General features: G+C 51.8%; 5 protein-coding genes across 5 annotated transcripts; all 5 read right to left on the bottom strand.

Annotated features, from left to right (window-relative positions):
• Positions 1-11,519: 11,519 nt before the first annotated feature.
• LOC142793153 (histone H2A-like) lies at positions 11,520-14,479 on the bottom strand. Its single transcript, XM_075885751.1, has one exon. It carries the CDS (start codon positions 11,892-11,894, stop codon positions 11,520-11,522), a length of 375 nt encoding a protein of 124 aa, XP_075741866.1. The 5' UTR covers positions 11,895-14,479.
• Positions 14,480-23,530: 9,051 nt separating this feature from the next.
• LOC142793154 (histone H2A-like) lies at positions 23,531-24,340 on the bottom strand. The gene has a single exon (XM_075885752.1). The coding sequence runs from the start codon at positions 23,903-23,905 to the stop codon at positions 23,531-23,533; it is 375 nt and encodes a 124-aa protein (XP_075741867.1). The 5' UTR covers positions 23,906-24,340.
• Positions 24,341-33,329: 8,989 nt separating this feature from the next.
• Positions 33,330-33,781, bottom strand: LOC142793155 (histone H2A-like). The gene has a single exon (XM_075885753.1). The coding sequence runs from the start codon at positions 33,702-33,704 to the stop codon at positions 33,330-33,332; it is 375 nt and encodes a 124-aa protein (XP_075741868.1). The 5' UTR covers positions 33,705-33,781.
• A 9,015-nt stretch (positions 33,782-42,796) lies between these two features.
• LOC119182245 (histone H2A) lies at positions 42,797-46,310 on the bottom strand. The gene has a single exon (XM_037433312.2). The coding sequence runs from the start codon at positions 43,169-43,171 to the stop codon at positions 42,797-42,799; it is 375 nt and encodes a 124-aa protein (XP_037289209.1). The 5' UTR covers positions 43,172-46,310.
• An 11,868-nt stretch (positions 46,311-58,178) lies between these two features.
• On the bottom strand, positions 58,179-59,002 carry LOC119182244 (histone H2A). The gene has a single exon (XM_075885749.1). It carries the CDS (start codon positions 58,563-58,565, stop codon positions 58,191-58,193), a length of 375 nt encoding a protein of 124 aa, XP_075741864.1. The 5' UTR covers positions 58,566-59,002; the 3' UTR covers positions 58,179-58,190.
• Positions 59,003-69,975: the final 10,973 nt, after the last annotated feature.

Raw genomic sequence — 69,975 nt, 5'->3', positions numbered from 1 at the left:
TGCCACAGGCGGGGTGAAGAAACCTCACCGTTACAGGCCTGGAACCGTGGCCCTGCGTGAAATTCGCCGATACCAGAAGTCGACCGAACTGCTGATCCGCAAGCTTCCCTTTCAGCGCCTGGTGCGGGAAATCGCTCAGGACTTCAAGACGGACCTCCGTTTCCAGAGTTCTGCCGTGATGGCCCTACAGGAAGCTAGCGAGGCCTACCTCGTTGGTCTTTTCGAAGACACCAACCTGTGCGCCATCCACGCTAAGCGCGTCACCATCATGCCAAAGGACATCCAGCTGGCTCGGCGCATTCGCGGTGAGCGCGCCTAAGTTGGGCTGCTCCCTGCGCTTCGGTCGACAGGCAAGCAACAACAAACGGTCCTTCTCAGGACCACCAACGTGTCTGCTTTGGCTACGAGACCACTCCAGGCCACGTACTCCGGCCGCACCCTCTTTTGCTGTCATGTTTTGTACGTACGTGGCTGCCGTTGTCTAGCGCGCGGAAGAACGGAACGTCGGCGCGTCGTTATTACGAAGAAATGGCTCAGCTTTGACAAATTCAAGGTAAAAGTGTGTATCATTATGAGTAGACAGAGAAAAGGTAGGCTAGCTTCAGTCGGTGTGTGTGCAGCAGCCGTGCTGCGACCCTGTGGTGTGTCAATTTCATTTATGTGTTTACCTTTTTGCCCGCCGCTTGTAAGGTGTTTTTGAGGGCTTCTGTTTGCGTAACGCCATGGTGACTTGGGCTGCTGGACCCCGGCGCAACTTTTGGGTGCACTCGTAGGAGGTGATGAAGTTTTACCGAGAGACGAAATAAACAATTGTATCGGGCCAGTTGGTAAGGATCCATCTCGCTAGGAAGCGCAGCCACTATTACACAGACCTCACAACACAAGCGCTTAACTTCAACTGAACTTTCATTGCAAACGTCAGAGTTTATAAAGGGGGTGAACAGAGAAAAAGAATAGTAAAAGGTAGACAACAAAAAGCACACGTGCCAGTCCCGCACATTACTGTCTGTTATTCTCTATCACCCCATCCAAAAAACAGTTCTTTCCGCGTGAGCGCGATAGAGAGTGCACTAACACACTCGAAATCATCGCGTGTCATTTCCTTTCATTTCTTTTGAAGCTGAACAAGTTTTTGTGCCATATTCTGGACAATTTTTTTTTTTTTTTTTTGCAATAAACGTTTAGTTGAAGTTAAGCGCTTGTGTTGTGTGTTCTGTGTAATAGTGGCTGCGCTGCCTAGCAAGATAGACGAAATAAATTGTGTTAGAAGCACCAAATGGAATGCGCTAACGGCGGGTTCTCTCTCTCTCTCTCTCTTTTTTTTTTACCTTACGTTTGTTTTTCTATTCAAAGGTATTAAATTTACTCTGTCCCTGTGCTGACCCGTTCAGGTGTCATCGTAAGGATAGACGGTTACGTGTGGAGCTTTTTTTTTTTTTTTTTTAATGAGAAATGACAACGCTTACATGCTCTTTTCTGTCTTTTTCGGTGCCGAGCTGCGTGATTTGGTTGTCTCTTTGCAGCATTTGGCGTCGCGCACTTGTGGCTAACTGATGTCGCGAGGAAATATATATAAAGTATAGAAAAACAAACACGCTTGAGGGTACGAACAGAGCCATCGTGACTGCGAAGCGAAACACGGCCGCGTCACCTGTTTGGGTGGTCCTTAGAAGGACCGTTTGGGGAATGCGGCGAGCGCGCGGAAGGGGTGCTCGCTTACGCCTTCTTCTCCGTCTTCTTTGGAAGAAGCACGGCTTGAATGTTGGGCAACACACCGCCCTGCGCGATGGTGACGCCGGAAAGCAGTTTGTTCAGCTCCTCGTCGTTGCGGATGGCGAGCTGCAAGTGACGGGGGATGATCCGGGTCTTCTTGTTGTCACGAGCGGCGTTGCCCGCCAGCTCGAGCACCTCGGCGGCCAGGTACTCGAGTACGGCAGCCAGGTAGACCGGAGCGCCAGCTCCGACGCGCTCGGCGTAGTTTCCCTTGCGTAGGAGGCGGTGAATACGGCCCACGGGGAACTGAAGCCCCGCGCGGCAAGAACGGGTCTTGCTCTTGCCTTTCGCCTTGCCGCCCTTGCCACGTCCGGACATGGTGTTGCTTTTCGCTTGGTACGACGCCGGTTGCCGAAAACAAGAAAGCTGCTGCCTTCTGAGATGAGAGCCGTGCTCGAATGGTTTGGTGGTGGTAGTGATTAGAATGAAGAGGAAAAAGGCACCTAATTTCTGTCTGCCTTCAGGCGACACGGCGCAGTGCCTTATAGGGGTGGGGGGAAGGAGGGATAAAAAAGAATAGAAGGAAAGTAGAAGCAGAAGAAGACAGCCAACGAGAGGAAAAAGAAGGAGATAGGAAAGTGGGGATCCGGTCGAAGAAGTCCAAGGGCGGGGTGCCACAATGCGAGAGCTACACGGCGTCAGGAGACCGCGGAGGGCGAACCAGTCGGCGGGAGCTACGCTGAAGTCGGAGATCGCGAGGGCACAACCGTCCAGCTTGAAATCCTGCGAGCGAATCCCTCGAATGGTTTCCGTTGCCACCATCGCGCGCCGCCGCTCGCGGGGAACGGATGAGAGTGTGAGAGAGAGAAGCCGTGCGAACCAATGGGGCGCGCGCGTTGTGCTGATCTCGTCAACACCCCTCGCTCATATTTAAGCGCGGCGAGACGGGGGGGACACGCGCATTCGACTCTGGTCTCGCGTGCGTGTTGTGTGAAATCATGCCTCCCCAACCGTCTGGCAAAGCCGTCAAGAAGGCCGGCAAGGCGCAGAAGAATGTGCGCGCCACGGACAAGAAGAAGAAGAAGCGCCGCAGGAAGGAGAGCTTCTCCATCTACATCTATAAGGTGCTGAAGCAGGTGCACCCCGACACTGGTGTCTCCAGCAAGGCCATGTCCATCATGAACAGCTTCGTGAACGACATCTTCGAGCGTATCGCCGCCGAGTCGTCACGCCTTGCTCACTACAACAAGCGCTCGACCATCACGAGCCGGGAGATCCAGACCGCGGTGCGCCTGCTGCTGCCCGGAGAGCTGGCCAAGCACGCGGTGTCCGAGGGTACAAAAGCCGTCACCAAGTACACCAGCTCCAAGTAGGCGTGCGTCGTGGGCCACAGCGAGCAACGACAAATCAACGGCTCTTCTCAGAGCCACCCAAATTGTCTGCGTCGGCATAGGGGTTGTGCTGAGAGATTCGGCTCCGAATCCATCCTCTTCTCTCTGTTGAACACCGCTAGCAGGAGCGTTGGTGTGCCGCGCTCGACGTGTGTGCTCGGGGAGGTTGAACAGGTAAATTAGAGAAGACCGAGTGCGCGGAGAAAAGTGCCACAAGTACGGTAATGGAGGGAAAACAAAACCAGGAGCGTGGTAATTAAAAAAAAAAAAAAAAAACAGGGGGAAGGTGGCCGCTTCTCTCAAAAAAAGGTAACATGAACTCGAGTGTGTTCAGCTCTTGGGAAATGATAGAATAGGAAACTCGCGTCAGCGCTTGCCCGAGCAACTCCGACATGTCGGGCCAAATATGAAGGGGTATACACGGTATGCAGTGCATGCGGAGAGAAGGAAACTGCCGAACACTTGATAATGCTATGTAAAGGGCTTCACCTTATAGTTTAGAATGATGGCGCAGAGTTTTTCAAAAGCACCGGGGTTTAGAGACGGGGGAGGGCAAAATAGACTTTAGGCGGGTAGAATTAACTAGAAGGTGGTTATCTTATTGGTGGCTAAAGTCAAGGCAAGAGTGAAAACTAAACCATTCACTGCAAAGCACCGCGGTCCTATACTTCACTATTTAAAGAGAGAAAAAAAACAAGATAAATGTAGCTGTTTGTTAGGTCAGCATTATGGCTAGGTGGTGATAGCTGCCGCCCGATGTGAAGGGTACAGCCACATTCATCAGACAGCGCAGAGTTCCTTCTCTGCCACGCCATTCATTTGTTTACGAAATTGGGGCATTTATTTCTTGAGAGCGCAGGGCAGGCCCGTTTCGAGACTGTAGGAGGAGTGAATGTAGCTTAAAGTGCGTGGCGCGGTGAAAAATGTGCGGAAGCATTGATGCAAGAAAAGATAGGGGAGAAATATATAGACGCATGTGACAATAGCTGTAGAAGCAGAAAAGCGTGGCGGCGGACTGCATGCTAATTATTGTCCGAAAGCAAAGTATCGACAGCCCGAGTGAAGGAAAAAACAAAACTGTGCGTACGCATGACAGGGGTACCACGCAGGTGATTTATATAGTGCACAAAGAAGTACGAAATCCAGTAAAGAAAGGCGGTCGACACGAGGTATGGGCATTTCCCGTTTTCGCACCGAGTGCTCCGTTTGCGCGTCGCCGAAAGAAACATAGCCAGGCCGGCCAGCAAACGACACTGCTCGGCTTGACGTTTACATAATCACACGGTGTAGCGGAACACTGTGTTCTCTTCGAAAGAACAAATGCGCCTGTGCTAGGCACAAATGAGTGGTACGTTCCATTCGGAATGTGGTGGGAAACTTACCTTAAATGAATGAGCGGACGCACCGTTTATTTCCGCTTTGTTTTAGATTACTGACTATGTTCGGCGGGTCGACAGTGCATTTGTATGAAGCTTTCAAGCGCGATCATTTTGTAATTTCGCATCGTGCGTCCCTGCCACAAGTTCGGGGAAGGAATACTTTCAATATGGGAACCCTCATGATTGTGAAAGATGAAACTGCGACTACTTAAACACACTTGCACCACAGAAATGGCACGCGCAGTTTGGTATTGGGGCACGTGAGAAGGGAATACAATAGATGGGCATTGGCGCGCATCTTTTTTTCTTATTGATATGATATGTAAGGAGATGTCGGCGCACCATTATGGCGCCGGCTACTCCTTGGCCGTTGAGTTAAACTTGAACACGTATCTTGAAGCAAAACGTACAAAGCAGTGCATGGAAAGTAGAAAACTCGGGCAGAGATATGCAAAGACACACTTACACTTATACGCACATATCAGAACACAATGGTAAGTAAATGTTCGAAAGTCAATGAATGAAGTCTCTGATATAATGTCCCTCGATAATATTCGGTCCACCAGCACAAAACAGTAGAGCACACGTCTGGTCCGTATAAAGATGCATTCGCTCGTGTGTACATAATTGTCGACACGTCATTCATTTCACAACACACACATGATGAGAGTCACGTGATACTGTACATAATAAGTACATTTGTTACAAATGAAAGTTCGTTATTTCTTAATACTTATCAGCAATCCCGCTGTCTTGTAAAGAACGTGTTGATGCTTTTAAAGCGTGCGACTGTAAAACTCGAGTAGGCCACGGACCCAGAAGTTTCTTCATGTTAAACGGTCTGCGGTCTAATGCCAACTGTTCGGACTTAAGACGGCGTCTCGTGATGTGGACAGTCTACGAGAAGGTGACATACGTCTTCATCTATCAATCCGCATTCGCATTCGGGACTTTCAGCTCTGCCGTGTCTGTGCAAAGAAAAAAAAAAAACAAATGTTTTTGTGTATGCCGTGCCTAGCCTCAATCGGTCAATTAGAGTTTCCGATATTCTATCTAATGCCAGCGTAATTTTTAATTCAATAAATGGATCGATGTGGTATAAATCGCACCTCTTTGTACTTTGGTCAAACCAAGCAGTTTTGCTCATTCTGAAAGTTGTATTCTTTATAATACTACGCAATTCACTTTTTTCGAAATATTGGTTGCCACGATGTGTAGACCTACTTTGTGTGCTCTGGACGGCTCTGGAAGGCCAACTGCAAATCTTCTTTGCACAGCTGATGCCGTCCGGATAGTCGTTGATAGATTACTTAACAGGTTGTCAGCCTCCGAAGGTATTATGTAAGCGAAAGTACGCATGCGTAAAACATGCAGCGAACGAACACTCTTCCAACGCTGTAAAGAAGAAAGAATGCATAAAGGGTGGTGCATTTTACGCTCCAATCTCGTCCTATGTAAGGCGCTTTAGAGTTAGGGCTGTTTTGCCTGTAATTGCGTGACCCTTGCAGGGTTCCTCACAGTGCAACCGTGCACTTGAAACGGGCAGGTGTTGAACCACCCCGCAAGGAGATGGGGAAACTTCGCTGCGACCGGACCGCTTGACAGTCCGTGTTTACGGGAGGAGAGGCGCGCCCGAGAGGAGGTGCGCTCTCACTCTCTGCCGTCCCCGTGAATGCTGAAATGAGCGCGGTCGCGTTGCGTGGCTTCGGTGAAACTGCCGTATCGCGATATGTAGTGGAGCTGCCACAGTAAAATTTGAGACACGCGTAGCCAGCCAAAGGTGCTGTTACTTTGCCGAATTTCACGTGCCGGCGTCCACAACAACGCGAGCACGCTTTGTTTAGAAATTTCCGGCCATGAGGCCGTGCCCGGACCGCGTGTGTTAGTCCCTTGGTTTGGCGACAAGGATGGCGTCAAAGTGACGCCGTGAAACGGGTTTCGTGCGTGCAAATGAGGCATTGATGTGATTAGAGAGAAAGCGAGAACATAGAAAAGAAAAAAAAAAAAGAGGGGGGGGGGGCACACGCCGGGGACGAGTAGTCGCAAAGTGTTAAGTGTGCAGTTTATTTACGTGCGGCACACAGGTGAGCTGTTGCAGCTGTGAGTTTTGACAAATATTGCGTGTGTCATGTTCAGTGGACACGATGAAACGTTTTTTAGCGAACGCGTTGTATCCGCTGGGCTTGTACGTACGCGTACATGAATTGTCGCTTACTCGGTTTGATGTCTCCTTGCCGCTGGGGCAGCTGATACGACTGATACGCCATTTTGCAGCAGTGAAGGGTGCGTGAATGAATGGGCAAGAAACTTAGCAACAGTAACGAGAAAAGAATTAAAAACAAACAAACAAACGAAAGCATGTTTGCCGTGTATATTCAATCTTGTAGTGCAGAAAATAGTCAGTGCAGCAACCTGCGCGGCCAACGCGCTCCTCGCGAAGAAAAGAGGGAGAGAGAGACGAGCTGGCCGCCGACCAACCGGCGTGCGCCGTTCGCCTTCCTCCTCAGTCTCGCGGGCCGGCGCCGACACCGCGACTCGATCGTGTCGAGCATTCGCTTTCCGGGCGCGTTTCGAAGCAGAAGCAGAAACTTCGGAAGCCGTCATGTCTGGCCGTGGCAAAGGTGGCAAAGGGCTGGGGAAGGGTGGCGCCAAGCGTCATCGAAAGGTGTTGCGTGACAACATCCAGGGCATAACCAAGCCGGCCATCCGTCGTCTGGCGCGCCGTGGCGGTGTCAAGCGCATCTCTGGCCTCATCTACGAGGAAACTCGCGGCGTTCTCAAGGTGTTCCTCGAGAACGTGATCCGCGATGCCGTCACTTACACCGAGCACGCCAAAAGGAAGACCGTGACAGCCATGGACGTCGTGTACGCCCTCAAGCGTCAGGGCCGCACCCTGTACGGATTCGGAGGCTAAGAAGCCAGCGGCGTCGCCTGCAGCCAGCCAACGAGAACACAACAGCCCTCTTCAGGGCTACCCACTTGATGCTTCGGCAGTGTGATCCCAGCGGTTCGCCATACCCGTCCGTCCCTCTTTGCAATATCATTGCGTCATCGCTCAGGTGAGCAGCACCTCGTGTAGTAGTAGCTTGATCGCGCTGGGTACTTGTCACGTTCACCGCATTTCGTTCGCGTCGTCGTCTTTCTCCTGGGTCTGCATGCACGAATCAATCGCCGCATCTGCGAGTTCTTCCTCTCCTTCCTGCAAGCCAAGCTGCTAAAACGGGCCCGTCAAGCGAACGTCGCCTAGTTACCTTATCGCGCGAAGGAAGAAGCCGAGCGCAGCGTTCTACCCTGGTCACTGCATTCTTGGAGACACGACTATGCTCAGGAAGCACGAACTCGCTTTTTTCTTTGGAATGCCCACTACACGATCGCGTCACGTTGTGTCAAAATAAATAAAAACGCACTATGTTCTACCGTGGGGCACCCAGACGAAGAAGGGATGTGTACTTACAAATGAAAAAATTGATTGTGACAGGTTGGTCGTGTTTACCGCGCCCGCTGTGCACTCAGAAGTGCCCCATTCAATAACACATTGTGTACATTGTCACGCCTAATAATTTTTGTTTGTTTTTTTTTTTCACACCTGGCGCTGCCGAGCTGCAAAATACAAAAAAAAAAGAAAGAAAAGTGGAAGGGGATGTTTAAACAGAATTTCTGCGCAAGTCAGAAGCAAGTACACAATAAGCGCTGCCCATGCAGCGTGCTGAGGGAAGCTGCACTTGATAGAAGTGGCACTCATGTACTGTACTGGTGCTGCGAACACTGCAGTTGTGAAAGCTTTACTTGGACGGACAGCTACGCAACAAGTGTTTCCATTTCGCCGGCAGAGGTGGTCACTCTAGGGAGGCTGGCTTCGCCGCCCACGCGAGAGGGGGGGGGGGGGGGGACTAGCCCATGATGTAAACGCGAGAGGTTCGAGCGCGGGAAATTCGAAAGCAAGGCGCGCTCGCGTGAGCCTGCCGTCAGATGGCGACACCAACCCACGAGCATTGCATTTTCAAGTGCACCCTTGGTTTCCCACCCACCTCCGCACAGGACGAGGCGTGTCGAATGTGTAACCAAGGCGCACGACAGTGGTTCTGCTCAGGCAAGCCTACCTATAACAAAAATTGTTCTCCATGTGTGTACCTTCATTTTCTCGTGAAAATGTGAAAGAGGAGTGAATGGGGCTTTTTGAGGCGCGTGTTGATCTTCGTTTCTATTATGATTATTATTTTTCACCCTTTCATTGAGTCCATTTCCTGCTTTTTGTGCCACATATTTAGCACTTAGAGGTTGGGGGGGGGGGGGGGGGATTGCTGATGTGTAAGATGGAAAAGAAGAGGAAAGTGAGCCCCGAAACTGTCTGCATCAGGATGCGACACCTCAGCGGTAGCTCACAAGGGATGGGGGGTGAGGGGGGATTAAAAGGGTGGGAATAAAAGTGTAGAGAAAGAGACATGAGGGAAGCCAGAGTGAGACGACATATCGAGGGAATAGGAGTAAAAATGAAACAAAACATTCGAACGCAAACACCCCGTACATCCAACCGCCATTGAGCGCACCTAGTAGTTTGGCAAGTATGTATGAGTGATTCTTAAGAGGGAAAGGAAGATAAAATTGAGTCCCGTTACTGTCTGCGATTGAGCAAGTAGGCGCGCTCAGTGGCAGTTGGATGTACGGGGTGTTTGTGTTAGAATGTTTTGTTGCGTTTTACTCCTTGTCGTTGCGCGGACGTGTATGCATATACCAACACTGCCGGTGGTCTCTCGTCGTCTTCGCCCATCTACGTAATGGTCGCAAATAAGCGACAACGCAAGGAGCAAGTTTTTTTGGCGTGGCAGTGCGCATTTGCCCTCGGTGATGCGAGGCGCTCTAGTGCGATGCGCGCTGTTGGCGTGAATGGTGGCGTCTCGCACTCCGTCGCGCCGCTTCGGGAAGCGACGAGCTACAGCGTCGATTGATGTGTTGCCTGGAAGGCGAAAGAAATGCGCAGCAGGCTGTATTGTACAGCGGTAGTGGTTTCGTTTCGGTGTACCTCTTTGCAGCCGCGAACTGCACGGTTGCCCGAAAATGAGCGCCAGCCAGCATCCTGGCGTACGCTTCCGCGCTCGCACGCGGACGGGTTCTCACGCTTCGGCCAATGGGAGGGAGAGAGATGGGTCGTGCGGCGAAGCCGCTTTTGCCGATCTCCGGCAGGAGCGCAGTTTCGCTCCGTCAGTCGAGGTGATCGGACGCACGCAGCATGGCCCGAACTAAACAAACCGCGCGCAAGAGTACTGGAGGCAAGGCTCCGCGTAAGCAGCTTGCTACCAAGGCTGCTCGCAAGAGTGCCCCTGCCACAGGCGGGGTGAAGAAACCTCACCGTTACAGGCCTGGAACCGTGGCCCTGCGTGAAATTCGCCGATACCAGAAGTCGACCGAACTGCTGATCCGCAAGCTTCCCTTTCAGCGCCTGGTGCGGGAAATCGCTCAGGACTTCAAGACGGACCTCCGTTTCCAGAGTTCTGCCGTGATGGCCCTACAGGAAGCTAGCGAGGCCTACCTCGTTGGTCTTTTCGAAGACACCAACCTGTGCGCCATCCACGCTAAGCGCGTCACCATCATGCCAAAGGACATCCAGCTGGCTCGGCGCATTCGCGGTGAGCGCGCCTAAGTTGGGCTGCTCCCTGCGCTTCGGTCGACAGGCAAGCAACAACAAACGGTCCTTCTCAGGACCACCAACGTGTCTGCTTTGGCTACGAGACCACTCCAGGCCACGTACTCCGGCCGCACCCTCTTTTGCTGTCATGTTTTGTACGTACGTGGCTGCCGTTGTCTAGCGCGCGGAAGAACGGAACGTCGGCGCGTCGTTATTACGAAGAAATGGCTCAGCTTTGACAAATTCAAGGTAAAAGTGTGTATCATTATGAGTAGACAGAGAAAAGGTAGGCTAGCTTCAGTCGGTGTGTGTGCAGCAGCCGTGCTGCGACCCTGTGGTGTGTCAATTTCATTTATGTGTTTACCTTTTTGCCCGCCGCTTGTAAGGTGTTTTTGAGGGCTTCTGTTTGCGTAACGCCATGGTGACTTGGGCTGCTGGACCCCGGCGCAACTTTTGGGTGCACTCGTAGGAGGTGATGAAGTTTTACCGAGAGACGAAATAAACAATTGTATCGGGCCAGTTGGTAAGGATCCATCTCGCTAGGAAGCGCAGCCACTATTACACAGACCTCACAACACAAGCGCTTAACTTCAACTGAACTTTCATTGCAAACGTCAGAGTTTATAAAGGGGGTGAACAGAGAAAAAGAATAGTAAAAGGTAGACAACAAAAAGCACACGTGCCAGTCCCGCACATTACTGTCTGTTATTCTCTATCACCCCATCCAAAAAACAGTTCTTTCCGCGTGAGCGCGATAGAGAGTGCACTAACACACTCGAAATCATCGCGTGTCATTTCCTTTCATTTCTTTTGAAGCTGAACAAGTTTTTGTGCCATATTCTGGACAATTTTTTTTTTTTTTTTTGCAATAAACGTTTAGTTGAAGTTAAGCGCTTGTGTTGTGTGTTCTGTGTAATAGTGGCTGCGCTGCCTAGCAAGATAGACGAAATAAATTGTGTTAGAAGCACCAAATGGAATGCGCTAACGGCGGGTTCTCTCTCTCTCTCTCTCTTTTTTTTTTTTACCTTACGTTTGTTTTTCTATTCAAAGGTATTAAATTTACTCTGTCCCTGTGCTGACCCGTTCAGGTGTCATCGTAAGGATAGACGGTTACGTGTGGAGCTTTTTTTTTTTTTTTTTTAATGAGAAATGACAACGCTTACATGCTCTTTTCTGTCTTTTTCGGTGCCGAGCTGCGTGATTTGGTTGTCTCTTTGCAGCATTTGGCGTCGCGCACTTGTGGCTAACTGATGTCGCGAGGAAATATATATAAAGTATAGAAAAACAAACACGCTTGAGGGTACGAACAGAGCCATCGTGACTGCGAAGCGAAACACGGCCGCGTCACCTGTTTGGGTGGTCCTTAGAAGGACCGTTTGGGGAATGCGGCGAGCGCGCGGAAGGGGTGCTCGCTTACGCCTTCTTCTCCGTCTTCTTTGGAAGAAGCACGGCTTGAATGTTGGGCAACACACCGCCCTGCGCGATGGTGACGCCGGAAAGCAGTTTGTTCAGCTCCTCGTCGTTGCGGATGGCGAGCTGCAAGTGACGGGGGATGATCCGGGTCTTCTTGTTGTCACGAGCGGCGTTGCCCGCCAGCTCGAGCACCTCGGCGGCCAGGTACTCGAGTACGGCAGCCAGGTAGACCGGAGCGCCAGCTCCGACGCGCTCGGCGTAGTTTCCCTTGCGTAGGAGGCGGTGAATACGGCCCACGGGGAACTGAAGCCCCGCGCGGCTAGAACGGGTCTTGCTCTTGCCTTTCGCCTTGCCGCCCTTGCCACGTCCGGACATGGTGTTGCTTTTCGCTTGGTACGACGCCGGTTGCCGAAAACAAGAGAGCCGTTGTCAGATAGGAAGGAGACGCGGCGCCGAAACGCTTTGTCCCAGAGTCACACTTAACTCATCAACCCATCATCATCCTACGTCTGTCCCGGCTCTCCCTCCCCCCAGGGCTGTGTGGGGGGAAGATTTGTTTCGGGCAGACGGCCATGCCCTGGCAAGGGGGCCACCGTTCGGCGCCAGGCGCCCAACAGACGCGGCCTGCCTCCCGGCATACAAGCCAGGGAGGCCCGACAAAGGGACTACCCTCCGGCGGAGCAACTTCAGTCGCAACGCGCAAAGTGAACGTACCCTGGCAGGGTGGGCTATCGCGGCGCATGGGGCGCGCTGCGGTCATGGCCCGTCTCCTGACCACTAGGGCCCAGCGAGACTTGACATAGGGGCTACCCTTCGGCACGGTAGCTCTCGCCACCACACGCAAAGCGGACGTACCCAAAAAAGTGGCAGCGGTGCTGCCTTCGGTCGCGGTAACTTCAGTCACCACAACCAAAGTGCCCGTGCCCTCACACTGTCGCGCGGCTGAGACCCTGCGACAACACCCCCACAGTGCGGATGGGCTATCGCTCAGCGCGAGGCGTTTTGCGGTCATGGCCCGTCTCCTCACCACAAGGGCGCAGTGAGACACAATCCGCCCTGTGGGGTCTACGGGACTACTATTTGGTGCAGAGGCCAGTGCTGCTGCACACAAACCAAACGTACCCACGGAAACCGGCACGGCTGAAAGCCGGCTTAGTCCTTCTCGAAGAAGGGAACCACCTTCCGCCTCGACGAGTAAAGTAGCCGAGCCTACAGAAGGGGCCAACACGGACCTTGCGGGTAAAGCCCGACAAGGTGACAGGATCACCTTAGCACATGCAAAACTCGGGTGAGAGACCATACAGACCAAACTCGGGGGCGACTGGCTCACTAGGCCTAGTCGTGGAGCCTTAGAGAAAGCCATCATTAAAAGTTGATGGTTATCTGCCCTCCTGCCTCACTGAAAATCACTGCCGGACGGTGCCACGTCTCGTAGAACTTCTTTGCACCAAGGCGCTGCCACTCTCGGTGGAGAACGAACCAGACCTCCTTCCGTACTTTTGCAAGCACTTCGAGAAGCCCGGGTCGCTTGCCATCAAAGACGGCACAGCACCGTGCAACCCACACTTGGTACGAGCACTCAACAAGCAGAAGCACGTATTGCTTAGCCGCTTGTCGCGACAGGGGTTGAAGAAAACGAACGGTGTTGAAAGGAACACCTGGGTGGCCAAACAAGCTAGCTATCCTTCGATGGAGGGCAGCTGGTAGTGCGCACTGAGAGAACACGTGAACCAGGTCCTCCTTAGTGCCACAAAAAGGGCACACTCCTCGTTGAGCAATTCTTGTGAAAGGCCTGAAGCTTAGAGGCAGGCGATCTCTGGCCAGGCGATACATGAATGTAGCGCGCTTGGCGTCCAGGAAACTGGCAGTAATTAACCGCCAGTTAGGACTGTATTCGGACAGGTCGTGTTCTCTGTAGCATTCGGGTAACTCCGGAGCGAGTCTATCGACTAACTCGCGGAGTTCGATTGAATCTAAATCTATCTCGGGGTCGACCTCTTGGAGACGGGCCAAAGTAGAAGCGGCCCCTGCATAGAAGGCAGAAGGCGTTCCCGCCCGAGGCACGGAATTCGAAAATGCCCCAGGCGAGAACAACCTCAGCCTGGTACTCAGGAAATAAGACGCAAAGCTTCTAGTAAGGAGCATATCTGACTCAAGAGCTACCCGTGTCCATTTAACATGTAATGCCGTGGTCACAACGCTAAGGTCGGGAATACCTAATCCTCCTTCGTCCCTGCGCAACTTCAACACGGGGCGCGCCACAAAAGGAGCGGCACGACCCCAAAAGAATTTGAAAACTTTCTTTTCCAAGATAACTTTGGTGTGGGGTTTAACTGGCATAACCGAACCTATGTACGTGAGGAAACTGAACAACAGTGATTGAATTATCGTGGCCCTGGCTGTAAGCGGACAAGACAAGGCACCGAGTTCCTCAATCCTATCAGTAAGCTTTTGCCTTGCTAACCGCCAGTTTTCGGTAGTCAGGCCATCTGGCTCGAAATGGAAACCTAATATACGTAGGCGTTTCTTTATGGGGAGTCCATGTACAGGACGTGGACTGGAGGGAGCACAGTTCAGATACATGACTGCGCTCTTTGACTTATTTATTCTGGCACCGCTCGCCGAGCAGTACCCCTCCATAACGTCCAAGACGGTGCAAACAGTTGCCTCGTCCGGGACGACGATAGAGAGGTCATCTGCATAGGCAAACATTGCCACCGGGGGGGAACCTGGCGGAAGGGGAAATCTACCTATGCTGGTGTCTTTAGAAAGCCTCTGCAAGAGCGGCTCGAATGCGAGCACGTAGAGAGCGGGCGACAGTGGGTCACCCTGTCGGACTCCACGGCACACACCGAACGACTCCGAGACGCGATCTTGTATGACAACAGCAGAACTAGGACGAAAGTAGAGAGCCCTGACCATGCTGATGAACTTTGAACTGAAGCCCGCCTGCTTTAAAACTTTGAGAAAGCTGCTGCCTTCTGAGATGAGAGCCGTGCTCGAATGGTTTCCGTTGCCACCATCGCGCGCCGCCGCTCGCGGGGAACGGATGAGAGTGTGAGAGAGAGAAGCCGTGCGAACCAATGGGGCGCGCGCGTTGTGCTGATCTCGTCAACACCCCTCGCTCATATTTAAGCGCGGCGAGACGGGGGGACACGCGCATTCGACTCTGGTCTCGCGTGCGTGTTGTGTGAAATCATGCCTCCCCAACCGTCTGGCAAAGCCGTCAAGAAGGCCGGCAAGGCGCAGAAGAATGTGCGCGCCACGGACAAGAAGAAGAAGAAGCGCCGCAGGAAGGAGAGCTTCTCCATCTACATCTATAAGGTGCTGAAGCAGGTGCACCCCGACACTGGTGTCTCCAGCAAGGCCATGTCCATCATGAACAGCTTCGTGAACGACATCTTCGAGCGTATCGCCGCCGAGTCGTCACGCCTTGCTCACTACAACAAGCGCTCGACCATCACGAGCCGGGAGATCCAGACCGCGGTGCGCCTGCTGCTGCCCGGAGAGCTGGCCAAGCACGCGGTGTCCGAGGGTACAAAAGCCGTCACCAAGTACACCAGCTCCAAGTAGGCGTGCGTCGTGGGCCACAGCGAGCAACGACAAATCAACGGCTCTTCTCAGAGCCACCCAAATTGTCTGCGTCGGCATAGGGGTTGTGCTGAGAGATTCGGCTCCGAATCCATCCTCTTCTCTCTGTTGAACACCGCTAGCAGGAGCGTTGGTGTGCCGCGCTCGACGTGTGTGCTCGGGGAGGTTGAACAGGTAAATTAGAGAAGACCGAGTGCGCGGAGAAAAGTGCCACAAGTACGGTAATGGAGGGAAAACAAAACCAGGAGCGTGGTAATTAAAAAAAAAAAAAAAAAACAGGGGGAAGGTGGCCGCTTCTCTCAAAAAAAGGTAACATGAACTCGAGTGTGTTCAGCTCTTGGGAAATGATAGAATAGGAAACTCGCGTCAGCGCTTGCCCGAGCAACTCCGACATGTCGGGCCAAATATGAAGGGGTATACACGGTATGCAGTGCATGCGGAGAGAAGGAAACTGCCGAACACTTGATAATGCTATGTAAAGGGCTTCACCTTATAGTTTAGAATGATGGCGCAGAGTTTTTCAAAAGCACCGGGGTTTAGAGACGGGGGAGGGCAAAATAGACTTTAGGCGGGTAGAATTAACTAGAAGGTGGTTATCTTATTGGTGGCTAAAGTCAAGGCAAGAGTGAAAACTAAACCATTCACTGCAAAGCACCGCGGTCCTATACTTCACTATTTAAAGAGAGAAAAAAAACAAGATAAATGTAGCTGTTTGTTAGGTCAGCATTATGGCTAGGTGGTGATAGCTGCCGCCCGATGTGAAGGGTACAGCCACATTCATCAGACAGCGCAGAGTTCCTTCTCTGCCACGCCATTCATTTGTTTACGAAATTGGGGCATTTATTTCTTGAGAGCGCAGGGCAGGCCCGTTTCGAGACTGTAGGAGGAGTGAATGTAGCTTAAAGTGCGTGGCGCGGTGAAAAATGTGCGGAAGCATTGATGCAAGAAAAGATAGGGGAGAAATATATAGACGCATGTGACAATAGCTGTAGAAGCAGAAAAGCGTGGCGGCGGACTGCATGCTAATTATTGTCCGAAAGCAAAGTATCGACAGCCCGAGTGAAGGAAAAAACAAAACTGTGCGTACGCATGACAGGGGTACCACGCAGGTGATTTATATAGTGCACAAAGAAGTACGAAATCCAGTAAAGAAAGGCGGTCGACACGAGGTATGGGCATTTCCCGTTTTCGCACCGAGTGCTCCGTTTGCGCGTCGCCGAAAGAAACATAGCCAGGCCGGCCAGCAAACGACACTGCTCGGCTTGACGTTTACATAATCACACGGTGTAGCGGAACACTGTGTTCTCTTCGAAAGAACAAATGCGCCTGTGCTAGGCACAAATGAGTGGTACGTTCCATTCGGAATGTGGTGGGAAACTTACCTTAAATGAATGAGCGGACGCACCGTTTATTTCCGCTTTGTTTTAGATTACTGACTATGTTCGGCGGGTCGACAGTGCATTTGTATGAAGCTTTCAAGCGCGATCATTTTGTAATTTCGCATCGTGCGTCCCTGCCACAAGTTCGGGGAAGGAATACTTTCAATATGGGAACCCTCATGATTGTGAAAGATGAAACTGCGACTACTTAAACACACTTGCACCACAGAAATGGCACGCGCAGTTTGGTATTGGGGCACGTGAGAAGGGAATACAATAGATGGGCATTGGCGCGCATCTTTTTTTCTTATTGATATGATATGTAAGGAGATGTCGGCGCACCATTATGGCGCCGGCTACTCCTTGGCCGTTGAGTTAAACTTGAACACGTATCTTGAAGCAAAACGTACAAAGCAGTGCATGGAAAGTAGAAAACTCGGGCAGAGATATGCAAAGACACACTTACACTTATACGCACATATCAGAACACAATGGTAAGTAAATGTTCGAAAGTCAATGAATGAAGTCTCTGATATAATGTCCCTCGATAATATTCGGTCCACCAGCACAAAACAGTAGAGCACACGTCTGGTCCGTATAAAGATGCATTCGCTCGTGTGTACATAATTGTCGACACGTCATTCATTTCACAACACACACATGATGAGAGTCACGTGATACTGTACATAATAAGTACATTTGTTACAAATGAAAGTTCGTTATTTCTTAATACTTATCAGCAATCCCGCTGTCTTGTAAAGAACGTGTTGATGCTTTTAAAGCGTGCGACTGTAAAACTCGAGTAGGCCACGGACCCAGAAGTTTCTTCATGTTAAACGGTCTGCGGTCTAATGCCAACTGTTCGGACTTAAGACGGCGTCTCGTGATGTGGACAGTCTACGAGAAGGTGACATACGTCTTCATCTATCAATCCGCATTCGCATTCGGGACTTTCAGCTCTGCCGTGTCTGTGCAAAGAAAAAAAAAAAAACAAATGTTTTTGTGTATGCCGTGCCTAGCCTCAATCGGTCAATTAGAGTTTCCGATATTCTATCTAATGCCAGCGTAATTTTTAATTCAATAAATGGATCGATGTGGTATAAATCGCACCTCTTTGTACTTTGGTCAAACCAAGCAGTTTTGCTCATTCTGAAAGTTGTATTCTTTATAATACTACGCAATTCACTTTTTTCGAAATATTGGTTGCCACGATGTGTAGACCTACTTTGTGTGCTCTGGACGGCTCTGGAAGGCCAACTGCAAATCTTCTTTGCACAGCTGATGCCGTCCGGATAGTCGTTGATAGATTACTTAACAGGTTGTCAGCCTCCGAAGGTATTATGTAAGCGAAAGTACGCATGCGTAAAACATGCAGCGAACGAACACTCTTCCAACGCTGTAAAGAAGAAAGAATGCATAAAGGGTGGTGCATTTTACGCTCCAATCTCGTCCTATGTAAGGCGCTTTAGAGTTAGGGCTGTTTTGCCTGTAATTGCGTGACCCTTGCAGGGTTCCTCACAGTGCAACCGTGCACTTGAAACGGGCAGGTGTTGAACCACCCCGCAAGGAGATGGGGAAACTTCGCTGCGACCGGACCGCTTGACAGTCCGTGTTTACGGGAGGAGAGGCGCGCCCGAGAGGAGGTGCGCTCTCACTCTCTGCCGTCCCCGTGAATGCTGAAATGAGCGCGGTCGCGTTGCGTGGCTTCGGTGAAACTGCCGTATCGCGATATGTAGTGGAGCTGCCACAGTAAAATTTGAGACACGCGTAGCCAGCCAAAGGTGCTGTTACTTTGCCGAATTTCACGTGCCGGCGTCCACAACAACGCGAGCACGCTTTGTTTAGAAATTTCCGGCCATGAGGCCGTGCCCGGACCGCGTGTGTTAGTCCCTTGGTTTGGCGACAAGGATGGCGTCAAAGTGACGCCGTGAAACGGGTTTCGTGCGTGCAAATGAGGCATTGATGTGATTAGAGAGAAAGCGAGAACATAGAAAAGAAAAAAAAAAAAGAGGGGGGGGGGCACACGCCGGGGACGAGTAGTCGCAAAGTGTTAAGTGTGCAGTTTATTTACGTGCGGCACACAGGTGAGCTGTTGCAGCTGTGAGTTTTGACAAATATTGCGTGTGTCATGTTCAGTGGACACGATGAAACGTTTTTTAGCGAACGCGTTGTATCCGCTGGGCTTGTACGTACGCGTACATGAATTGTCGCTTACTCGGTTTGATGTCTCCTTGCCGCTGGGGCAGCTGATACGACTGATACGCCATTTTGCAGCAGTGAAGGGTGCGTGAATGAATGGGCAAGAAACTTAGCAACAGTAACGAGAAAAGAATTAAAAACAAACAAACAAACGAAAGCATGTTTGCCGTGTATATTCAATCTTGTAGTGCAGAAAAATAGTCAGTGCAGCAACCTGCGCGGCCAACGCGCTCCTCGCGAAGAAAAGAGGGAGAGAGAGACGAGCTGGCCGCCGACCAACCGGCGTGCGCCGTTCGCCTTCCTCCTCAGTCTCGCGGGCCGGCGCCGACACCGCGACTCGATCGTGTCGAGCATTCGCTTTCCGGGCGCGTTTCGAAGCAGAAGCAGAAACTTCGGAAGCCGTCATGTCTGGCCGTGGCAAAGGTGGCAAAGGGCTGGGGAAGGGTGGCGCCAAGCGTCATCGAAAGGTGTTGCGTGACAACATCCAGGGCATAACCAAGCCGGCCATCCGTCGTCTGGCGCGCCGTGGCGGTGTCAAGCGCATCTCTGGCCTCATCTACGAGGAAACTCGCGGCGTTCTCAAGGTGTTCCTCGAGAACGTGATCCGCGATGCCGTCACTTACACCGAGCACGCCAAAAGGAAGACCGTGACAGCCATGGACGTCGTGTACGCCCTCAAGCGTCAGGGCCGCACCCTGTACGGATTCGGAGGCTAAGAAGCCAGCGGCGTCGCCTGCAGCCAGCCAACGAGAACACAACAGCCCTCTTCAGGGCTACCCACTTGATGCTTCGGCAGTGTGATCCCAGCGGTTCGCCATACCCGTCCGTCCCTCTTTGCAATATCATTGCGTCATCGCTCAGGTGAGCAGCACCTCGTGTAGTAGTAGCTTGATCGCGCTGGGTACTTGTCACGTTCACCGCATTTCGTTCGCGTCGTCGTCTTTCTCCTGGGTCTGCATGCACGAATCAATCGCCGCATCTGCGAGTTCTTCCTCTCCTTCCTGCAAGCCAAGCTGCTAAAACGGGCCCGTCAAGCGAACGTCGCCTAGTTACCTTATCGCGCGAAGGAAGAAGCCGAGCGCAGCGTTCTACCCTGGTCACTGCATTCTTGGAGACACGACTATGCTCAGGAAGCACGAACTCGCTTTTTTCTTTGGAATGCCCACTACACGATCGCGTCACGTTGTGTCAAAATAAATAAAAACGCACTATGTTCTACCGTGGGGCACCCAGACGAAGAAGGGATGTGTACTTACAAATGAAAAAATTGATTGTGACAGGTTGGTCGTGTTTACCGCGCCCGCTGTGCACTCAGAAGTGCCCCATTCAATAACACATTGTGTACATTGTCACGCCTAATAATTTTTGTTTGTTTTTTTTTTTCACACCTGGCGCTGCCGAGCTGCAAAATACAAAAAAAAAAGAAAGAAAAGTGGAAGGGGATGTTTAAACAGAATTTCTGCGCAAGTCAGAAGCAAGTACACAATAAGCGCTGCCCATGCAGCGTGCTGAGGGAAGCTGCACTTGATAGAAGTGGCACTCATGTACTGTACTGGTGCTGCGAACACTGCAGTTGTGAAAGCTTTACTTGGACGGACAGCTACGCAACAAGTGTTTCCATTTCGCCGGCAGAGGTGGTCACTCTAGGGAGGCTGGCTTCGCCGCCCACGCGAGAGGGGGGGGGGGGGGGGACTAGCCCATGATGTAAACGCGAGAGGTTCGAGCGCGGGAAATTCGAAAGCAAGGCGCGCTCGCGTGAGCCTGCCGTCAGATGGCGACACCAACCCACGAGCATTGCATTTTCAAGTGCACCCTTGGTTTCCCACCCACCTCCGCACAGGACGAGGCGTGTCGAATGTGTAACCAAGGCGCACGACAGTGGTTCTGCTCAGGCAAGCCTACCTATAACAAAAATTGTTCTCCATGTGTGTACCTTCATTTTCTCGTGAAAATGTGAAAGAGGAGTGAATGGGGCTTTTTGAGGCGCGTGTTGATCTTCGTTTCTATTATGATTATTATTTTTCACCCTTTCATTGAGTCCATTTCCTGCTTTTTGTGCCACATATTTAGCACTTAGAGGTTGGGGGGGGGGGGGGGGGGATTGCTGATGTGTAAGATGGAAAAGAAGAGGAAAGTGAGCCCCGAAACTGTCTGCATCAGGATGCGACACCTCAGCGGTAGCTCACAAGGGATGGGGGGTGAGGGGGGATTAAAAGGGTGGGAATAAAAGTGTAGAGAAAGAGACATGAGGGAAGCCAGAGTGAGACGACATATCGAGGGAATAGGAGTAAAAATGAAACAAAACATTCGAACGCAAACACCCCGTACATCCAACCGCCATTGAGCGCACCTAGTAGTTTGGCAAGTATGTATGAGTGATTCTTAAGAGGGAAAGGAAGATAAAATTGAGTCCCGTTACTGTCTGCGATTGAGCAAGTAGGCGCGCTCAGTGGCAGTTGGATGTACGGGGTGTTTGTGTTAGAATGTTTTGTTGCGTTTTACTCCTTGTCGTTGCGCGGACGTGTATGCATATACCAACACTGCCGGTGGTCTCTCGTCGTCTTCGCCCATCTACGTAATGGTCGCAAATAAGCGACAACGCAAGGAGCAAGTTTTTTTGGCGTGGCAGTGCGCATTTGCCCTCGGTGATGCGAGGCGCTCTAGTGCGATGCGCGCTGTTGGCGTGAATGGTGGCGTCTCGCACTCCGTCGCGCCGCTTCGGGAAGCGACGAGCTACAGCGTCGATTGATGTGTTGCCTGGAAGGCGAAAGAAATGCGCAGCAGGCTGTATTGTACAGCGGTAGTGGTTTCGTTTCGGTGTACCTCTTTGCAGCCGCGAACTGCACGGTTGCCCGAAAATGAGCGCCAGCCAGCATCCTGGCGTACGCTTCCGCGCTCGCACGCGGACGGGTTCTCACGCTTCGGCCAATGGGAGGGAGAGAGATGGGTCGTGCGGCGAAGCCGCTTTTGCCGATCTCCGGCAGGAGCGCAGTTTCGCTCCGTCAGTCGAGGTGATCGGACGCACGCAGCATGGCCCGAACTAAACAAACCGCGCGCAAGAGTACTGGAGGCAAGGCTCCGCGTAAGCAGCTTGCTACCAAGGCTGCTCGCAAGAGTGCCCCTGCCACAGGCGGGGTGAAGAAACCTCACCGTTACAGGCCTGGAACCGTGGCCCTGCGTGAAATTCGCCGATACCAGAAGTCGACCGAACTGCTGATCCGCAAGCTTCCCTTTCAGCGCCTGGTGCGGGAAATCGCTCAGGACTTCAAGACGGACCTCCGTTTCCAGAGTTCTGCCGTGATGGCCCTACAGGAAGCTAGCGAGGCCTACCTCGTTGGTCTTTTCGAAGACACCAACCTGTGCGCCATCCACGCTAAGCGCGTCACCATCATGCCAAAGGACATCCAGCTGGCTCGGCGCATTCGCGGTGAGCGCGCCTAAGTTGGGCTGCTCCCTGCGCTTCGGTCGACAGGCAAGCAACAACAAACGGTCCTTCTCAGGACCACCAACGTGTCTGCTTTGGCTACGAGACCACTCCAGGCCACGTACTCCGGCCGCACCCTCTTTTGCTGTCATGTTTTGTACGTACGTGGCTGCCGTTGTCTAGCGCGCGGAAGAACGGAACGTCGGCGCGTCGTTATTACGAAGAAATGGCTCAGCTTTGACAAATTCAAGGTAAAAGTGTGTATCATTATGAGTAGACAGAGAAAAGGTAGGCTAGCTTCAGTCGGTGTGTGTGCAGCAGCCGTGCTGCGACCCTGTGGTGTGTCAATTTCATTTATGTGTTTACCTTTTTGCCCGCCGCTTGTAAGGTGTTTTTGAGGGCTTCTGTTTGCGTAACGCCATGGTGACTTGGGCTGCTGGACCCCGGCGCAACTTTTGGGTGCACTCGTAGGAGGTGATGAAGTTTTACCGAGAGACGAAATAAACAATTGTATCGGGCCAGTTGGTAAGGATCCATCTCGCTAGGAAGCGCAGCCACTATTACACAGACCTCACAACACAAGCGCTTAACTTCAACTGAACTTTCATTGCAAACGTCAGAGTTTATAAAGGGGGTGAACAGAGAAAAGGAATAGTAAAAGGTAGACAACAAAAAGCACACGTGCCAGTCCCGCACATTACTGTCTGTTATTCTCTATCACCCCATCCAAAAAACAGTTCTTTCCGCGTGAGCGCGATAGAGAGTGCACTAACACACTCGAAATCATCGCGTGTCATTTCCTTTCATTTCTTTTGAAGCTGAACAAGTTTTTGTGCCATATTCTGGACAATTTTTTTTTTTTTTTTTTTGCAATAAACGTTTAGTTGAAGTTAAGCGCTTGTGTTGTGTGTTCTGTGTAATAGTGGCTGCGCTGCCTAGCAAGATAGACGAAATAAATTGTGTTAGAAGCACCAAATGGAATGCGCTAACGGCGGGTTCTCTCTCTCTCTCTCTCTTTTTTTTTTTTTACCTTACGTTTGTTTTTCTATTCAAAGGTATTAAATTTACTCTGTCCCTGTGCTGACCCGTTCAGGTGTCATCGTAAGGATAGACGGTTACGTGTGGAGCTTTTTTTTTTTTTTTTTTAATGAGAAATGACAACGCTTACATGCTCTTTTCTGTCTTTTTCGGTGCCGAGCTGCGTGATTTGGTTGTCTCTTTGCAGCATTTGGCGTCGCGCACTTGTGGCTAACTGATGTCGCGAGGAAATATATATAAAGTATAGAAAAACAAACACGCTTGAGGGTACGAACAGAGCCATCGTGACTGCGAAGCGAAACACGGCCGCGTCACCTGTTTGGGTGGTCCTTAGAAGGACCGTTTGGGGAATGCGGCGAGCGCGCGGAAGGGGTGCTCGCTTACGCCTTCTTCTCCGTCTTCTTTGGAAGAAGCACGGCTTGAATGTTGGGCAACACACCGCCCTGCGCGATGGTGACGCCGGAAAGCAGTTTGTTCAGCTCCTCGTCGTTGCGGATGGCGAGCTGCAAGTGACGGGGGATGATCCGGGTCTTCTTGTTGTCACGAGCGGCGTTGCCCGCCAGCTCGAGCACCTCGGCGGCCAGGTACTCGAGTACGGCAGCCAGGTAGACCGGAGCGCCAGCTCCGACGCGCTCGGCGTAGTTTCCCTTGCGTAGGAGGCGGTGAATACGGCCCACGGGGAACTGAAGCCCCGCGCGGCTAGAACGGGTCTTGCTCTTGCCTTTCGCCTTGCCGCCCTTGCCACGTCCGGACATGGTGTTGCTTTTCGCTTGGTACGACGCCGGTTGCCGAAAACAAGAAAGCTGCTGCCTTCTGAGATGAGAGCCGTGCTCGAATGGTTTGGTAGTGGTTACAATGAAGAGGAAAAAGGCACCTAATTTCTGTCTGCCTTCAGGCGACACGGCGCAGTGCCTTATAGGGGTGGGGGGAAGGAGGGATAAAAAGAATAGAAGGAAAGTAGAAGCAGAAGAAGACAGCCAACGAGAGGAAAAAGAAGGAGATAGGAAAGTGGGGATCCGGTCGAAGCAGTCCAAGGGCGGGGTGCCACAATGCGAGAGCTACACGGCATCAGGAGACCGCGGAGGGCGAACCAGTCGGCGGGAGCTACGCTGAAGTCGGAGATCGCGAGGGCACAACCGTCCAGCTTGAAATCCTGCGAGCGAATCCGAATGGTTTCCGTTGCCACCATCGCGCGCCGCCGCTCGCGGGGAACGGATGAGAGTGTGAGAGAGAGAAGCTGTGCGAACCAATGGGGCGCGCGCGTTGTGCTGATCTCGTCAACACCCCTCGCTCATATTTAAGCGCGGCGAGACGGGGGGACACGCGCATTCGACTCTGGTCTCGCGTGCGTGTTGTGTGAAATCATGCCTCCCCAACCGTCTGGCAAAGCCGTCAAGAAGGCCGGCAAGGCGCAGAAGAATGTGCGCGCCACGGACAAGAAGAAGAAGAAGCGCCGCAGGAAGGAGAGCTTCTCCATCTACATCTATAAGGTGCTGAAGCAGGTGCACCCCGACACTGGTGTCTCCAGCAAGGCCATGTCCATCATGAACAGCTTCGTGAACGACATCTTCGAGCGTATCGCCGCCGAGTCGTCACGCCTTGCTCACTACAACAAGCGCTCGACCATCACGAGCCGGGAGATCCAGACCGCGGTGCGCCTGCTGCTGCCCGGAGAGCTGGCCAAGCACGCGGTGTCCGAGGGTACAAAAGCCGTCACCAAGTACACCAGCTCCAAGTAGGCGTGCGTCGTGGGCCACAGCGAGCAACGACAAATCAACGGCTCTTCTCAGAGCCACCCAAATTGTCTGCGTCGGCATAGGGGTTGTGCTGAGAGATTCGGCTCCGAATCCATCCTCTTCTCTCTGTTGAACACCGCTAGCAGGAGCGTTGGTGTGCCGCGCTCGACGTGTGTGCTCGGGGAGGTTGAACAGGTAAATTAGAGAAGACCGAGTGCGCGGAGAAAAGTGCCACAAGTACGGTAATGGAGGGAAAACAAAACCAGGAGCGTGGTAATTAAAAAAAAAAAAAAAAACAGGGGGAAGGTGGCCGCTTCTCTCAAAAAAAGGTAACATGAACTCGAGTGTGTTCAGCTCTTGGGAAATGATAGAATAGGAAACTCGCGTCAGCGCTTGCCCGAGCAACTCCGACATGTCGGGCCAAATATGAAGGGGTATACACGGTATGCAGTGCATGCGGAGAGAAGGAAACTGCCGAACACTTGATAATGCTATGTAAAGGGCTTCACCTTATAGTTTAGAATGATGGCGCAGAGTTTTTCAAAAGCACCGGGGTTTAGAGACGGGGGAGGGCAAAATAGACTTTAGGCGGGTAGAATTAACTAGAAGGTGGTTATCTTATTGGTGGCTAAAGTCAAGGCAAGAGTGAAAACTAAACCATTCACTGCAAAGCACCGCGGTCCTATACTTCACTATTTAAAGAGAGAAAAAAAACAAGATAAATGTAGCTGTTTGTTAGGTCAGCATTATGGCTAGGTGGTGATAGCTGCCGCCCGATGTGAAGGGTACAGCCACATTCATCAGACAGCGCAGAGTTCCTTCTCTGCCACGCCATTCATTTGTTTACGAAATTGGGGCATTTATTTCTTGAGAGCGCAGGGCAGGCCCGTTTCGAGACTGTAGGAGGAGTGAATGTAGCTTAAAGTGCGTGGCGCGGTGAAAAATGTGCGGAAGCATTGATGCAAGAAAAGATAGGGGAGAAATATATAGACGCATGTGACAATAGCTGTAGAAGCAGAAAAGCGTGGCGGCGGACTGCATGCTAATTATTGTCCGAAAGCAAAGTATCGACAGCCCGAGTGAAGGAAAAAACAAAACTGTGCGTACGCATGACAGGGGTACCACGCAGGTGATTTATATAGTGCACAAAGAAGTACGAAATCCAGTAAAGAAAGGCGGTCGACACGAGGTATGGGCATTTCCCGTTTTCGCACCGAGTGCTCCGTTTGCGCGTCGCCGAAAGAAACATAGCCAGGCCGGCCAGCAAACGACACTGCTCGGCTTGACGTTTACATAATCACACGGTGTAGCGGAACACTGTGTTCTCTTCGAAAGAACAAATGCGCCTGTGCTAGGCACAAATGAGTGGTACGTTCCATTCGGAATGTGGTGGGAAACTTACCTTAAATGAATGAGCGGACGCACCGTTTATTTCCGCTTTGTTTTAGATTACTGACTATGTTCGGCGGGTCGACAGTGCATTTGTATGAAGCTTTCAAGCGCGATCATTTTGTAATTTCGCATCGTGCGTCCCTGCCACAAGTTCGGGGAAGGAATACTTTCAATATGGGAACCCTCATGATTGTGAAAGATGAAACTGCGACTACTTAAACACACTTGCACCACAGAAATGGCACGCGCAGTTTGGTATTGGGGCACGTGAGAAGGGAATACAATAGATGGGCATTGGCGCGCATCTTTTTTTCTTATTGATATGATATGTAAGGAGATGTCGGCGCACCATTATGGCGCCGGCTACTCCTTGGCCGTTGAGTTAAACTTGAACACGTATCTTGAAGCAAAACGTACAAAGCAGTGCATGGAAAGTAGAAAACTCGGGCAGAGATATGCAAAGACACACTTACACTTATACGCACATATCAGAACACAATGGTAAGTAAATGTTCGAAAGTCAATGAATGAAGTCTCTGATATAATGTCCCTCGATAATATTCGGTCCACCAGCACAAAACAGTAGAGCACACGTCTGGTCCGTATAAAGATGCATTCGCTCGTGTGTACATAATTGTCGACACGTCATTCATTTCACAACACACACATGATGAGAGTCACGTGATACTGTACATAATAAGTACATTTGTTACAAATGAAAGTTCGTTATTTCTTAATACTTATCAGCAATCCCGCTGTCTTGTAAAGAACGTGTTGATGCTTTTAAAGCGTGCGACTGTAAAACTCGAGTAGGCCACGGACCCAGAAGTTTCTTCATGTTAAACGGTCTGCGGTCTAATGCCAACTGTTCGGACTTAAGACGGCGTCTCGTGATGTGGACAGTCTACGAGAAGGTGACATACGTCTTCATCTATCAATCCGCATTCGCATTCGGGACTTTCAGCTCTGCCGTGTCTGTGCAAAGAAAAAAAAAAAAACAAATGTTTTTGTGTATGCCGTGCCTAGCCTCAATCGGTCAATTAGAGTTTCCGATATTCTATCTAATGCCAGCGTAATTTTTAATTCAATAAATGGATCGATGTGGTATAAATCGCACCTCTTTGTACTTTGGTCAAACCAAGCAGTTTTGCTCATTCTGAAAGTTGTATTCTTTATAATACTACGCAATTCACTTTTTTCGAAATATTGGTTGCCACGATGTGTAGACCTACTTTGTGTGCTCTGGACGGCTCTGGAAGGCCAACTGCAAATCTTCTTTGCACAGCTGATGCCGTCCGGATAGTCGTTGATAGATTACTTAACAGGTTGTCAGCCTCCGAAGGTATTATGTAAGCGAAAGTACGCATGCGTAAAACATGCAGCGAACGAACACTCTTCCAACGCTGTAAAGAAGAAAGAATGCATAAAGGGTGGTGCATTTTACGCTCCAATCTCGTCCTATGTAAGGCGCTTTAGAGTTAGGGCTGTTTTGCCTGTAATTGCGTGACCCTTGCAGGGTTCCTCACAGTGCAACCGTGCACTTGAAACGGGCAGGTGTTGAACCACCCCGCAAGGAGATGGGGAAACTTCGCTGCGACCGGACCGCTTGACAGTCCGTGTTTACGGGAGGAGAGGCGCGCCCGAGAGGAGGTGCGCTCTCACTCTCTGCCGTCCCCGTGAATGCTGAAATGAGCGCGGTCGCGTTGCGTGGCTTCGGTGAAACTGCCGTATCGCGATATGTAGTGGAGCTGCCACAGTAAAATTTGAGACACGCGTAGCCAGCCAAAGGTGCTGTTACTTTGCCGAATTTCACGTGCCGGCGTCCACAACAACGCGAGCACGCTTTGTTTAGAAATTTCCGGCCATGAGGCCGTGCCCGGACCGCGTGTGTTAGTCCCTTGGTTTGGCGACAAGGATGGCGTCAAAGTGACGCCGTGAAACGGGTTTCGTGCGTGCAAATGAGGCATTGATGTGATTAGAGAGAAAGCGAGAACATAGAAAAGAAAAAAAAAAAAGAGGGGGGGGGCACACGCCGGGGACGAGTAGTCGCAAAGTGTTAAGTGTGCAGTTTATTTACGTGCGGCACACAGGTGAGCTGTTGCAGCTGTGAGTTTTGACAAATATTGCGTGTGTCATGTTCAGTGGACACGATGAAACGTTTTTTAGCGAACGCGTTGTATCCGCTGGGCTTGTACGTACGCGTACATGAATTGTCGCTTACTCGGTTTGATGTCTCCTTGCCGCTGGGGCAGCTGATACGACTGATACGCCATTTTGCAGCAGTGAAGGGTGCGTGAATGAATGGGCAAGAAACTTAGCAACAGTAACGAGAAAAGAATTAAAAACAAACAAACAAACGAAAGCATGTTTGCCGTGTATATTCAATCTTGTAGTGCAGAAAAATAGTCAGTGCAGCAACCTGCGCGGCCAACGCGCTCCTCGCGAAGAAAAGAGGGAGAGAGAGACGAGCTGGCCGCCGACCAACCGGCGTGCGCCGTTCGCCTTCCTCCTCAGTCTCGCGGGCCGGCGCCGACACCGCGACTCGATCGTGTCGAGCATTCGCTTTCCGGGCGCGTTTCGAAGCAGAAGCAGAAACTTCGGAAGCCGTCATGTCTGGCCGTGGCAAAGGTGGCAAAGGGCTGGGGAAGGGTGGCGCCAAGCGTCATCGAAAGGTGTTGCGTGACAACATCCAGGGCATAACCAAGCCGGCCATCCGTCGTCTGGCGCGCCGTGGCGGTGTCAAGCGCATCTCTGGCCTCATCTACGAGGAAACTCGCGGCGTTCTCAAGGTGTTCCTCGAGAACGTGATCCGCGATGCCGTCACTTACACCGAGCACGCCAAAAGGAAGACCGTGACAGCCATGGACGTCGTGTACGCCCTCAAGCGTCAGGGCCGCACCCTGTACGGATTCGGAGGCTAAGAAGCCAGCGGCGTCGCCTGCAGCCAGCCAACGAGAACACAACAGCCCTCTTCAGGGCTACCCACTTGATGCTTCGGCAGTGTGATCCCAGCGGTTCGCCATACCCGTCCGTCCCTCTTTGCAATATCATTGCGTCATCGCTCAGGTGAGCAGCACCTCGTGTAGTAGTAGCTTGATCGCGCTGGGTACTTGTCACGTTCACCGCATTTCGTTCGCGTCGTCGTCTTTCTCCTGGGTCTGCATGCACGAATCAATCGCCGCATCTGCGAGTTCTTCCTCTCCTTCCTGCAAGCCAAGCTGCTAAAACGGGCCCGTCAAGCGAACGTCGCCTAGTTACCTTATCGCGCGAAGGAAGAAGCCGAGCGCAGCGTTCTACCCTGGTCACTGCATTCTTGGAGACACGACTATGCTCAGGAAGCACGAACTCGCTTTTTTCTTTGGAATGCCCACTACACGATCGCGTCACGTTGTGTCAAAATAAATAAAAACGCACTATGTTCTACCGTGGGGCACCCAGACGAAGAAGGGATGTGTACTTACAAATGAAAAAATTGATTGTGACAGGTTGGTCGTGTTTACCGCGCCCGCTGTGCACTCAGAAGTGCCCCATTCAATAACACATTGTGTACATTGTCACGCCTAATAATTTTTGTTTGTTTTTTTTTTTTCACACCTGGCGCTGCCGAGCTGCAAAATACAAAAAAAAAAAGAAAGAAAAGTGGAAGGGGATGTTTAAACAGAATTTCTGCGCAAGTCAGAAGCAAGTACACAATAAGCGCTGCCCATGCAGCGTGCTGAGGGAAGCTGCACTTGATAGAAGTGGCACTCATGTACTGTACTGGTGCTGCGAACACTGCAGTTGTGAAAGCTTTACTTGGACGGACAGCTACGCAACAAGTGTTTCCATTTCGCCGGCAGAGGTGGTCACTCTAGGGAGGCTGGCTTCGCCGCCCACGCGAGAGGGGGGGGGGGGGGGGACTAGCCCATGATGTAAACGCGAGAGGTTCGAGCGCGGGAAATTCGAAAGCAAGGCGCGCTCGCGTGAGCCTGCCGTCAGATGGCGACACCAACCCACGAGCATTGCATTTTCAAGTGCACCCTTGGTTTCCCACCCACCTCCGCACAGGACGAGGCGTGTCGAATGTGTAACCAAGGCGCACGACAGTGGTTCTGCTCAGGCAAGCCTACCTATAACAAAAATTGTTCTCCATGTGTGTACCTTCATTTTCTCGTGAAAATGTGAAAGAGGAGTGAATGGGGCTTTTTGAGGCGCGTGTTGATCTTCGTTTCTATTATGATTATTATTTTTCACCATTTCATTGAGTCCATTTCCTGCTTTTTGTGCCACATATTTAGCACTTAGAGGTTGGGGGGGGGGGGGGGGGGGATTGCTGATGTGTAAGATGGAAAAGAAGAGGAAAGTGAGCCCCGAAACTGTCTGCATCAGGATGCGACACCTCAGCGGTAGCTCACAAGGGATGGGGGGTGAGGGGGGATTAAAAGGGTGGGAATAAAAGTGTAGAGAAAGAGACATGAGGGAAGCCAGAGTGAGACGACATATCGAGGGAATAGGAGTAAAAATGAAACAAAACATTCGAACGCAAACACCCCGTACATCCAACCGCCATTGAGCGCACCTAGTAGTTTGGCAAGTATGTATGAGTGATTCTTAAGAGGGAAAGGAAGATAAAATTGAGTCCCGTTACTGTCTGCGATTGAGCAAGTAGGCGCGCTCAGTGGCAGTTGGATGTACGGGGTGTTTGTGTTAGAATGTTTTGTTGCGTTTTACTCCTTGTCGTTGCGCGGACGTGTATGCATATACCAACACTGCCGGTGGTCTCTCGTCGTCTTCGCCCATCTACGTAATGGTCGCAAATAAGCGACAACGCAAGGAGCAAGTTTTTTTGGCGTGGCAGTGCGCATTTGCCCTCGGTGATGCGAGGCGCTCTAGTGCGATGCGCGCTGTTGGCGTGAATGGTGGCGTCTCGCACTCCGTCGCGCCGCTTCGGGAAGCGACGAGCTACAGCGTCGATTGATGTGTTGCCTGGAAGGCGAAAGAAATGCGCAGCAGGCTGTATTGTACAGCGGTAGTGGTTTCGTTTCGGTGTACCTCTTTGCAGCCGCGAACTGCACGGTTGCCCGAAAATGAGCGCCAGCCAGCATCCTGGCGTACGCTTCCGCGCTCGCACGCGGACGGGTTCTCACGCTTCGGCCAATGGGAGGGAGAGAGATGGGTCGTGCGGCGAAGCCGCTTTTGCCGATCTCCGGCAGGAGCGCAGTTTCGCTCCGTCAGTCGAGGTGATCGGACGCACGCAGCATGGCCCGAACTAAACAAACCGCGCGCAAGAGTACTGGAGGCAAGGCTCCGCGTAAGCAGCTTGCTACCAAGGCTGCTCGCAAGAGTGCCCCTGCCACAGGCGGGGTGAAGAAACCTCACCGTTACAGGCCTGGAACCGTGGCCCTGCGTGAAATTCGCCGATACCAGAAGTCGACCGAACTGCTGATCCGCAAGCTTCCCTTTCAGCGCCTGGTGCGGGAAATCGCTCAGGACTTCAAGACGGACCTCCGTTTCCAGAGTTCTGCCGTGATGGCCCTACAGGAAGCTAGCGAGGCCTACCTCGTTGGTCTTTTCGAAGACACCAACCTGTGCGCCATCCACGCTAAGCGCGTCACCATCATGCCAAAGGACATCCAGCTGGCTCGGCGCATTCGCGGTGAGCGCGCCTAAGTTGGGCTGCTCCCTGCGCTTCGGTCGACAGGCAAGCAACAACAAACGGTCCTTCTCAGGACCACCAACGTGTCTGCTTTGGCTACGAGACCACTCCAGGCCACGTACTCCGGCCGCACCCTCTTTTGCTGTCATGTTTTGTACGTACGTGGCTGCCGTTGTCTAGCGCGCGGAAGAACGGAACGTCGGCGCGTCGTTATTACGAAGAAATGGCTCAGCTTTGACAAATTCAAGGTAAAAGTGTGTATCATTATGAGTAGACAGAGAAAAGGTAGGCTAGCTTCAGTCGGTGTGTGTGCAGCAGCCGTGCTGCGACCCTGTGGTGTGTCAATTTCATTTATGTGTTTACCTTTTTGCCCGCCGCTTGTAAGGTGTTTTTGAGGGCTTCTGTTTGCGTAACGCCATGGTGACTTGGGCTGCTGGACCCCGGCGCAACTTTTGGGTGCACTCGTAGGAGGTGATGAAGTTTTACCGAGAGACGAAATAAACAATTGTATCGGGCCAGTTGGTAAGGATCCATCTCGCTAGGAAGCGCAGCCACTATTACACAGACCTCACAACACAAGCGCTTAACTTCAACTGAACTTTCATTGCAAACGTCAGAGTTTATAAAGGGGGTGAACAGAGAAAAAGAATAGTAAAAGGTAGACAACAAAAAGCACACGTGCCAGTCCCGCACATTACTGTCTGTTATTCTCTATCACCCCATCCAAAAAACAGTTCTTTCCGCGTGAGCGCGATAGAGAGTGCACTAACACACTCGAAATCATCGCGTGTCATTTCCTTTCATTTCTTTTGAAGCTGAACAAGTTTTTGTGCCATATTCTGGACAATTTTTTTTTTTTTTTTTTGCAATAAACGTTTAGTTGAAGTTAAGCGCTTGTGTTGTGTGTTCTGTGTAATAGTGGCTGCGCTGCCTAGCAAGATAGACGAAATAAATTGTGTTAGAAGCACCAAATGGAATGCGCTAACGGCGGGTTCTCTCTCTCTCTCTCTCTTTTTTTTTTTTTACCTTACGTTTGTTTTTCTATTCAAAGGTATTAAATTTACTCTGTCCCTGTGCTGACCCGTTCAGGTGTCATCGTAAGGATAGACGGTTACGTGTGGAGCTTTTTTTTTTTTTTTTTTTTAATGAGAAATGACAACGCTTACATGCTCTTTTCTGTCTTTTTCGGTGCCGAGCTGCGTGATTTGGTTGTCTCTTTGCAGCATTTGGCGTCGCGCACTTGTGGCTAACTGATGTCGCGAGGAAATATATATAAAGTATAGAAAAACAAACACGCTTGAGGGTACGAACAGAGCCATCGTGACTGCGAAGCGAAACACGGCCGCGTCACCTGTTTGGGTGGTCCTTAGAAGGACCGTTTGGGGAATGCGGCGAGCGCGCGGAAGGGGTGCTCGCTTACGCCTTCTTCTCCGTCTTCTTTGGAAGAAGCACGGCTTGAATGTTGGGCAACACACCGCCCTGCGCGATGGTGACGCCGGAAAGCAGTTTGTTCAGCTCCTCGTCGTTGCGGATGGCGAGCTGCAAGTGACGGGGGATGATCCGGGTCTTCTTGTTGTCACGAGCGGCGTTGCCCGCCAGCTCGAGCACCTCGGCGGCCAGGTACTCGAGTACGGCAGCCAGGTAGACCGGAGCGCCAGCTCCGACGCGCTCGGCGTAGTTTCCCTTGCGTAGGAGGCGGTGAATACGGCCCACGGGGAACTGAAGCCCCGCGCGGCTAGAACGGGTCTTGCTCTTGCCTTTCGCCTTGCCGCCCTTGCCACGTCCGGACATGGTGTTGCTTTTCGCTTGGTACGACGCCGGTTGCCGAAAACAAGAAAGCTGCTGCCTTCTGAGATGAGAGCCGTGCTCGAATGGTTTCCGTTGCCACCATCGCGCGCCGCCGCTCGCGGGGAACGGATGAGAGTGTGAGAGAGAGAAGCCGTGCGAACCAATGGGGCGCGCGCGTTGTGCTGATCTCGTCAACACCCCTCGCTCATATTTAAGCGCGGCGAGACGGGGGGACACGCGCATTCGACTCTGGTCTCGCGTGCGTGTTGTGTGAAATCATGCCTCCCCAACCGTCTGGCAAAGCCGTCAAGAAGGCCGGCAAGGCGCAGAAGAATGTGCGCGCCACGGACAAGAAGAAGAAGAAGCGCCGCAGGAAGGAGAGCTTCTCCATCTACATCTATAAGGTGCTGAAGCAGGTGCACCCCGACACTGGTGTCTCCAGCAAGGCCATGTCCATCATGAACAGCTTCGTGAACGACATCTTCGAGCGTATCGCCGCCGAGTCGTCACGCCTTGCTCACTACAACAAGCGCTCGACCATCACGAGCCGGGAGATCCAGACCGCGGTGCGCCTGCTGCTGCCCGGAGAGCTGGCCAAGCACGCGGTGTCCGAGGGTACAAAAGCCGTCACCAAGTACACCAGCTCCAAGTAGGCGTGCGTCGTGGGCCACAGCGAGCAACGACAAATCAACGGCTCTTCTCAGAGCCACCCAAATTGTCTGCGTCGGCATAGGGGTTGTGCTGAGAGATTCGGCTCCGAATCCATCCTCTTCTCTCTGTTGAACACCGCTAGCAGGAGCGTTGGTGTGCCGCGCTCGACGTGTGTGCTCGGGGAGGTTGAACAGGTAAATTAGAGAAGACCGAGTGCGCGGAGAAAAGTGCCACAAGTACGGTAATGGAGGGAAAACAAAACCAGGAGCGTGGTAATTAAAAAAAAAAAAAAAAAACAGGGGGAAGGTGGCCGCTTCTCTCAAAAAAAGGTAACATGAACTCGAGTGTGTTCAGCTCTTGGGAAATGATAGAATAGGAAACTCGCGTCAGCGCTTGCCCGAGCAACTCCGACATGTCGGGCCAAATATGAAGGGGTATACACGGTATGCAGTGCATGCGGAGAGAAGGAAACTGCCGAACACTTGATAATGCTATGTAAAGGGCTTCACCTTATAGTTTAGAATGATGGCGCAGAGTTTTTCAAAAGCACCGGGGTTTAGAGACGGGGGAGGGCAAAATAGACTTTAGGCGGGTAGAATTAACTAGAAGGTGGTTATCTTATTGGTGGCTAAAGTCAAGGCAAGAGTGAAAACTAAACCATTCACTGCAAAGCACCGCGGTCCTATACTTCACTATTTAAAGAGAGAAAAAAAACAAGATAAATGTAGCTGTTTGTTAGGTCAGCATTATGGCTAGGTGGTGATAGCTGCCGCCCGATGTGAAGGGTACAGCCACATTCATCAGACAGCGCAGAGTTCCTTCTCTGCCACGCCATTCATTTGTTTACGAAATTGGGGCATTTATTTCTTGAGAGCGCAGGGCAGGCCCGTTTCGAGACTGTAGGAGGAGTGAATGTAGCTTAAAGTGCGTGGCGCGGTGAAAAATGTGCGGAAGCATTGATGCAAGAAAAGATAGGGGAGAAATATATAGACGCATGTGACAATAGCTGTAGAAGCAGAAAAGCGTGGCGGCGGACTGCATGCTAATTATTGTCCGAAAGCAAAGTATCGACAGCCCGAGTGAAGGAAAAAACAAAACTGTGCGTACGCATGACAGGGGTACCACGCAGGTGATTTATATAGTGCACAAAGAAGTACGAAATCCAGTAAAGAAAGGCGGTCGACACGAGGTATGGGCATTTCCCGTTTTCGCACCGAGTGCTCCGTTTGCGCGTCGCCGAAAGAAACATAGCCAGGCCGGCCAGCAAACGACACTGCTCGGCTTGACGTTTACATAATCACACGGTGTAGCGGAACACTGTGTTCTCTTCGAAAGAACAAATGCGCCTGTGCTAGGCACAAATGAGTGGTACGTTCCATTCGGAATGTGGTGGGAAACTTACCTTAAATGAATGAGCGGACGCACCGTTTATTTCCGCTTTGTTTTAGATTACTGACTATGTTCGGCGGGTCGACAGTGCATTTGTATGAAGCTTTCAAGCGCGATCATTTTGTAATTTCGCATCGTGCGTCCCTGCCACAAGTTCGGGGAAGGAATACTTTCAATATGGGAACCCTCATGATTGTGAAAGATGAAACTGCGACTACTTAAACACACTTGCACCACAGAAATGGCACGCGCAGTTTGGTATTGGGGCACGTGAGAAGGGAATACAATAGATGGGCATTGGCGCGCATCTTTTTTTCTTATTGATATGATATGTAAGGAGATGTCGGCGCACCATTATGGCGCCGGCTACTCCTTGGCCGTTGAGTTAAACTTGAACACGTATCTTGAAGCAAAACGTACAAAGCAGTGCATGGAAAGTAGAAAACTCGGGCAGAGATATGCAAAGACACACTTACACTTATACGCACATATCAGAACACAATGGTAAGTAAATGTTCGAAAGTCAATGAATGAAGTCTCTGATATAATGTCCCTCGATAATATTCGGTCCACCAGCACAAAACAGTAGAGCACACGTCTGGTCCGTATAAAGATGCATTCGCTCGTGTGTACATAATTGTCGACACGTCATTCATTTCACAACACACACATGATGAGAGTCACGTGATACTGTACATAATAAGTACATTTGTTACAAATGAAAGTTCGTTATTTCTTAATACTTATCAGCAATCCCGCTGTCTTGTAAAGAACGTGTTGATGCTTTTAAAGCGTGCGACTGTAAAACTCGAGTAGGCCACGGACCCAGAAGTTTCTTCATGTTAAACGGTCTGCGGTCTAATGCCAACTGTTCGGACTTAAGACGGCGTCTCGTGATGTGGACAGTCTACGAGAAGGTGACATACGTCTTCATCTATCAATCCGCATTCGCATTCGGGACTTTCAGCTCTGCCGTGTCTGTGCAAAGAAAAAAAAAAAACAAATGTTTTTGTGTATGCCGTGCCTAGCCTCAATCGGTCAATTAGAGTTTCCGATATTCTATCTAATGCCAGCGTAATTTTTAATTCAATAAATGGATCGATGTGGTATAAATCGCACCTCTTTGTACTTTGGTCAAACCAAGCAGTTTTGCTCATTCTGAAAGTTGTATTCTTTATAATACTACGCAATTCACTTTTTTCGAAATATTGGTTGCCACGATGTGTAGACCTACTTTGTGTGCTCTGGACGGCTCTGGAAGGCCAACTGCAAATCTTCTTTGCACAGCTGATGCCGTCCGGATAGTCGTTGATAGATTACTTAACAGGTTGTCAGCCTCCGAAGGTATTATGTAAGCGAAAGTACGCATGCGTAAAACATGCAGCGAACGAACACTCTTCCAACGCTGTAAAGAAGAAAGAATGCATAAAGGGTGGTGCATTTTACGCTCCAATCTCGTCCTATGTAAGGCGCTTTAGAGTTAGGGCTGTTTTGCCTGTAATTGCGTGACCCTTGCAGGGTTCCTCACAGTGCAACCGTGCACTTGAAACGGGCAGGTGTTGAACCACCCCGCAAGGAGATGGGGAAACTTCGCTGCGACCGGACCGCTTGACAGTCCGTGTTTACGGGAGGAGAGGCGCGCCCGAGAGGAGGTGCGCTCTCACTCTCTGCCGTCCCCGTGAATGCTGAAATGAGCGCGGTCGCGTTGCGTGGCTTCGGTGAAACTGCCGTATCGCGATATGTAGTGGAGCTGCCACAGTAAAATTTGAGACACGCGTAGCCAGCCAAAGGTGCTGTTACTTTGCCGAATTTCACGTGCCGGCGTCCACAACAACGCGAGCACGCTTTGTTTAGAAATTTCCGGCCATGAGGCCGTGCCCGGACCGCGTGTGTTAGTCCCTTGGTTTGGCGACAAGAATGGCGTCAAAGTGACGCCGTGAAACGGGTTTCGTGCGTGCAAATGAGGCATTGATGTGATTAGAGAGAAAGCGAGAACATAGAAAAGAAAAAAAAAAAAGAGGGGGGGGGGCACACGCCGGGGACGAGTAGTCGCAAAGTGTTAAGTGTGCAGTTTATTTACGTGCGGCACACAGGTGAGCTGTTGCAGCTGTGAGTTTTGACAAATATTGCGTGTGTCATGTTCAGTGGACACGATGAAACGTTTTTTAGCGAACGCGTTGTATCCGCTGGGCTTGTACGTACGCGTACATGAATTGTCGCTTACTCGGTTTGATGTCTCCTTGCCGCTGGGGCAGCTGATACGACTGATACGCCATTTTGCAGCAGTGAAGGGTGCGTGAATGAATGGGCAAGAAACTTAGCAACAGTAACGAGAAAAGAATTAAAAACAAACAAACAAACGAAAGCATGTTTGCCGTGTATATTCAATCTTGTAGTGCAGAAAAATAGTCAGTGCAGCAACCTGCGCGGCCAACGCGCTCCTCGCGAAGAAAAGAGGGAGAGAGAGACGAGCTGGCCGCCGACCAACCGGCGTGCGCCGTTCGCCTTCCTCCTCAGTCTCGCGGGCCGGCGCCGACACCGCGACTCGATCGTGTCGAGCATTCGCTTTCCGGGCGCGTTTCGAAGCAGAAGCAGAAACTTCGGAAGCCGTCATGTCTGGCCGTGGCAAAGGTGGCAAAGGGCTGGGGAAGGGTGGCGCCAAGCGTCATCGAAAGGTGTTGCGTGACAACATCCAGGGCATAACCAAGCCGGCCATCCGTCGTCTGGCGCGCCGTGGCGGTGTCAAGCGCATCTCTGGCCTCATCTACGAGGAAACTCGCGGCGTTCTCAAGGTGTTCCTCGAGAACGTGATCCGCGATGCCGTCACTTACACCGAGCACGCCAAAAGGAAGACCGTGACAGCCATGGACGTCGTGTACGCCCTCAAGCGTCAGGGCCGCACCCTGTACGGATTCGGAGGCTAAGAAGCCAGCGGCGTCGCCTGCAGCCAGCCAACGAGAACACAACAGCCCTCTTCAGGGCTACCCACTTGATGCTTCGGCAGTGTGATCCCAGCGGTTCGCCATACCCGTCCGTCCCTCTTTGCAATATCATTGCGTCATCGCTCAGGTGAGCAGCACCTCGTGTAGTAGTAGCTTGATCGCGCTGGGTACTTGTCACGTTCACCGCATTTCGTTCGCGTCGTCGTCTTTCTCCTGGGTCTGCATGCACGAATCAATCGCCGCATCTGCGAGTTCTTCCTCTCCTTCCTGCAAGCCAAGCTGCTAAAACGGGCCCGTCAAGCGAACGTCGCCTAGTTACCTTATCGCGCGAAGGAAGAAGCCGAGCGCAGCGTTCTACCCTGGTCACTGCATTCTTGGAGACACGACTATGCTCAGGAAGCACGAACTCGCTTTTTTCTTTGGAATGCCCACTACACGATCGCGTCACGTTGTGTCAAAATAAATAAAAACGCACTATGTTCTACCGTGGGGCACCCAGACGAAGAAGGGATGTGTACTTACAAATGAAAAAATTGATTGTGACAGGTTGGTCGTGTTTACCGCGCCCGCTGTGCACTCAGAAGTGCCCCATTCAATAACACATTGTGTACATTGTCACGCCTAATAATTTTTGTTTGTTTTTTTTTTTTCACACCTGGCGCTGCCGAGCTGCAAAATACAAAAAAAAAAGAAAGAAAAGTGGAAGGGGATGTTTAAACAGAATTTCTGCGCAAGTCAGAAGCAAGTACACAATAAGCGCTGCCCATGCAGCGTGCTGAGGGAAGCTGCACTTGATAGAAGTGGCACTCATGTACTGTACTGGTGCTGCGAACACTGCAGTTGTGAAAGCTTTACTTGGACGGACAGCTACGCAACAAGTGTTTCCATTTCGCCGGCAGAGGTGGTCACTCTAGGGAGGCTGGCTTCGCCGCCCACGCGAGAGGGGGGGGGGGGGGGGGACTAGCCCATGATGTAAACGCGAGAGGTTCGAGCGCGGGAAATTCGAAAGCAAGGCGCGCTCGCGTGAGCCTGCCGTCAGATGGCGACACCAACCCACGAGCATTGCATTTTCAAGTGCACCCTTGGTTTCCCACCCACCTCCGCACAGGACGAGGCGTGTCGAATGTGTAACCAAGGCGCACGACAGTGGTTCTGCTCAGGCAAGCCTACCTATAACAAAAATTGTTCTCCATGTGTGTACCTTCATTTTCTCGTGAAAATGTGAAAGAGGAGTGAATGGGGCTTTTTGAGGCGCGTGTTGATCTTCGTTTCTATTATGATTATTATTTTTCACCCTTTCATTGAGTCCATTTCCTGCTTTTTGTGCCACATATTTAGCACTTAGAGGTTGGGGGGGGGGGGGGGGGGGGGATTGCTGATGTGTAAGATGGAAAAGAAGAGGAAAGTGAGCCCCGAAACTGTCTGCATCAGGATGCGACACCTCAGCGGTAGCTCACAAGGGATGGGGGGTGAGGGGGGATTAAAAGGGTGGGAATAAAAGTGTAGAGAAAGAGACATGAGGGAAGCCAGAGTGAGACGACATATCGAGGGAATAGGAGTAAAAATGAAACAAAACATTCGAACGCAAACACCCCGTACATCCAACCGCCATTGAGCGCACCTAGTAGTTTGGCAAGTATGTATGAGTGATTCTTAAGAGGGAAAGGAAGATAAAATTGAGTCCCGTTACTGTCTGCGATTGAGCAAGTAGGCGCGCTCAGTGGCAGTTGGATGTACGGGGTGTTTGTGTTAGAATGTTTTGTTGCGTTTTACTCCTTGTCGTTGCGCGGACGTGTATGCATATACCAACACTGCCGGTGGTCTCTCGTCGTCTTCGCCCATCTACGTAATGGTCGCAAATAAGCGACAACGCAAGGAGCAAGTTTTTTTGGCGTGGCAGTGCGCATTTGCCCTCGGTGATGCGAGGCGCTCTAGTGCGATGCGCGCTGTTGGCGTGAATGGTGGCGTCTCGCACTCCGTCGCGCCGCTTCGGGAAGCGACGAGCTACAGCGTCGATTGATGTGTTGCCTGGAAGGCGAAAGAAATGCGCAGCAGGCTGTATTGTACAGCGGTAGTGGTTTCGTTTCGGTGTACCTCTTTGCAGCCGCGAACTGCACGGTTGCCCGAAAATGAGCGCCAGCCAGCATCCTGGCGTACGCTTCCGCGCTCGCACGCGGACGGGTTCTCACGCTTCGGCCAATGGGAGGGAGAGAGATGGGTCGTGCGGCGAAGCCGCTTTTGCCGATCTCCGGCAGGAGCGCAGTTTCGCTCCGTCAGTCGAGGTGATCGGACGCACGCAGCATGGCCCGAACTAAACAAACCGCGCGCAAGAGTACTGGAGGCAAGGCTCCGCGTAAGCAGCTTGCTACCAAGGCTGCTCGCAAGAGTGCCCCTGCCACAGGCGGGGTGAAGAAACCTCACCGTTACAGGCCTGGAACCGTGGCCCTGCGTGAAATTCGCCGATACCAGAAGTCGACCGAACTGCTGATCCGCAAGCTTCCCTTTCAGCGCCTGGTGCGGGAAATCGCTCAGGACTTCAAGACGGACCTCCGTTTCCAGAGTTCTGCCGTGATGGCCCTACAGGAAGCTAGCGAGGCCTACCTCGTTGGTCTTTTCGAAGACACCAACCTGTGCGCCATCCACGCTAAGCGCGTCACCATCATGCCAAAGGACATCCAGCTGGCTCGGCGCATTCGCGGTGAGCGCGCCTAAGTTGGGCTGCTCCCTGCGCTTCGGTCGACAGGCAAGCAACAACAAACGGTCCTTCTCAGGACCACCAACGTGTCTGCTTTGGCTACGAGACCACTCCAGGCCACGTACTCCGGCCGCACCCTCTTTTGCTGTCATGTTTTGTACGTACGTGGCTGCCGTTGTCTAGCGCGCGGAAGAACGGAACGTCGGCGCGTCGTTATTACGAAGAAATGGCTCAGCTTTGACAAATTCAAGGTAAAAGTGTGTATCATTATGAGTAGACAGAGAAAAGGTAGGCTAGCTTCAGTCGGTGTGTGTGCAGCAGCCGTGCTGCGACCCTGTGGTGTGTCAATTTCATTTATGTGTTTACCTTTTTGCCCGCCGCTTGTAAGGTGTTTTTGAGGGCTTCTGTTTGCGTAACGCCATGGTGACTTGGGCTGCTGGACCCCGGCGCAACTTTTGGGTGCACTCGTAGGAGGTGATGAAGTTTTACCGAGAGACGAAATAAACAATTGTATCGGGCCAGTTGGTAAGGATCCATCTCGCTAGGAAGCGCAGCCACTATTACACAGACCTCACAACACAAGCGCTTAACTTCAACTGAACTTTCATTGCAAACGTCAGAGTTTATAAAGGGGGTGAACAGAGAAAAAGAATAGTAAAAGGTAGACAACAAAAAGCACACGTGCCAGTCCCGCACATTACTGTCTGTTATTCTCTATCACCCCATCCAAAAAACAGTTCTTTCTGCGTGAGCGCGATAGAGAGTGCACTAACACACTCGAAATCATCGCGTGTCATTTCCTTTCATTTCTTTTGAAGCTGAACAAGTTTTTGTGCCATATTCTGGACAATTTTTTTTTTTTTTTTTTTGCAATAAACGTTTAGTTGAAGTTAAGCGCTTGTGTTGTGTGTTCTGTGTAATAGTGGCTGCGCTGCCTAGCAAGATAGACGAAATAAATTGTGTTAGAAGCACCAAATGGAATGCGCTAACGGCGGGTTCTCTCTCTCTCTCTCTCTTTTTTTTTTTTTACCTTACGTTTGTTTTTCTATTCAAAGGTATTAAATTTACTCTGTCCCTGTGCTGACCCGTTCAGGTGTCATCGTAAGGATAGACGGTTACGTGTGGAGCTTTTTTTTTTTTTTTTTTAATGAGAAATGACAACGCTTACATGCTCTTTTCTGTCTTTTTCGGTGCCGAGCTGCGTGATTTGGTTGTCTCTTTGCAGCATTTGGCGTCGCGCACTTGTGGCTAACTGATGTCGCGAGGAAATATATATAAAGTATAGAAAAACAAACACGCTTGAGGGTACGAACAGAGCCATCGTGACTGCGAAGCGAAACACGGCCGCGTCACCTGTTTGGGTGGTCCTTAGAAGGACCGTTTGGGGAATGCGGCGAGCGCGCGGAAGGGGTGCTCGCTTACGCCTTCTTCTCCGTCTTCTTTGGAAGAAGCACGGCTTGAATGTTGGGCAACACACCGCCCTGCGCGATGGTGACGCCGGAAAGCAGTTTGTTCAGCTCCTCGTCGTTGCGGATGGCGAGCTGCAAGTGACGGGGGATGATCCGGGTCTTCTTGTTGTCACGAGCGGCGTTGCCCGCCAGCTCGAGCACCTCGGCGGCCAGGTACTCGAGTACGGCAGCCAGGTAGACCGGAGCGCCAGCTCCGACGCGCTCGGCGTAGTTTCCCTTGCGTAGGAGGCGGTGAATACGGCCCACGGGGAACTGAAGCCCCGCGCGGCTAGAACGGGTCTTGCTCTTGCCTTTCGCCTTGCCGCCCTTGCCACGTCCGGACATGGTGTTGCTTTTCGCTTGGTACGACGCCGGTTGCCGAGAGCCGTTGTCAGATAGGAAGGAGACGCGGCGCCGAAACGCTTTGTCCCAGAGTCACACTTAACTCATCAACCCATCATCATCCTACGTCTGTCCCGGCTCTCCCTCCCCCCAGGGCTGTGTGGGGGGAAGATTTGTTTCGGGCAGACGGCCATGCCCTGGCAAGGGGGCCACCGTTCGGCGCCAGGCGCCCAACAGACGCGGCCTGCCTCCCGGCATACAAGCCAGGGAGGCCCGACAAAGGGACTACCCTCCGGCGGAGCAACTTCAGTCGCAACGCGCAAAGTGAACGTACCCTGGCAGGGTGGGCTATCGCGGCGCATGGGGCGCGCTGCGGTCATGGCCCGTCTCCTGACCACTAGGGCCCAGCGAGACTTGACATAGGGGCTACCCTTCGGCACGGTAGCTCTCGCCACCACACGCAAAGCGGACGTACCCAAAAAAGTGGCAGCGGTGCTGCCTTCGGTCGCGGTAACTTCAGTCACCACAACCAAAGTGCCCGTGCCCTCACACTGTCGCGCGGCTGAGACCCTGCGACAACACCCCCACAGTGCGGATGGGCTATCGCTCAGCGCGAGGCGTTTTGCGGTCATGGCCCGTCTCCTCACCACAAGGGCGCAGTGAGACACAATCCGTCCTGTGGGGTCTACGGGACTACTATTTGGTGCAGAGGCCAGTGCTGCTGCACACAAACCAAACGTACCCACGGAAACCGGCACGGCTGAAAGCCGGCTTAGTCCTTCTCGAAGAAGGGAACCACCTTCCGCCTCGACGAGTAAAGTAGCCGAGCCTACAGAAGGGGCCAACACGGACCTTGCGGGTAAAGCCCGACAAGGTGACAGGATCACCTTAGCACATGCAAAACTCGGGTGAAAGACCATACAGACCAAACTCGGGGGCGACTGGCTCACTAGGCCTAGTCGTGGAGCCTTAGAGAAAGCCATCATTAAAAGTTGATGGTTATCTGCCCTCCTGCCTCACTGAAAATCACTGCCGGACGGTGCCACGTCTCGTAGAACTTCTTTGCACCAAGGCGCTGCCACTCTCGGTGGAGAACGAACCAGACCTCCTTCCGTACTTTTGCAAGCACTTCGAGAAGCCCGGGTCGCTTGCCATCAAAGACGGCACAGCACCGTGCAACCCACACTTGGTACGAGCACTCAACAAGCAGAAGCACGTATTGCTTAGCCGCTTGTCGCGACAGGGGTTGAAGAAAACGAACGGTGTTGAAAGGAACACCTGGGTGGCCAAACAAGCTAGCTATCCTTCGATGGAGGGCAGCTGGTAGTGCGCACTGAGAGAACACGTGAACCAGGTCCTCCTTAGTGCCACAAAAAGGGCACACTCCTCGTTGAGCAATTCTTGTGAAAGGCCTGAAGCTTAGAGGCAGGCGATCTCTGGCCAGGCGATACATGAATGTAGCGCGCTTGGCGTCCAGGAAACTGGCAGTAATTAACCGCCAGTTAGGACTGTATTCGGACAGGTCGTGTTCTCTGTAGCATTCGGGTAACTCCGGAGCGAGTCTATCGACTAACTCGCGGAGTTCGATTGAATCTAAATCTATCTCGGGGTCGACCTCTTGGAGACGGGCCAAAGTAGAAGCGGCCCCTGCATAGAAGGCAGAAGGCGTTCCCGCCCGAGGCACGGAATTCGAAAATGCCCCAGGCGAGAACAACCTCAGCCTGGTACTCAGGAAATAAGACGCAAAGCTTCTAGTAAGGAGCATATCTGACTCAAGAGCTACCCGTGTCCATTTAACATGTAATGCCGTGGTCACAACGCTAAGGTCGGGAATACCTAATCCTCCTTCGTCCCTGCGCAACTTCAACACGGGGCGCGCCACAAAAGGAGCGGCACGACCCCAAAAGAATTTGAAAACTTTCTTTTCCAAGATAACTTTGGTGTGGGGTTTAACTGGCATAACCGAACCTATGTACGTGAGGAAACTGAACAACAGTGATTGAATTATCGTGGCCCTGGCTGTAAGCGGACAAGACAAGGCACCGAGTTCCTCAATCCTATCAGTAAGCTTTTGCCTTGCTAACCGCCAGTTTTCGGTAGTCAGGCCATCTGGCTCGAAATGGAAACCTAATATACGTAGGCGTTTCTTTATGGGGAGCCCATGTACAGGACGTGGACTGGAGGGAGCACAGTTCAGATACATGACTGCGCTCTTTGACTTATTTATTCTGGCGCCGCTCGCCGAGCAGTACCCCTCCATAACGTCCAAGACGGTGCAAACAGTTGCCTCGTCCGGGACGACGATAGAGAGGTCATCTGCATAGGCAAACATTGCCACCGGGGGGGAACCTGGCGGAAGGGGAAATCTACCTATGCTGGTGTCTTTAGAAAGCCTCTGCAAGAGCGGCTCGAATGCGAGCACGTAGAGAGCGGGCGACAGTGGGTCACCCTGTCGGACTCCACGGCACACACCGAACGACTCCGAGACGCGATCTTGTATGACAACAGCAGAACTAGGACGAAAGTAGAGAGCCCTGACCATGCTGATGAACTTTGAACTGAAGCCCGCCTGCTTTAAAACATTGAAGATGTACTTGTGACTGATAATATCAAAAGCCTTTTCTTGATCAAAAGAACAAAGGATTCCACTTAGGTTGCGAGAATTCGACCATTCTATGAGGTCCCTGATAGCGAAACCATGAAGTTGGCACGACCTATTTTGGACACAACACGCCTGGTACGGACCCAAAACAGTACTGAGCACTGGAGTGAGTCGAACGGACAGGCACTTAGCTATGAGCTTGTAATCACAGTTCAAGAGGGTGATGGGCCGCCAGGCTCTCAGGTCGGTGCGTCTCGTCTCATCCTTGCACAGGAGAGTGATCCGCCCCTCTCTTTGAGTTGCTGACAGGGTCCCCTCACGGAGAAGCCTGTTTGCCAATGTGGTAAAAGGCCCCCCCAAAACTCTCCAAAACTTGACATAAAACTCGACTGTCAAACCATCTGAACCTGGGCTGCGATTATGCTTCATGGATTTAAGGGCTGCAAACACCTCCTCTTCGACGAAGGGAGTGTCACAAATATCAAAGTCCTCGTAAGTTTTGGTGAAAGGAAACGAGTACGGAGTGGGAGGTGGTTCGGCGTAAAGGTTTTTGTAGAACTGTCTTGCCACCTCTAATACTTCGTCCTGCGTTTCCACTAAGCCGCCTGTGTTAGGATCGACCAAAGAGGTTATCGCTGAGCTCTTCCTAGCCAAGTGTCTGCGAAGGACATTTCTGCTGCACCAAGCCTCCATTTCCCACTGCTCTGCGCGTGCTGTGGCCCGCAAGCGGTCCCAGCGTCGCTGGAGCAGGACTCTATATTCTTTGCGCAGTGAAGTAAGAGCCGCGGTTACCCCCAGGCCGCAGGACAATGGCTTTGAGAGCAGGAGGATCGCGTCAGAGACCGCTTTGATCTCGGCGCGCTCCTCCCGCGCCCGCCTCTTGCCCCAATCCCGAAAGCGCTCCGCGACTCCGGCCTTCACCGTGTCCCAATCGCTACCGCCTAAGTTTTGGTCGCCAAGGAGTGAACCGATGAGATAGGTCACCACATCTTTTGTGGCGTCCTTATCTTTAAGGAGCCGTGGATTTAAACGCCACGGTCGCTTGCCCCATGGCACCAAACTAGAGTCGGCAAATCTCAGTGCAAGAAGGCTATGGTCACTCAACGCGGAAGAACACAGCCAGCTAGAGTGCATGCTAGGAGCAAGCGAGGGCGAGACATAAAAACGATCGATCCTCGAGCGGCTCCCCCTCCCCGTCCAAGTCATGCCTGACTGGAGAGGACGGAGGGACCGCCAAGCATCGACAAGCCCCAGCTCTTTAACAAGCTCCCGCAACTCTAGCTCGCCGTTTCCGTCTCTAAACTTTGGAGTTCCTTTGAGGGAAACGCGATCCGCTTTTTCTAAAACACAGTTGAAATCGCCTACTAAAATGACACGGGAAGGGCCAACTAGATAAGAATCTAGGGAATTAAAGAAATCTTTCTGCTGTCCGCGCTTTGCTGGAGCATACACATTCACAATTCTAACGCCAGAGTCAAGATCCACTGACAGAACACGGCCGTCCGAATCCCTGGCGTAGCGTAGCACAGAACCGGTGAATCGTGGCATTAAAATGACAGCAACTCCCCGGCAATGTGCGCCACCATAATTCCAGTAGGATTTGGTGCCAAACGTTCTGTCAAAGTTCTTAATCTGTTGCAATTTAGACACAAAAGTTTCCTGCAAAAGGAGAATGTCTATTTTTCGAGACCGAGCTAAATGAATGACCTCAGCTTGTTTCGCTGCTCTAGTAATACCCCGACAATTAAAGGTAGCAATAGTTAGAGAAGAAGCCATGATGAAAGATAGGAGAGAAGACAGACTCTAGAATAGGCAAGAAGCGAAAAGAAAATCACAGAAGAGAAGAAAACAGCAGATACTCGAAGGTATCAGCTGCTGAAAAGCTACCTAATATAAAACCTACGAACGAGAGTCCCCCTCGGAGAGGGAATCCTCGTTCGTGGACGAGTACACTGTGTTAGACATTAACGAACACTCGCAATTGCCTGGTCCACAGTTAGGGCAAGAAGAACTGTTGTTCAACTCACCCGTGGTACCGTCCGTGACAGTCGACGAGGTGGACTCCTCGTCGGACTCTGTCGCTGCGGCTCGCTTCGGAACCGGGAGGTCGTCCTTAGGGCTGCCGGGGCCGCCGCTCGGAGCCGCCGCCAGCCTCTCCTTGGAGGGCCCTGGTGATCGGTTGGCGCGCCGCTTCTTGCCCCGAACAGCGTCCGTCCAGCTCATGGGTTCCTGTGTCTCCTCGGCAGCAGGCGCGTCAGCAGGGCTGGTCCCGGGCGCACCGGCAGGCGAGGCCGGCGACGGCTCGGTGGCAGCAGAGAGGGTGGGGGCCTCAGCTAATTCCGACCCCGCCTCCTGCTCTTCCCCTCCTGGAGCCCGTTCGCTAATGGGCTCCGGCTGTGGCTGGGTCGAGCCCTCGGCGTCCCCCGGAGCAGCCTCCCGATCCTCCGCAACGCCGCTCACCTGCTCCTGGGAAGAAGAAGAGGCTACAGGCGGGGCGGCCGACGAATTCGTCCGCGCCTTGCACTGTGAGGGGCCATGATCGCCGCCGCAGTGCTTGCATTTTACCGCGCACTGGTCGTGACCAAAAGCCCCACAGCGCACACACTGTGGCACAGTGCACTTCGCCGCATGGTGTCCAGTCTTGTAGCAGCGCCGGCAAACCCGCGCGACGCCCTCATACTCAAACTGGACGATGACGTCCCTCACCTCGAGCAGGTTGGGGACACTCTTGTGCATCTCCATTTTGATCATGAGGACGCCGGTCGAGACTCCCGGCAGATACGGTGATTCCTCTCGCGCCACTTCCAAAACCTTTCCAAACCTCTCCAACAGTTGTACTATGATGCGCTTATCCGCGTCCGCCGGGAAGCCAATGATGCGCACCACCTTGACCCGAACACCTCGGTACTGAAACCTGATCCTCGCATCGCGAATGGCGAGGACGGGATCGTCTAAAAACCGCCGATTCGCCTCGTCATTCGCGAATGTCACCTCAAACTTCCCTAAGCCATAATCCTGAACACACGTCAGCTCACTGGGCATGAAGCGCTTCACGAGCTCTTTGCAAATGTCGGCACTGCCGACGCCCTTAGGCACGCGTGCGTAGTGCACCCGCGGCCTAATCTGCGAGAGCAGACTGGTAGTCATCGTGGTACCACCACCACGAGGCTACCAAGTCAGTTAGGAGCTAGCCTAACCTGGGAAAAAAAAAAAAAAAAAAAGGAGAAAAAAGGACAAAGAAACCTCACCAAAAACCTGCGAAAACCGACGAAAAACCTGTGCAGGAGTCCGCCGGGTCACCGCATGCGAACAGCGGGTCTCGTCCCACTCGCACGAACCAACACCTCCTTCAGACGAGGACGACGCCGCTCAAAGAGGAAGAAAGCTGCTGCCTTCTGAGATGAGAGCCGTGCTCGAATGGTTTCCGTTGCCACCATCGCGCGCCGCCGCTCGCGGGGAACGGATGAGAGTGTGAGAGAGAGAAGCCGTGCGAACCAATGGGGCGCGCGCGTTGTGCTGATCTCGTCAACACCCCTCGCTCATATTTAAGCGCGGCGAGACGGGGGGACACGCGCATTCGACTCTGGTCTCGCGTGCGTGTTGTGTGAAATCATGCCTCCCCAACCGTCTGGCAAAGCCGTCAAGAAGGCCGGCAAGGCGCAGAAGAATGTGCGCGCCACGGACAAGAAGAAGAAGAAGCGCCGCAGGAAGGAGAGCTTCTCCATCTACATCTATAAGGTGCTGAAGCAGGTGCACCCCGACACTGGTGTCTCCAGCAAGGCCATGTCCATCATGAACAGCTTCGTGAACGACATCTTCGAGCGTATCGCCGCCGAGTCGTCACGCCTTGCTCACTACAACAAGCGCTCGACCATCACGAGCCGGGAGATCCAGACCGCGGTGCGCCTGCTGCTGCCCGGAGAGCTGGCCAAGCACGCGGTGTCCGAGGGTACAAAAGCCGTCACCAAGTACACCAGCTCCAAGTAGGCGTGCGTCGTGGGCCACAGCGAGCAACGACAAATCAACGGCTCTTCTCAGAGCCACCCAAATTGTCTGCGTCGGCATAGGGGTTGTGCTGAGAGATTCGGCTCCGAATCCATCCTCTTCTCTCTGTTGAACACCGCTAGCAGGAGCGTTGGTGTGCCGCGCTCGACGTGTGTGCTCGGGGAGGTTGAACAGGTAAATTAGAGAAGACCGAGTGCGCGGAGAAAAGTGCCACAAGTACGGTAATGGAGGGAAAACAAAACCAGGAGCGTGGTAATTAAAAAAAAAAAAAAAACAGGGGGAAGGTGGCCGCTTCTCTCAAAAAAAGGTAACATGAACTCGAGTGTGTTCAGCTCTTGGGAAATGATAGAATAGGAAACTCGCGTCAGCGCTTGCCCGAGCAACTCCGACATGTCGGGCCAAATATGAAGGGGTATACACGGTATGCAGTGCATGCGGAGAGAAGGAAACTGCCGAACACTTGATAATGCTATGTAAAGGGCTTCACCTTATAGTTTAGAATGATGGCGCAGAGTTTTTCAAAAGCACCGGGGTTTAGAGACGGGGGAGGGCAAAATAGACTTTAGGCGGGTAGAATTAACTAGAAGGTGGTTATCTTATTGGTGGCTAAAGTCAAGGCAAGAGTGAAAACTAAACCATTCACTGCAAAGCACCGCGGTCCTATACTTCACTATTTAAAGAGAGAAAAAAAACAAGATAAATGTAGCTGTTTGTTAGGTCAGCATTATGGCTAGGTGGTGATAGCTGCCGCCCGATGTGAAGGGTACAGCCACATTCATCAGACAGCGCAGAGTTCCTTCTCTGCCACGCCATTCATTTGTTTACGAAATTGGGGCATTTATTTCTTGAGAGCGCAGGGCAGGCCCGTTTCGAGACTGTAGGAGGAGTGAATGTAGCTTAAAGTGCGTGGCGCGGTGAAAAATGTGCGGAAGCATTGATGCAAGAAAAGATAGGGGAGAAATATATAGACGCATGTGACAATAGCTGTAGAAGCAGAAAAGCGTGGCGGCGGACTGCATGCTAATTATTGTCCGAAAGCAAAGTATCGACAGCCCGAGTGAAGGAAAAAACAAAACTGTGCGTACGCATGACAGGGGTACCACGCAGGTGATTTATATAGTGCACAAAGAAGTACGAAATCCAGTAAAGAAAGGCGGTCGACACGAGGTATGGGCATTTCCCGTTTTCGCACCGAGTGCTCCGTTTGCGCGTCGCCGAAAGAAACATAGCCAGGCCGGCCAGCAAACGACACTGCTCGGCTTGACGTTTACATAATCACACGGTGTAGCGGAACACTGTGTTCTCTTCGAAAGAACAAATGCGCCTGTGCTAGGCACAAATGAGTGGTACGTTCCATTCGGAATGTGGTGGGAAACTTACCTTAAATGAATGAGCGGACGCACCGTTTATTTCCGCTTTGTTTTAGATTACTGACTATGTTCGGCGGGTCGACAGTGCATTTGTATGAAGCTTTCAAGCGCGATCATTTTGTAATTTCGCATCGTGCGTCCCTGCCACAAGTTCGGGGAAGGAATACTTTCAATATGGGAACCCTCATGATTGTGAAAGATGAAACTGCGACTACTTAAACACACTTGCACCACAGAAATGGCACGCGCAGTTTGGTATTGGGGCACGTGAGAAGGGAATACAATAGATGGGCATTGGCGCGCATCTTTTTTTCTTATTGATATGATATGTAAGGAGATGTCGGCGCACCATTATGGCGCCGGCTACTCCTTGGCCGTTGAGTTAAACTTGAACACGTATCTTGAAGCAAAACGTACAAAGCAGTGCATGGAAAGTAGAAAACTCGGGCAGAGATATGCAAAGACACACTTACACTTATACGCACATATCAGAACACAATGGTAAGTAAATGTTCGAAAGTCAATGAATGAAGTCTCTGATATAATGTCCCTCGATAATATTCGGTCCACCAGCACAAAACAGTAGAGCACACGTCTGGTCCGTATAAAGATGCATTCGCTCGTGTGTACATAATTGTCGACACGTCATTCATTTCACAACACACACATGATGAGAGTCACGTGATACTGTACATAATAAGTACATTTGTTACAAATGAAAGTTCGTTATTTCTTAATACTTATCAGCAATCCCGCTGTCTTGTAAAGAACGTGTTGATGCTTTTAAAGCGTGCGACTGTAAAACTCGAGTAGGCCACGGACCCAGAAGTTTCTTCATGTTAAACGGTCTGCGGTCTAATGCCAACTGTTCGGACTTAAGACGGCGTCTCGTGATGTGGACAGTCTACGAGAAGGTGACATACGTCTTCATCTATCAATCCGCATTCGCATTCGGGACTTTCAGCTCTGCCGTGTCTGTGCAAAGAAAAAAAAAAAACAAATGTTTTTGTGTATGCCGTGCCTAGCCTCAATCGGTCAATTAGAGTTTCCGATATTCTATCTAATGCCAGCGTAATTTTTAATTCAATAAATGGATCGATGTGGTATAAATCGCACCTCTTTGTACTTTGGTCAAACCAAGCAGTTTTGCTCATTCTGAAAGTTGTATTCTTTATAATACTACGCAATTCACTTTTTTCGAAATATTGGTTGCCACGATGTGTAGACCTACTTTGTGTGCTCTGGACGGCTCTGGAAGGCCAACTGCAAATCTTCTTTGCACAGCTGATGCCGTCCGGATAGTCGTTGATAGATTACTTAACAGGTTGTCAGCCTCCGAAGGTATTATGTAAGCGAAAGTACGCATGCGTAAAACATGCAGCGAACGAACACTCTTCCAACGCTGTAAAGAAGAAAGAATGCATAAAGGGTGGTGCATTTTACGCTCCAATCTCGTCCTATGTAAGGCGCTTTAGAGTTAGGGCTGTTTTGCCTGTAATTGCGTGACCCTTGCAGGGTTCCTCACAGTGCAACCGTGCACTTGAAACGGGCAGGTGTTGAACCACCCCGCAAGGAGATGGGGAAACTTCGCTGCGACCGGACCGCTTGACAGTCCGTGTTTACGGGAGGAGAGGCGCGCCCGAGAGGAGGTGCGCTCTCACTCTCTGCCGTCCCCGTGAATGCTGAAATGAGCGCGGTCGCGTTGCGTGGCTTCGGTGAAACTGCCGTATCGCGATATGTAGTGGAGCTGCCACAGTAAAATTTGAGACACGCGTAGCCAGCCAAAGGTGCTGTTACTTTGCCGAATTTCACGTGCCGGCGTCCACAACAACGCGAGCACGCTTTGTTTAGAAATTTCCGGCCATGAGGCCGTTCCCGGACCGCGTGTGTTAGTCCCTTGGTTTGGCGACAAGGATGGCGTCAAAGTGACGCCGTGAAACGGGTTTCGTGCGTGCAAATGAGGCATTGATGTGATTAGAGAGAAAGCGAGAACATAGAAAAGAAAAAAAAAAGAGGGGGGGGGGCACACGCCGGGGACGAGTAGTCGCAAAGTGTTAAGTGTGCAGTTTATTTACGTGCGGCACACAGGTGAGCTGTTGCAGCTGTGAGTTTTGACAAATATTGCGTGTGTCATGTTCAGTGGACACGATGAAACGTTTTTTAGCGAACGCGTTGTATCCGCTGGGCTTGTACGTACGCGTACATGAATTGTCGCTTACTCGGTTTGATGTCTCCTTGCCGCTGGGGCAGCTGATACGACTGATACGCCATTTTGCAGCAGTGAAGGGTGCGTGAATGAATGGGCAAGAAACTTAGCAACAGTAACGAGAAAAGAATTAAAAACAAACAAACAAACGAAAGCATGTTTGCCGTGTATATTCAATCTTGTAGTGCAGAAAAATAGTCAGTGCAGCAACCTGCGCGGCCAACGCGCTCCTCGCGAAGAAAAGAGGGAGAGAGAGACGAGCTGGCCGCCGACCAACCGGCGTGCGCCGTTCGCCTTCCTCCTCAGTCTCGCGGGCCGGCGCCGACACCGCGACTCGATCGTGTCGAGCATTCGCTTTCCGGGCGCGTTTCGAAGCAGAAGCAGAAACTTCGGAAGCCGTCATGTCTGGCCGTGGCAAAGGTGGCAAAGGGCTGGGGAAGGGTGGCGCCAAGCGTCATCGAAAGGTGTTGCGTGACAACATCCAGGGCATAACCAAGCCGGCCATCCGTCGTCTGGCGCGCCGTGGCGGTGTCAAGCGCATCTCTGGCCTCATCTACGAGGAAACTCGCGGCGTTCTCAAGGTGTTCCTCGAGAACGTGATCCGCGATGCCGTCACTTACACCGAGCACGCCAAAAGGAAGACCGTGACAGCCATGGACGTCGTGTACGCCCTCAAGCGTCAGGGCCGCACCCTGTACGGATTCGGAGGCTAAGAAGCCAGCGGCGTCGCCTGCAGCCAGCCAACGAGAACACAACAGCCCTCTTCAGGGCTACCCACTTGATGCTTCGGCAGTGTGATCCCAGCGGTTCGCCATACCCGTCCGTCCCTCTTTGCAATATCATTGCGTCATCGCTCAGGTGAGCAGCACCTCGTGTAGTAGTAGCTTGATCGCGCTGGGTACTTGTCACGTTCACCGCATTTCGTTCGCGTCGTCGTCTTTCTCCTGGGTCTGCATGCACGAATCAATCGCCGCATCTGCGAGTTCTTCCTCTCCTTCCTGCAAGCCAAGCTGCTAAAACGGGCCCGTCAAGCGAACGTCGCCTAGTTACCTTATCGCGCGAAGGAAGAAGCCGAGCGCAGCGTTCTACCCTGGTCACTGCATTCTTGGAGACACGACTATGCTCAGGAAGCACGAACTCGCTTTTTTCTTTGGAATGCCCACTACACGATCGCGTCACGTTGTGTCAAAATAAATAAAAACGCACTATGTTCTACCGTGGGGCACCCAGACGAAGAAGGGATGTGTACTTACAAATGAAAAAATTGATTGTGACAGGTTGGTCGTGTTTACCGCGCCCGCTGTGCACTCAGAAGTGCCCCATTCAATAACACATTGTGTACATTGTCACGCCTAATAATTTTTGTTTGTTTTTTTTTTTTCACACCTGGCGCTGCCGAGCTGCAAAATACAAAAAAAAAAGAAAGAAAAGTGGAAGGGGATGTTTAAACAGAATTTCTGCGCAAGTCAGAAGCAAGTACACAATAAGCGCTGCCCATGCAGCGTGCTGAGGGAAGCTGCACTTGATAGAAGTGGCACTCATGTACTGTACTGGTGCTGCGAACACTGCAGTTGTGAAAGCTTTACTTGGACGGACAGCTACGCAACAAGTGTTTCCATTTCGCCGGCAGAGGTGGTCACTCTAGGGAGGCTGGCTTCGCCGCCCACGCGAGAGGGGGGGGGGGGGGGGGGACTAGCCCATGATGTAAACGCGAGAGGTTCGAGCGCGGGAAATTCGAAAGCAAGGCGCGCTCGCGTGAGCCTGCCGTCAGATGGCGACACCAACCCACGAGCATTGCATTTTCAAGTGCACCCTTGGTTTCCCACCCACCTCCGCACAGGACGAGGCGTGTCGAATGTGTAACCAAGGCGCACGACAGTGGTTCTGCTCAGGCAAGCCTACCTATAACAAAAATTGTTCTCCATGTGTGTACCTTCATTTTCTCGTGAAAATGTGAAAGAGGAGTGAATGGGGCTTTTTGAGGCGCGTGTTGATCTTCGTTTCTATTATGATTATTATTTTTCACCCTTTCATTGAGTCCATTTCCTGCTTTTTGTGCCACATATTTAGCACTTAGAGGTTGGGGGGGGGGGGGGGGATTGCTGATGTGTAAGATGGAAAAGAAGAGGAAAGTGAGCCCCGAAACTGTCTGCATCAGGATGCGACACCTCAGCGGTAGCTCACAAGGGATGGGGGGTGAGGGGGGATTAAAAGGGTGGGAATAAAAGTGTAGAGAAAGAGACATGAGGGAAGCCAGAGTGAGACGACATATCGAGGGAATAGGAGTAAAAATGAAACAAAACATTCGAACGCAAACACCCCGTACATCCAACCGCCATTGAGCGCACCTAGTAGTTTGGCAAGTATGTATGAGTGATTCTTAAGAGGGAAAGGAAGATAAAATTGAGTCCCGTTACTGTCTGCGATTGAGCAAGTAGGCGCGCTCAGTGGCAGTTGGATGTACGGGGTGTTTGTGTTAGAATGTTTTGTTGCGTTTTACTCCTTGTCGTTGCGCGGACGTGTATGCATATACCAACACTGCCGGTGGTCTCTCGTCGTCTTCGCCCATCTACGTAATGGTCGCAAATAAGCGACAACGCAAGGAGCAAGTTTTTTTGGCGTGGCAGTGCGCATTTGCCCTCGGTGATGCGAGGCGCTCTAGTGCGATGCGCGCTGTTGGCGTGAATGGTGGCGTCTCGCACTCCGTCGCGCCGCTTCGGGAAGCGACGAGCTACAGCGTCGATTGATGTGTTGCCTGGAAGGCGAAAGAAATGCGCAGCAGGCTGTATTGTACAGCGGTAGTGGTTTCGTTTCGGTGTACCTCTTTGCAGCCGCGAACTGCACGGTTGCCCGAAAATGAGCGCCAGCCAGCATCCTGGCGTACGCTTCCGCGCTCGCACGCGGACGGGTTCTCACGCTTCGGCCAATGGGAGGGAGAGAGATGGGTCGTGCGGCGAAGCCGCTTTTGCCGATCTCCGGCAGGAGCGCAGTTTCGCTCCGTCAGTCGAGGTGATCGGACGCACGCAGCATGGCCCGAACTAAACAAACCGCGCGCAAGAGTACTGGAGGCAAGGCTCCGCGTAAGCAGCTTGCTACCAAGGCTGCTCGCAAGAGTGCCCCTGCCACAGGCGGGGTGAAGAAACCTCACCGTTACAGGCCTGGAACCGTGGCCCTGCGTGAAATTCGCCGATACCAGAAGTCGACCGAACTGCTGATCCGCAAGCTTCCCTTTCAGCGCCTGGTGCGGGAAATCGCTCAGGACTTCAAGACGGACCTCCGTTTCCAGAGTTCTGCCGTGATGGCCCTACAGGAAGCTAGCGAGGCCTACCTCGTTGGTCTTTTCGAAGACACCAACCTGTGCGCCATCCACGCTAAGCGCGTCACCATCATGCCAAAGGACATCCAGCTGGCTCGGCGCATTCGCGGTGAGCGCGCCTAAGTTGGGCTGCTCCCTGCGCTTCGGTCGACAGGCAAGCAACAACAAACGGTCCTTCTCAGGACCACCAACGTGTCTGCTTTGGCTACGAGACCACTCCAGGCCACGTACTCCGGCCGCACCCTCTTTTGCTGTCATGTTTTGTACGTACGTGGCTGCCGTTGTCTAGCGCGCGGAAGAACGGAACGTCGGCGCGTCGTTATTACGAAGAAATGGCTCAGCTTTGACAAATTCAAGGTAAAAGTGTGTATCATTATGAGTAGACAGAGAAAAGGTAGGCTAGCTTCAGTCGGTGTGTGTGCAGCAGCCGTGCTGCGACCCTGTGGTGTGTCAATTTCATTTATGTGTTTACCTTTTTGCCCGCCGCTTGTAAGGTGTTTTTGAGGGCTTCTGTTTGCGTAACGCCATGGTGACTTGGGCTGCTGGACCCCGGCGCAACTTTTGGGTGCACTCGTAGGAGGTGATGAAGTTTTACCGAGAGACGAAATAAACAATTGTATCGGGCCAGTTGGTAAGGATCCATCTCGCTAGGAAGCGCAGCCACTATTACACAGACCTCACAACACAAGCGCTTAACTTCAACTGAACTTTCATTGCAAACGTCAGAGTTTATAAAGGGGGTGAACAGAGAAAAAGAATAGTAAAAGGTAGACAACAAAAAGCACACGTGCCAGTCCCGCACATTACTGTCTGTTATTCTCTATCACCCCATCCAAAAAACAGTTCTTTCCGCGTGAGCGCGATAGAGAGTGCACTAACACACTCGAAATCATCGCGTGTCATTTCCTTTCATTTCTTTTGAAGCTGAACAAGTTTTTGTGCCATATTCTGGACAATTTTTTTTTTTTTTTTTTGCAATAAACGTTTAGTTGAAGTTAAGCGCTTGTGTTGTGTGTTCTGTGTAATAGTGGCTGCGCTGCCTAGCAAGATAGACGAAATAAATTGTGTTAGAAGCACCAAATGGAATGCGCTAACGGCGGGTTCTCTCTCTCTCTCTCTCTTTTTTTTTTTTTACCTTACGTTTGTTTTTCTATTCAAAGGTATTAAATTTACTCTGTCCCTGTGCTGACCCGTTCAGGTGTCATCGTAAGGATAGACGGTTACGTGTGGAGCTTTTTTTTTTTTTTTTTTAATGAGAAATGACAACGCTTACATGCTCTTTTCTGTCTTTTTCGGTGCCGAGCTGCGTGATTTGGTTGTCTCTTTGCAGCATTTGGCGTCGCGCACTTGTGGCTAACTGATGTCGCGAGGAAATATATATAAAGTATAGAAAAACAAACACGCTTGAGGGTACGAACAGAGCCATCGTGACTGCGAAGCGAAACACGGCCGCGTCACCTGTTTGGGTGGTCCTTAGAAGGACCGTTTGGGGAATGCGGCGAGCGCGCGGAAGGGGTGCTCGCTTACGCCTTCTTCTCCGTCTTCTTTGGAAGAAGCACGGCTTGAATGTTGGGCAACACACCGCCCTGCGCGATGGTGACGCCGGAAAGCAGTTTGTTCAGCTCCTCGTCGTTGCGGATGGCGAGCTGCAAGTGACGGGGGATGATCCGGGTCTTCTTGTTGTCACGAGCGGCGTTGCCCGCCAGCTCGAGCACCTCGGCGGCCAGGTACTCGAGTACGGCAGCCAGGTAGACCGGAGCGCCAGCTCCGACGCGCTCGGCGTAGTTTCCCTTGCGTAGGAGGCGGTGAATACGGCCCACGGGGAACTGAAGCCCCGCGCGGCTAGAACGGGTCTTGCTCTTGCCTTTCGCCTTGCCGCCCTTGCCACGTCCGGACATGGTGTTGCTTTTCGCTTGGTACGACGCCGGTTGCCGAAAACAAGAAAGCTGCTGCCTTCTGAGATGAGAGCCGTGCTCGAATGGTGGTGGTGGTGGTAGTGGTTACAATGAAGAGGAAAAAGGCACCTAATTTCTGTCTGCCTTCAGGCGACACGGCGCAGTGCCTTATAGGGGTGGGGGGAAGGAGGGATAAAAAGAATAGAAGGAAAGTAGAAGCAGAAGAAGACAGCCAACGAGAGGAAAAAGAAGGAGATAGGAAAGTGGGGATCCGGTCGAAGCAGTCCAAGGGCGGGGTGCCACAATGCGAGAGCTACACGGCATCAGGAGACCGCGGAGGGCGAACCAGTCGGCGGGAGCTACGCTGAAGTCGGAGATCGCGAGGGCACAACCGTCCAGCTTGAAATCCTGCGAGCGAATCCCTCGAATGGTTTCCGTTGCCACCATCGCGCGCCGCCGCTCGCGGGGAACGGATGAGAGTGTGAGAGAGAGAAGCCGTGCGAACCAATGGGGCGCGCGCGTTGTGCTGATCTCGTCAACACCCCTCGCTCATATTTAAGCGCGGCGAGACGGGGGGACACGCGCATTCGACTCTGGTCTCGCGTGCGTGTTGTGTGAAATCATGCCTCCCCAACCGTCTGGCAAAGCCGTCAAGAAGGCCGGCAAGGCGCAGAAGAATGTGCGCGCCACGGACAAGAAGAAGAAGAAGCGCCGCAGGAAGGAGAGCTTCTCCATCTACATCTATAAGGTGCTGAAGCAGGTGCACCCCGACACTGGTGTCTCCAGCAAGGCCATGTCCATCATGAACAGCTTCGTGAACGACATCTTCGAGCGTATCGCCGCCGAGTCGTCACGCCTTGCTCACTACAACAAGCGCTCGACCATCACGAGCCGGGAGATCCAGACCGCGGTGCGCCTGCTGCTGCCCGGAGAGCTGGCCAAGCACGCGGTGTCCGAGGGTACAAAAGCCGTCACCAAGTACACCAGCTCCAAGTAGGCGTGCGTCGTGGGCCACAGCGAGCAACGACAAATCAACGGCTCTTCTCAGAGCCACCCAAATTGTCTGCGTCGGCATAGGGGTTGTGCTGAGAGATTCGGCTCCGAATCCATCCTCTTCTCTCTGTTGAACACCGCTAGCAGGAGCGTTGGTGTGCCGCGCTCGACGTGTGTGCTCGGGGAGGTTGAACAGGTAAATTAGAGAAGACCGAGTGCGCGGAGAAAAGTGCCACAAGTACGGTAATGGAGGGAAAACAAAACCAGGAGCGTGGTAATTAAAAAAAAAAAAAAAAACAGGGGGAAGGTGGCCGCTTCTCTCAAAAAAAGGTAACATGAACTCGAGTGTGTTCAGCTCTTGGGAAATGATAGAATAGGAAACTCGCGTCAGCGCTTGCCCGAGCAACTCCGACATGTCGGGCCAAATATGAAGGGGTATACACGGTATGCAGTGCATGCGGAGAGAAGGAAACTGCCGAACACTTGATAATGCTATGTAAAGGGCTTCACCTTATAGTTTAGAATGATGGCGCAGAGTTTTTCAAAAGCACCGGGGTTTAGAGACGGGGGAGGGCAAAATAGACTTTAGGCGGGTAGAATTAACTAGAAGGTGGTTATCTTATTGGTGGCTAAAGTCAAGGCAAGAGTGAAAACTAAACCATTCACTGCAAAGCACCGCGGTCCTATACTTCACTATTTAAAGAGAGAAAAAAAACAAGATAAATGTAGCTGTTTGTTAGGTCAGCATTATGGCTAGGTGGTGATAGCTGCCGCCCGATGTGAAGGGTACAGCCACATTCATCAGACAGCGCAGAGTTCCTTCTCTGCCACGCCATTCATTTGTTTACGAAATTGGGGCATTTATTTCTTGAGAGCGCAGGGCAGGCCCGTTTCGAGACTGTAGGAGGAGTGAATGTAGCTTAAAGTGCGTGGCGCGGTGAAAAATGTGCGGAAGCATTGATGCAAGAAAAGATAGGGGAGAAATATATAGACGCATGTGACAATAGCTGTAGAAGCAGAAAAGCGTGGCGGCGGACTGCATGCTAATTATTGTCCGAAAGCAAAGTATCGACAGCCCGAGTGAAGGAAAAAACAAAACTGTGCGTACGCATGACAGGGGTACCACGCAGGTGATTTATATAGTGCACAAAGAAGTACGAAATCCAGTAAAGAAAGGCGGTCGACACGAGGTATGGGCATTTCCCGTTTTCGCACCGAGTGCTCCGTTTGCGCGTCGCCGAAAGAAACATAGCCAGGCCGGCCAGCAAACGACACTGCTCGGCTTGACGTTTACATAATCACACGGTGTAGCGGAACACTGTGTTCTCTTCGAAAGAACAAATGCGCCTGTGCTAGGCACAAATGAGTGGTACGTTCCATTCGGAATGTGGTGGGAAACTTACCTTAAATGAATGAGCGGACGCACCGTTTATTTCCGCTTTGTTTTAGATTACTGACTATGTTCGGCGGGTCGACAGTGCATTTGTATGAAGCTTTCAAGCGCGATCATTTTGTAATTTCGCATCGTGCGTCCCTGCCACAAGTTCGGGGAAGGAATACTTTCAATATGGGAACCCTCATGATTGTGAAAGATGAAACTGCGACTACTTAAACACACTTGCACCACAGAAATGGCACGCGCAGTTTGGTATTGGGGCACGTGAGAAGGGAATACAATAGATGGGCATTGGCGCGCATCTTTTTTTCTTATTGATATGATATGTAAGGAGATGTCGGCGCACCATTATGGCGCCGGCTACTCCTTGGCCGTTGAGTTAAACTTGAACACGTATCTTGAAGCAAAACGTACAAAGCAGTGCATGGAAAGTAGAAAACTCGGGCAGAGATATGCAAAGACACACTTACACTTATACGCACATATCAGAACACAATGGTAAGTAAATGTTCGAAAGTCAATGAATGAAGTCTCTGATATAATGTCCCTCGATAATATTCGGTCCACCAGCACAAAACAGTAGAGCACACGTCTGGTCCGTATAAAGATGCATTCGCTCGTGTGTACATAATTGTCGACACGTCATTCATTTCACAACACACACATGATGAGAGTCACGTGATACTGTACATAATAAGTACATTTGTTACAAATGAAAGTTCGTTATTTCTTAATACTTATCAGCAATCCCGCTGTCTTGTAAAGAACGTGTTGATGCTTTTAAAGCGTGCGACTGTAAAACTCGAGTAGGCCACGGACCCAGAAGTTTCTTCATGTTAAACGGTCTGCGGTCTAATGCCAACTGTTCGGACTTAAGACGGCGTCTCGTGATGTGGACAGTCTACGAGAAGGTGACATACGTCTTCATCTATCAATCCGCATTCGCATTCGGGACTTTCAGCTCTGCCGTGTCTGTGCAAAGAAAAAAAAAAAACAAATGTTTTTGTGTATGCCGTGCCTAGCCTCAATCGGTCAATTAGAGTTTCCGATATTCTATCTAATGCCAGCGTAATTTTTAATTCAATAAATGGATCGATGTGGTATAAATCGCACCTCTTTGTACTTTGGTCAAACCAAGCAGTTTTGCTCATTCTGAAAGTTGTATTCTTTATAATACTACGCAATTCACTTTTTTCGAAATATTGGTTGCCACGATGTGTAGACCTACTTTGTGTGCTCTGGACGGCTCTGGAAGGCCAACTGCAAATCTTCTTTGCACAGCTGATGCCGTCCGGATAGTCGTTGATAGATTACTTAACAGGTTGTCAGCCTCCGAAGGTATTATGTAAGCGAAAGTACGCATGCGTAAAACATGCAGCGAACGAACACTCTTCCAACGCTGTAAAGAAGAAAGAATGCATAAAGGGTGGTGCATTTTACGCTCCAATCTCGTCCTATGTAAGGCGCTTTAGAGTTAGGGCTGTTTTGCCTGTAATTGCGTGACCCTTGCAGGGTTCCTCACAGTGCAACCGTGCACTTGAAACGGGCAGGTGTTGAACCACCCCGCAAGGAGATGGGGAAACTTCGCTGCGACCGGACCGCTTGACAGTCCGTGTTTACGGGAGGAGAGGCGCGCCCGAGAGGAGGTGCGCTCTCACTCTCTGCCGTCCCCGTGAATGCTGAAATGAGCGCGGTCGCGTTGCGTGGCTTCGGTGAAACTGCCGTATCGCGATATGTAGTGGAGCTGCCACAGTAAAATTTGAGACACGCGTAGCCAGCCAAAGGTGCTGTTACTTTGCCGAATTTCACGTGCCGGCGTCCACAACAACGCGAGCACGCTTTGTTTAGAAATTTCCGGCCATGAGGCCGTGCCCGGACCGCGTGTGTTAGTCCCTTGGTTTGGCGACAAGGATGGCGTCAAAGTGACGCCGTGAAACGGGTTTCGTGCGTGCAAATGAGGCATTGATGTGATTAGAGAGAAAGCGAGAACATAGAAAAGAAAAAAAAAAAAGAGGGGGGGGGGCACACGCCGGGGACGAGTAGTCGCAAAGTGTTAAGTGTGCAGTTTATTTACGTGCGGCACACAGGTGAGCTGTTGCAGCTGTGAGTTTTGACAAATATTGCGTGTGTCATGTTCAGTGGACACGATGAAACGTTTTTTAGCGAACGCGTTGTATCCGCTGGGCTTGTACGTACGCGTACATGAATTGTCGCTTACTCGGTTTGATGTCTCCTTGCCGCTGGGGCAGCTGATACGACTGATACGCCATTTTGCAGCAGTGAAGGGTGCGTGAATGAATGGGCAAGAAACTTAGCAACAGTAACGAGAAAAGAATTAAAAACAAACAAACAAACGAAAGCATGTTTGCCGTGTATATTCAATCTTGTAGTGCAGAAAAATAGTCAGTGCAGCAACCTGCGCGGCCAACGCGCTCCTCGCGAAGAAAAGAGGGAGAGAGAGACGAGCTGGCCGCCGACCAACCGGCGTGCGCCGTTCGCCTTCCTCCTCAGTCTCGCGGGCCGGCGCCGACACCGCGACTCGATCGTGTCGAGCATTCGCTTTCCGGGCGCGTTTCGAAGCAGAAGCAGAAACTTCGGAAGCCGTCATGTCTGGCCGTGGCAAAGGTGGCAAAGGGCTGGGGAAGGGTGGCGCCAAGCGTCATCGAAAGGTGTTGCGTGACAACATCCAGGGCATAACCAAGCCGGCCATCCGTCGTCTGGCGCGCCGTGGCGGTGTCAAGCGCATCTCTGGCCTCATCTACGAGGAAACTCGCGGCGTTCTCAAGGTGTTCCTCGAGAACGTGATCCGCGATGCCGTCACTTACACCGAGCACGCCAAAAGGAAGACCGTGACAGCCATGGACGTCGTGTACGCCCTCAAGCGTCAGGGCCGCACCCTGTACGGATTCGGAGGCTAAGAAGCCAGCGGCGTCGCCTGCAGCCAGCCAACGAGAACACAACAGCCCTCTTCAGGGCTACCCACTTGATGCTTCGGCAGTGTGATCCCAGCGGTTCGCCATACCCGTCCGTCCCTCTTTGCAATATCATTGCGTCATCGCTCAGGTGAGCAGCACCTCGTGTAGTAGTAGCTTGATCGCGCTGGGTACTTGTCACGTTCACCGCATTTCGTTCGCGTCGTCGTCTTTCTCCTGGGTCTGCATGCACGAATCAATCGCCGCATCTGCGAGTTCTTCCTCTCCTTCCTGCAAGCCAAGCTGCTAAAACGGGCCCGTCAAGCGAACGTCGCCTAGTTACCTTATCGCGCGAAGGAAGAAGCCGAGCGCAGCGTTCTACCCTGGTCACTGCATTCTTGGAGACACGACTATGCTCAGGAAGCACGAACTCGCTTTTTTCTTTGGAATGCCCACTACACGATCGCGTCACGTTGTGTCAAAATAAATAAAAACGCACTATGTTCTACCGTGGGGCACCCAGACGAAGAAGGGATGTGTACTTACAAATGAAAAAATTGATTGTGACAGGTTGGTCGTGTTTACCGCGCCCGCTGTGCACTCAGAAGTGCCCCATTCAATAACACATTGTGTACATTGTCACGCCTAATAATTTTTGTTTGTTTTTTTTTTTTCACACCTGGCGCTGCCGAGCTGCAAAATACAAAAAAAAAAAGAAAGAAAAGTGGAAGGGGATGTTTAAACAGAATTTCTGCGCAAGTCAGAAGCAAGTACACAATAAGCGCTGCCCATGCAGCGTGCTGAGGGAAGCTGCACTTGATAGAAGTGGCACTCATGTACTGTACTGGTGCTGCGAACACTGCAGTTGTGAAAGCTTTACTTGGACGGACAGCTACGCAACAAGTGTTTCCATTTCGCCGGCAGAGGTGGTCACTCTAGGGAGGCTGGCTTCGCCGCCCACGCGAGAGGGGGGGGGGGGGGGGGGGACTAGCCCATGATGTAAACGCGAGAGGTTCGAGCGCGGGAAATTCGAAAGCAAGGCGCGCTCGCGTGAGCCTGCCGTCAGATGGCGACACCAACCCACGAGCATTGCATTTTCAAGTGCACCCTTGGTTTCCCACCCACCTCCGCACAGGACGAGGCGTGTCGAATGTGTAACCAAGGCGCACGACAGTGGTTCTGCTCAGGCAAGCCTACCTATAACAAAAATTGTTCTCCATGTGTGTACCTTCATTTTCTCGTGAAAATGTGAAAGAGGAGTGAATGGGGCTTTTTGAGGCGCGTGTTGATCTTCGTTTCTATTATGATTATTATTTTTCACCCTTTCATTGAGTCCATTTCCTGCTTTTTGTGCCACATATTTAGCACTTAGAGGTTGGGGGGGGGGGGGGGGGGGATTGCTGATGTGTAAGATGGAAAAGAAGAGGAAAGTGAGCCCCGAAACTGTCTGCATCAGGATGCGACACCTCAGCGGTAGCTCACAAGGGATGGGGGGTGAGGGGGGATTAAAAGGGTGGGAATAAAAGTGTAGAGAAAGAGACATGAGGGAAGCCAGAGTGAGACGACATATCGAGGGAATAGGAGTAAAAATGAAACAAAACATTCGAACGCAAACACCCCGTACATCCAACCGCCATTGAGCGCACCTAGTAGTTTGGCAAGTATGTATGAGTGATTCTTAAGAGGGAAAGGAAGATAAAATTGAGTCCCGTTACTGTCTGCGATTGAGCAAGTAGGCGCGCTCAGTGGCAGTTGGATGTACGGGGTGTTTGTGTTAGAATGTTTTGTTGCGTTTTACTCCTTGTCGTTGCGCGGACGTGTATGCATATACCAACACTGCCGGTGGTCTCTCGTCGTCTTCGCCCATCTACGTAATGGTCGCAAATAAGCGACAACGCAAGGAGCAAGTTTTTTTGGCGTGGCAGTGCGCATTTGCCCTCGGTGATGCGAGGCGCTCTAGTGCGATGCGCGCTGTTGGCGTGAATGGTGGCGTCTCGCACTCCGTCGCGCCGCTTCGGGAAGCGACGAGCTACAGCGTCGATTGATGTGTTGCCTGGAAGGCGAAAGAAATGCGCAGCAGGCTGTATTGTACAGCGGTAGTGGTTTCGTTTCGGTGTACCTCTTTGCAGCCGCGAACTGCACGGTTGCCCGAAAATGAGCGCCAGCCAGCATCCTGGCGTACGCTTCCGCGCTCGCACGCGGACGGGTTCTCACGCTTCGGCCAATGGGAGGGAGAGAGATGGGTCGTGCGGCGAAGCCGCTTTTGCCGATCTCCGGCAGGAGCGCAGTTTCGCTCCGTCAGTCGAGGTGATCGGACGCACGCAGCATGGCCCGAACTAAACAAACCGCGCGCAAGAGTACTGGAGGCAAGGCTCCGCGTAAGCAGCTTGCTACCAAGGCTGCTCGCAAGAGTGCCCCTGCCACAGGCGGGGTGAAGAAACCTCACCGTTACAGGCCTGGAACCGTGGCCCTGCGTGAAATTCGCCGATACCAGAAGTCGACCGAACTGCTGATCCGCAAGCTTCCCTTTCAGCGCCTGGTGCGGGAAATCGCTCAGGACTTCAAGACGGACCTCCGTTTCCAGAGTTCTGCCGTGATGGCCCTACAGGAAGCTAGCGAGGCCTACCTCGTTGGTCTTTTCGAAGACACCAACCTGTGCGCCATCCACGCTAAGCGCGTCACCATCATGCCAAAGGACATCCAGCTGGCTCGGCGCATTCGCGGTGAGCGCGCCTAAGTTGGGCTGCTCCCTGCGCTTCGGTCGACAGGCAAGCAACAACAAACGGTCCTTCTCAGGACCACCAACGTGTCTGCTTTGGCTACGAGACCACTCCAGGCCACGTACTCCGGCCGCACCCTCTTTTGCTGTCATGTTTTGTACGTACGTGGCTGCCGTTGTCTAGCGCGCGGAAGAACGGAACGTCGGCGCGTCGTTATTACGAAGAAATGGCTCAGCTTTGACAAATTCAAGGTAAAAGTGTGTATCATTATGAGTAGACAGAGAAAAGGTAGGCTAGCTTCAGTCGGTGTGTGTGCAGCAGCCGTGCTGCGACCCTGTGGTGTGTCAATTTCATTTATGTGTTTACCTTTTTGCCCGCCGCTTGTAAGGTGTTTTTGAGGGCTTCTGTTTGCGTAACGCCATGGTGACTTGGGCTGCTGGACCCCGGCGCAACTTTTGGGTGCACTCGTAGGAGGTGATGAAGTTTTACCGAGAGACGAAATAAACAATTGTATCGGGCCAGTTGGTAAGGATCCATCTCGCTAGGAAGCGCAGCCACTATTACACAGACCTCACAACACAAGCGCTTAACTTCAACTGAACTTTCATTGCAAACGTCAGAGTTTATAAAGGGGGTGAACAGAGAAAAAGAATAGTAAAAGGTAGACAACAAAAAGCACACGTGCCAGTCCCGCACATTACTGTCTGTTATTCTCTATCACCCCATCCAAAAAACAGTTCTTTCCGCGTGAGCGCGATAGAGAGTGCACTAACACACTCGAAATCATCGCGTGTCATTTCCTTTCATTTCTTTTGAAGCTGAACAAGTTTTTGTGCCATATTCTGGACAATTTTTTTTTTTTTTTTTTTGCAATAAACGTTTAGTTGAAGTTAAGCGCTTGTGTTGTGTGTTCTGTGTAATAGTGGCTGCGCTGCCTAGCAAGATAGACGAAATAAATTGTGTTAGAAGCACCAAATGGAATGCGCTAACGGCGGGTTCTCTCTCTCTCTCTCTCTTTTTTTTTTTTTACCTTACGTTTGTTTTTCTATTCAAAGGTATTAAATTTACTCTGTCCCTGTGCTGACCCGTTCAGGTGTCATCGTAAGGATAGACGGTTACGTGTGGAGCTTTTTTTTTTTTTTTTTAATGAGAAATGACAACGCTTACATGCTCTTTCTGTCTTTTTCGGTGCCGAGCTGCGTGATTTGGTTGTCTCTTTGCAGCATTTGGCGTCGCGCACTTGTGGCTAACTGATGTCGCGAGGAAATATATATAAAGTATAGAAAAACAAACACGCTTGAGGGTACGAACAGAGCCATCGTGACTGCGAAGCGAAACACGGCCGCGTCACCTGTTTGGGTGGTCCTTAGAAGGACCGTTTGGGGAATGCGGCGAGCGCGCGGAAGGGGTGCTCGCTTACGCCTTCTTCTCCGTCTTCTTTGGAAGAAGCACGGCTTGAATGTTGGGCAACACACCGCCCTGCGCGATGGTGACGCCGGAAAGCAGTTTGTTCAGCTCCTCGTCGTTGCGGATGGCGAGCTGCAAGTGACGGGGGATGATCCGGGTCTTCTTGTTGTCACGAGCGGCGTTGCCCGCCAGCTCGAGCACCTCGGCGGCCAGGTACTCGAGTACGGCAGCCAGGTAGACCGGAGCGCCAGCTCCGACGCGCTCGGCGTAGTTTCCCTTGCGTAGGAGGCGGTGAATACGGCCCACGGGGAACTGAAGCCCCGCGCGGCTAGAACGGGTCTTGCTCTTGCCTTTCGCCTTGCCGCCTTGCCACGTCCGGACATGGTGTTGCTTTTCGCTTGGTACGACGCCGGTTGCCGAAAACAAGAAAGCTGCTGCCTTCTGAGATGAGAGCCGTGCTCGAATGGTTTCCGTTGCCACCATCGCGCGCCGCCGCTCGCGGGGAACGGATGAGAGTGTGAGAGAGAGAAGCCGTGCGAACCAATGGGGCGCGCGCGTTGTGCTGATCTCGTCAACACCCCTCGCTCATATTTAAGCGCGGCGAGACGGGGGGACACGCGCATTCGACTCTGGTCTCGCGTGCGTGTTGTGTGAAATCATGCCTCCCCAACCGTCTGGCAAAGCCGTCAAGAAGGCCGGCAAGGCGCAGAAGAATGTGCGCGCCACGGACAAGAAGAAGAAGAAGCGCCGCAGGAAGGAGAGCTTCTCCATCTACATCTATAAGGTGCTGAAGCAGGTGCACCCCGACACTGGTGTCTCCAGCAAGGCCATGTCCATCATGAACAGCTTCGTGAACGACATCTTCGAGCGTATCGCCGCCGAGTCGTCACGCCTTGCTCACTACAACAAGCGCTCGACCATCACGAGCCGGGAGATCCAGACCGCGGTGCGCCTGCTGCTGCCCGGAGAGCTGGCCAAGCACGCGGTGTCCGAGGGTACAAAAGCCGTCACCAAGTACACCAGCTCCAAGTAGGCGTGCGTCGTGGGCCACAGCGAGCAACGACAAATCAACGGCTCTTCTCAGAGCCACCCAAATTGTCTGCGTCGGCATAGGGGTTGTGCTGAGAGATTCGGCTCCGAATCCATCCTCTTCTCTCTGTTGAACACCGCTAGCAGGAGCGTTGGTGTGCCGCGCTCGACGTGTGTGCTCGGGGAGGTTGAACAGGTAAATTAGAGAAGACCGAGTGCGCGGAGAAAAGTGCCACAAGTACGGTAATGGAGGGAAAACAAAACCAGGAGCGTGGTAATTAAAAAAAAAAAAAAAACAGGGGGAAGGTGGCCGCTTCTCTCAAAAAAAGGTAACATGAACTCGAGTGTGTTCAGCTCTTGGGAAATGATAGAATAGGAAACTCGCGTCAGCGCTTGCCCGAGCAACTCCGACATGTCGGGCCAAATATGAAGGGGTATACACGGTATGCAGTGCATGCGGAGAGAAGGAAACTGCCGAACACTTGATAATGCTATGTAAAGGGCTTCACCTTATAGTTTAGAATGATGGCGCAGAGTTTTTCAAAAGCACCGGGGTTTAGAGACGGGGGAGGGCAAAATAGACTTTAGGCGGGTAGAATTAACTAGAAGGTGGTTATCTTATTGGTGGCTAAAGTCAAGGCAAGAGTGAAAACTAAACCATTCACTGCAAAGCACCGCGGTCCTATACTTCACTATTTAAAGAGAGAAAAAAAACAAGATAAATGTAGCTGTTTGTTAGGTCAGCATTATGGCTAGGTGGTGATAGCTGCCGCCCGATGTGAAGGGTACAGCCACATTCATCAGACAGCGCAGAGTTCCTTCTCTGCCACGCCATTCATTTGTTTACGAAATTGGGGCATTTATTTCTTGAGAGCGCAGGGCAGGCCCGTTTCGAGACTGTAGGAGGAGTGAATGTAGCTTAAAGTGCGTGGCGCGGTGAAAAATGTGCGGAAGCA

The sequence above is a fragment of the Rhipicephalus microplus genome, unplaced genomic scaffold, assembly GCF_043290135.1.
Source record: "Rhipicephalus microplus isolate Deutch F79 unplaced genomic scaffold, USDA_Rmic scaffold_286, whole genome shotgun sequence".
Lineage (NCBI taxonomy): Eukaryota > Metazoa > Arthropoda > Arachnida > Ixodida > Ixodidae > Rhipicephalus > Rhipicephalus microplus.
This window is presented reverse-complemented; position numbering and strand designations above follow the sequence as displayed.

Bases quoted from the DNA above. Each gene is read 5' to 3' on its own strand.
- LOC142793155 (XM_075885753.1), bottom strand. From the start codon at position 33,704: ATGTCCGGACGTGGCAAGGGCGGCAAGGCGAAAGGCAAGAGCAAGACC.
- LOC142793153 (XM_075885751.1), bottom strand. From the start codon at position 11,894: ATGTCCGGACGTGGCAAGGGCGGCAAGGCGAAAGGCAAGAGCAAGACC.
- LOC119182245 (XM_037433312.2), bottom strand. From the start codon at position 43,171: ATGTCCGGACGTGGCAAGGGCGGCAAGGCGAAAGGCAAGAGCAAGACC.
- LOC119182244 (XM_075885749.1), bottom strand. From the start codon at position 58,565: ATGTCCGGACGTGGCAAGGGCGGCAAGGCGAAAGGCAAGAGCAAGACC.
- LOC142793154 (XM_075885752.1), bottom strand. From the start codon at position 23,905: ATGTCCGGACGTGGCAAGGGCGGCAAGGCGAAAGGCAAGAGCAAGACC.